Below are 72,089 nucleotides of genomic sequence, written 5' to 3' on the forward strand. Positions count from 1 at the left end.
GCTCGTATTATTAGATGGTTACTTTTATTGCAGCAGTTTGATCTAACCATTGTTGATAAACCAGGTAGAGAAAATGTTGTTGCTGACTTTTTATCTAGATTGGATTTGTCTGCAGATGAGGATGGAACAGTGGACGATCAGATGCCTGACGAACATCTGTTTGCTATTTCAGTACTCTCTCCATGGTTTGCTGATATAGCAAACTATCTTGTTTCAGCACAGTTCCCTCCACACCTATCTTCTAGAGAGAAGAGCAGAATCATCAGAAAAAGTGCCTCATTCACTTGGATCGGGGGCAATCTGTTCAAGCTTGGCCCCGATCAGATCTTAAGGCGTTGTGTAAGGGAGGAGGAAGTCTTTGATATCCTTCTCACTTGTCATGATGGGCCTTGTGGAGGGCATTTTGCAGCAAAGAGAACTGCCTTCAAGATCCTGCAGGCAGGCTACTATTGGCCCACACTTCATCAAGATGTCAGAAGATATGTCAGTCAGTGTGACCAATGCCAAAGAATGGGGAAACCGACCCAAAGGGATGAGATGCCTCTCCAACCTCAAGTGACTCTTGAGCCATTTGAGAAGTGGGGCATGGACTTTGTGGGCCCAATCAACCCCTCTTCGAGGCAAAGGACTTACATCATTGTGTGTACTGACTATTTGACAAAGTGGGCAGAGACCAAAGCAATCAAAGCAGCAACAGAAGAGAAGGTGGCCGAGTTCCTAAGAGAGAACATCTTCTATAAGTTTGGCTATCCAAGAGAGCTGGTCACCGATCAAGGGAGCCAGTTCACCTCCAACCTGGTTGAAGATCTCCTAGCTCATCACAAGATCAAGCACAGGACTTCCACCCCTTATCATCCTCAAGCAAATGGGCAGGTGGAAGTCACCAATAGAGCATTAGAAGGGATCTTGACCAAAGTGGTGAGCAGTAGCAGAAAAGATTGGGCAGATCGCCTGGTAGAAGCCACATGGGCCTACAACACCACTTGGAAGACCACCACCGGTTTCACACCATATGAGCTGGTCTATGGGAAGAAAGCTTTGCTGTCCATTGAGTTTGAATACAACACCTTGAGGATGGCAGCTCAGCTAGACCTAGATCTCAGCCATGCACAACAAGAAAGGCTGCTGCAGCTGAATGGCCTGGACGAGCACCGCATGCAGGGCCTCCTTCACTCAGAAGTGGTTCAACTTCAGAGGAAGGTGTGGCATGACCAACATCTCCATGACAAGCAATTTCAGCCGGGAGATTGGGCTTTGTTGTATGATTCCAGATACAAGGATTTCAAGGGGACGTTGAGAACCAGATGGCTAGGACCATATACAGTGGAGAAATGCCATGACAATGGATCTGTCCTCATTCGAACCATTGATGAGGAAGCCATTCCCATGCTTGTCAATGGGCATCGATTGAAGATCTACAGGAGACCTCTCTCAAGACAAGAGTTTATCAAAACTATGGAGAAATCTGTATTGGTCATAGAGAAGGGTTCTGCCTCTGCCTCTGGCACACCCTGAAAGAAGATCTGAAAAAAAAAAAAAAAAAAAAAAAAAAAAAAAAAAAAAAAAAAAAAATAAAGATCCTTGGGTGAAAACCTCTCTGAGGCGCCCAAGGCAGGTAGTAGGGGTGAAAACCTCATTGAGGCGCTCCTATTGCTTTTTCAAAAAAAAAAAAAAAAAGAGAAAAGGTTGAAAAAGATCCTTGAGTGAAAACCTCTCTGAGGCGCTCAGGGCAGATGGCACGGGTGAAAACCTCCTTGAGGCACCCCTGTTATCTTTCAAAAAAAAAAAAAAAAGAAAGAAGAAAAAAAAAGAGAAAAAAAAAAAAGAAAACACAATAAGCAAAATATGGTAAAAATTGCAGGTTGCAGATGCTCTATGGAGAAGAGGAAGCCCTTCAACTCACAGCCAAGGGTCCTTATCATGCTGTCAAGGAACCTCATCAGTACCTCCACCAAGAGCACCCATGTTTTTCAAGGTATGTGCAATTTTATCATGGTTTGAATCTTCTACAGGAAGCTGCTGTCTTTCTACAGGAAGGCGCAGTCTTTCTACAGGAAGGCGCAGTCTTTCTACAGGAAGGCGCGGATTTTCTACAGGAAAGTGCAGACTTTCTACAGGAAGGCCGAACTTTCTACAGGAAGCTCTGTGTCTACAGGAAACTTCCTGTAGAAGTTTGGGACGGCCAAAAATTTGTTTCAAACGGAGATCTAGCGGCTGAGGAATGGGTTGGATGCATGCATGCCACTGTTGGCACCCCTGAACATTGTTGTTACCTTGCTCCACCATCCCCGTCGCCATGCAACCAAAATCGCTGCACCAGCAAACCAGATCAATGAGTTCTCGTGGTAAAGCCATTTGTCAACGAAAAACAAGCACCGAGAGCTCATACCACATCCATGTCGAGCATCAGAAGCTCCGGGAGCGTGATCAGAAGATTCTATCCATCGTCGTGCAGCATGCACCCAAGGAGGCGAGACTGTTACAAGGCACCCCGCGGGAATCCTGTAACAGTCAAACCTGCATGAGTGGATACCATTCACAGCACCGCCCTCTGCAAGCAACACACGGGCGCAGGCAACCAGATCATCCACTCCATCGCCAGCATCCTGTAACCATGAGCCTTCGGGACTGTGTAAGCCGCATGCAGCAGGTAGATCCGCTCCCCGTCGTCCAAAAAAAAACCAAAAAATCGTGTGCAGCCGCGCGCAGGTAAGTGTCTCAACCCTTCCTTCCACCAAATCGCATGAGTATTACTTTGATTTGTTTGCATGGCGTAGAAATGAATGGTTGAGCGGCCGTATGGCCAGTTGATTGGCCACGTCGGCTAGTTATGGTATAGTCGGATGCTTGGGTGGCAGCCACGACAAAGAAAATACGCAGCACACACGTGAGGATAGTCCCGTCAACCGAGAAACGAGTTTAACCGAAAAGGGCGGCGGCAGATCTGTGGGAATGAATGCGGCAGCGAGTGAATATGCAGGCGAATGATGGGTGACGTCGACCAACGGTCCGGCGGGGACAGCTCACCCCCCGCGCCACGAGCTGCGCCGATTCAAAATCTAATCGGCTAGATTATGCGCATGTATTCATCAACCTCCACTTCAAAACTCGAGTGGCTCTTCTGATTTCCTCTGCACGTTGATACGCCGAGCTTTCGGCTACCAGAACACCGGTGAAGCACATCTCGACCGCTGGCCAACTACAGTCCTCCCCGAAGTTTGCACACTACTCCTACAGGAACAGTTTCTATAGGAAAGCAGTCCTATAGGAAGCAGTCTCTACAGGAACGCAGTTCTACAGGAAGGTGAATTCCTCACGTGAGAAAAGGTGGCAGAAAAAAGGTAACCCTGAAACTCCTTCCGCAATTGGCTTTCAAAGGTGGCAAGATCATTATTCACAGTCTGGTCATAAAAATATCGGATTGCTGTGCCTATACTATCGCTTCTACAGGATAGCAGTATAATTAGACTGTGTTTTGTGAATTGTATGCATGCTCTGCCCAAAATAGACCGAATCTCCTTTGCATTTGTCACCTTTAGTCAAAACCCCCGTGTTCATCCTGCCGGGTGGGTTTATAAGACGAGAGCCCACTGATTCAATTAACTTAAGGAAAAACCCAGCAGTGGTAGAGCTCTTTACCAGAGCACAATGGATGCCTTTTTGTGATAAGCTGCAGGGCTACGATGATGAAGTAGCCGAGGAATTCTTGCAGGCTTTGAAGCCTAAATCCCAAACACTGGCTACAGTAAACTTCAGAGGTCTAAACCTCAAACTCACCCCAGAACATATCAGTCGGATCACAGAACTTCCTATGGGTCTGCCGTGGGATAAAGAAGAGAGAAAGTTGAGTCAGCAGGCAAAGAAGGAATTCTTTCCACCTGAGTAAGAATTCTCGGAGGATAAAAACGGGGTGAGAAGAACGAGTTTATCACCACCTTGGAATGAAGTCAGTTTGCAAATCATGAAATATATTACTTGTGAAGGCTGGTTCAGCATCGTGTATGCATATCACTTTCAGCTACTCACTGAGCTGAGGCACCGAATTGACCTTCCTGTAGAGCAAAAACTGAGCATCCCTTATTATCTCCTGCAATCCCTAATGGAGTGTGCTACAAAGCTAAGAGAGGGCATACCTGATCAGATAGCCCACCATGGCTTAATAAAGCTGCTTGTGGAAGATGCATTGCACTCATATAAGGTCCCCCTCTCATAGGAATCCTTCCGCAATTTGACCAAAGATGGGGATATTAAAATGTTGATCGAAGAAACGGGTTCCTCTAGCAGTGAGGAACACGAAGCAGTGGCCGAAGAACAAAGGAAGAAGCATGAGGAAAAGAAGGACCAAGAAAAAGGTGGCACACCTATCCTGTCAGCAAGGGAAAAGAGGATGAAAGGCAGAATGGACAAAGCAGAGGTGGCCCACGTCAACCCAAGTACCTCAACAGCACCTGCAACCAAAGCAAAAAGCAAAATTCAGGCAGGTAAGCAAACAAAGACAAAGGCTTCTACAGGAAGCCCGAAGATCAGTGAGGAGCAGGCTTCTACAGGAAGCCCAAGAGAAAAGACCAAGGCTTCTACAGGAAGCGCGAAAATCGTTGGAGAACAGGCTTCTACAGGAAGCCCAAAAACAGAGACAAGGGCTTCTACAGGAAGCCCGAAATTGGAAAAAGGGGCTTCTACGAGAGGCCCGAAAGTCATTGAGAAACAGCCTCTTACAGAGAGTCTGAAGGCAGAGAGAGGGCCTTCTTCAGGAAGCCCAACGGCGGGAAAGAAAGAATCTTCTACCGGAGGCCCGGAAGTGGGCAAAGCAGGGTCTTCCACAGGAAGCCCGAAATCTGAAAAGGAGGGGCCCTCTACAAGGAGCTCTGAGAGAGCAAAACGCAAGAAAGAGAAGGCTGGCATTCTCGAAAAGGAGGCAGCAGCGGCACTGGCTGCCCTCAGGACACCTCCAAAACTGAAGGAGAAAAGGGAGAGGGAGACCCCTCTACCATCTGAAGCCAGGAGAAGCAAGAGGATGACCACGGGCAAGCCACAGCCTCCACCCAGTAGCCAAACCACTTCAGGGGACGTCCCTACTTCACCCAGTGCAAGAACCCCCTCTAAAACATCAGCCACCCCCGAAAAGGGGAGCCCAAAAATAACTTCCTGGACACGAAAGATAGGCCAGTCGCCTTCCGAAGCCCGGCTCAAGGAAATAGGAAAGGGGAAGGAAGCATCACCTTCGTCACCACCAGGGGCAGCAAAGGCAGGGCCGCCAAAAACGGGAAAGGAAGAAGCGCCACCCTCGGCAGAAAAGGAAGAACCACCAAAATCAGGGGAGGAAAAGCATGTTCTGGGCTCTAGTTCTCGGCCAAAGATGAGGAGCCAGGGCAAACTTGCTCAAGGATGAGCAAATAGTTTAGCTGGGGCGTGATGATGAGCCCCAATTTTTGGTATAATTTGGGCTCATTTGGCCTACTTGCTTTGCTCAAACCATTCACTTTTTATTGCTTATGCATGCATTTCTTAGTTTATTCGTGTTGTTTGTAGGAAGAAGGGTAGACATTTTATCTACGTGACTAATGCATTATGATTTCAGGTTTTTTGCATTAAAAGGGAGAAAAGACCACGTGAAAAGGAGACAAGGAGACAATGAGGTGGCACTGTTGGTTTTTAGGAGAGGATGTCCACAGTCTTGGGACCCTCCTCGTGATTCCCACCATAGCTCCGAGCTCCAATCCATCTCCCCACCAAGCTTAGAAGCAGCCAGCTGTTCTACAGGAACAGCAGTTATAACTGTTCTACAGGAACAACAATTATGACTGTCCTACAGGATCAGCAGTTTAAACTTCAGTTGGACAGCCGAGCTCCTAAAATCAAGGACACCTGTTGGATGATCGTTTTTGCATAAGTATGGAGGCCGTAGCCTTTGATAGGTTGTTGAAACTTTCGCATTACTATTGTAATTTTTGAGCACAGCTCGGTCTTTGTTCCTTTTGGTAAGCCAATTTGGCATGACATCAGATTATGAATAAAGAAGGCAGATTTTGATCTAGTTCTGAGTTTCTCAAGGAGCTATAGCTCTCAGGTTAGGGCCCAACCTGAGAGCAATAGATCTCCTCAGTGTTGTAATGTGTTTGCATTTTGTTCCAGCACTTTGAGTTTGTTTATTTTCACATGCAATTCGAATTCACAGTTTGGTAATTTAGTCGTTTTCATGAGCATAGATAGGACTAGTTTATGGTGATTTGCTTTCAGTTGCTTAAGTTTGATAGGAGGATAGATATAATCTCTTGGAGCTCCAGCAAAAAGGTTGAGGAAGTCTCCACTGCCATCTCTGTTTGGAGATTGGAGTGCAGCCTATACCAGCCACAAAAATACGCAGTTCTTCACTTTATACATGTTGCAACATAGTCTCGTTTATGATAGATCTTTCCATGCACTTCACTCTTGCACCATACACCTTCATCACCGCTTCATGCACATTCCTCTACACGCTTTATATTGCTGTTCATTGAGTTTAGGTAGCTCAGGTTAATGAATTTTCATCTTGGTGACAGTCATAAGCCATTTGTTTCATTTACACTGCTTTTCATCATTCTATTACCTCCTTCTTCGTCTTGATCACGCATACAACCACATCCTTGACCTCTGCTCCGCTCTGTTATCTCCCAAACTCCTCCACTCCTCACGTAACTTCATTCTTTAGACATTTCGTTGTTATAACCTTCCACCCATCAACCCACTTCATACACTCGTTCTCCATCCTACTTCTCCACTCCTGAGCCATCACCAGCTTTATTCCTACCTTGCACATCTCCCCCTACCATTCCATCACTCCACCATCACTTCAAACACCCACGGTAGGTCATCCTGTAGCAATTTGTAGACTTCCTGTAGAAACCCCTACGGTTCCTGTAGAATCCCCTGCAGACATCCTGTAGGAGGCCACTCACTCGGTTGCTGAGCCTCTGAACGTGAGGAGCCTCTGAACGTGAGGAACCTCTGTGGACTGATGCTAAGGATCTCTGGGGACCTCTCCTAGCCTCCCCAACCTTTCCCAAGCTTTCCTTCCTTCCGCATCACATCTGCACAACCAAACCCTAATAAGCACAAAATCACAATCACTCCATCCACTTAAAGAAAAATACAAAAACATGTCTTTTAAGATGCAAGTAGATTAGATTCATGCATTTTCACTTATTAGAAGTAATGGCACCATTGGTAGAAGTTTCCTTCACATTCTTTGCATCATAGAGGTTAGACTAGTTAAATTAGGGTTTCCTAGGGTTTCCATGTTTTGATTTGCTTTCAGTTCATTTTCGCCAAGTAGATTAGTCTTCTTTGAGCTAGCTTTCGTCCATCATTTACCAAGCTTCTTCTGAGAGCCTATAGAAGTTGGCTTGAGCCTTAGCGGACTTGTGCCAGCTGACCAAGTGACAGCTGCGACAAGAGCTAGTACTTGTGCATACAACACCGTCGCTTCCAAGTTTGTACGAACTACCGGGTTGATAAAATTAGAGATAGGAAGCTCCAGGAGTTGTAGCATTATTGCTACAATACTGGAGCCCACCAACATTGAGATACTAGAAAATGCAAATTCTATTGTTCCTATAGTGTTTGTGATAACTCCTCTTGCACCTTTCACCCTAGGGGTCTCCATTTTCATTAGTAACATATAATTTTAGAAATAGAATAAAGATAGATCTTGGTGTAGAAATTCCCACTGTAGATCAAAAGATTATGCAATATACTAAAACACAATACAAGATCTACTTCTACAACACTTTGCGGAAGCTTAATCGAATTGAGCAAGATCAAGAGAACACATATAACTGAGAATGAGAAATCAATCACACATAATACAGAAGAAATAACCCGGGAAAGCCTCAGCCTAAAACCCCAATCTCTGTATTATCATACAAGTGGAAATCTTATTCAAGTTACAAAAAGAATCAACTCTCAAGCTATCCTACTCTCTATGCAATCAAATAATACAGCTCATAGACTGAATAGACACTATATATGTCCTCCTCAAGCCCTCCAAGCCTCCTATTTCCTTGCGCAGTTTTTCTTGGGGTCCAGTGAAGCCAAATGTGTGAATTGGCCTCATCACACTCACTAAACCTGAAGAAGTAACTGCGCAATCCTCAAGGAAAGAATTCCTTCTGTATGCAAGGAATATTCACAATGGAATATTCTAGCAACTGATAATACACTGCCCCTCCATCTGATCTCAGCTAGGTCTCTATCTGAACTGACATGCATGAGTTATTTATGAGAGAATACTCAGTTATCTGAAGTGCAGTAATTACATGCATGCAAGCATTAACTAACTGAACTTACATTAATTCAACAAACTATTTGAATTAATCTAATTGGACTTGACTTAGTTAAATAAGTCAACTAATTACAACTCAATATTACAACTCATCCTTATCTCTTTAACTGATGGATAAATTCCTCAATTAATGGAGAAACTGTTGCATGTCCCCACATAGACTTCAGGTTTGATTTTCCTTAACTAATTAACTCAAGATGAATTAACTAATTATTTTATAAACAACAACTAAGATCAAATTCGAATTTTACTTCACTATTTTAGTTTAGGGACCGACTAAAATAGGAAGGTATCCCGAAATGCTATTTATAGAATTTTATTTTTAGCACTTCCATTTTTCATTCCTTATAGCTATGTTCAACACTGGTTGAACTGCTATTTATAGCAGTGCTATTTTTAGCAATTCTATTTTTAGCATTTCTTGTTGCTATTTTCAACACTCCCTCTCAACAAGAAAGGGATTATCAATAACCCCAATCCTATCTCTGTGGAACTCGAACTTGCATTTTGACAATACCTTAGTCAAAATATCTGCATCCTTTTCCACGATCGAAACATACAGCAACAACATGATCCTCTTGACCACATAGTCTCGAAGATGGTGATACCGGATATCAATGTGCTTGGACCTGTCATGAAAAATTGGATTCTTAGAGAGTTTGATACAACTCTGGTTATCACAATACATCAATGTAGGATCCATCCTCTGACCAAACAATTCCACTGGAATCTTCCACATCCAAATGGCCTCACATGCAGCCTGACTAGCAGCCATGTATTCAACCTCTACTAAGCTAAGTGTAACTGATCTCTGTTTCCTATTGTACCAGGAAACTGCAGTTGAGCCAAGGTTGAAGATTCCTCCAAAAGTTCTCTTTTGGTCTGATGGACTTCCTGCCCAATCCGCATCTGTGAAACCCTGAAGCTTCACTCCCTCTATTCATCTGTACCACAATCCGAATTGAGATGTGCCTCTGAGGTATCTCAGCGCATGCTTCGCTGCCTTCCAAAACAGCTTGGTAGGCTGAACCATAGCTTGACTCAGCTGGTTCACCGCAAAGCATAAGTCGGGTCATGTGTTCACCAGATACATAAGTGAACCCACCAACTGCTGATAAACAATAGCAGCTACTACCTCACCTGAAGTAGCATCCTCCTTCCTCCAGTTCCCAGCTAGAGGAGTCTGCATGGGCTTGCACTTCTCCATGTGAAAGCACCTGAGTATCTCATTAGCATACTTGCCTTGAGACACAAATACTTCCCCATCTTTCTGCCACACATCCATGCCTAGAAGGTAGTGCATAAGGCCCATGTCCTTCATCTCAAACTCTCTTGCAAGGCCCTCCTTGCAAGACTGTATCAGCTGATCATCACCTGTCAAAATCAGATCATTGACATAAAGAACAATGATCAATGGTTTACCTTCTACCATGATGTGGTAAAGGTTCGCATCTGCTTCACTCTTGGTGAAGCCCAAACCGGTGAAATAGTTGTCGATCCTAGTGTACCAAACACGGGGTGCTTGCTTCAGCCCATACAAAACCCTCTTGAGTCAACAGACATGCGACTCACGATCAAAGGTCTCGAAACCCTTTGGCTGCTCAATGTACACCTTCTCCTCAATCTTCCCATTGAGGAATGCTGTCTTCACATCCAACTGGTGGATCTTCCACCCCATTTGAGCTGATAGTTCCAACATCGATCTAATTGATGAGTACCTTGCTATGGGAGCAAAAGTCTCATCGTAGTCGATCTCGTCGACCTGCGAGAAACCTTAGGCAACAAACCTTGCCTTATGTTTCTCAACACTGCCATCAGTTGCCTGCTTTACCTTGTAAAGCCATCTGGAACTCATCACTGACTTGCCCTGAGGCCTTGGGACAACATCCCACAAACTATTCAAATGATAGAGTTGTACTCCTCTACCATTGCATCAACCCAGACTAGTTGTTGCACTGCCTCCTCGAATGAAGAAGGTTCGGTATCTACACACTCCCCAACTAGGGCCATGTACCCAGTGTACTGCTCGGGTGACCTCCTCTGTCTGCGCTGAGAAGATGGTTGTCCCACATTCTCCCGCACATCCAACATCAACCTGTCAGCTTCCCTTGAGCGTTTCTGCCCATCTCTGGAAGTATCAGCATGAGTGGATGTCTCCACTCCCAAATCCTCTGCATGCGGCTGCTCCGCATCAATCTGAGGCTCCTCCTCCTTAGGAACTGAAAGTTCCTCCTCTGCATGCAACTTGAGCTCCCTCTCAAGTGACACTTGCATGGCTTTCTACTTGTCAAACTTCAGATCCCTGCATACCACAATCCTCTGAGTGGAAGGTAGGTACACCCAATAGTTGTGGGGCGTATCCATGTACCCCACAAGTATTCCCAACTTAGTTGTTGGGTATAGCTTCTTACTGGCATCTTTAGTCACATGACAGTAAACTAATGATCCAAAGATTCAGAAATGACTTACATCAGGTTGCTTCTCGGAATAGGCCTCCATAGGTGTCTTCATTCCCAGTATACGGTGCAGGCTTCTGTTCTGCAAGTATACTGTTGTATTGCATGCCTTAGCCCACAAATTCAGTGGTAGGCTTTGGTCATGCAACATCACTCTAGATGCTCCCACAATCGATCTGTTCTTCCTTTCGGCCACCCCATTCTGTTGTGGGTTATGGGGTGTCGTTAATTCCTCTTAATACCTTCTGTAGCGTAGAAGTCTTTAAACTGTTGGGAGACATACTCTCCATCGTTGTTGCTATGCAAGGCTTTTATTTTCTTTCTAGATTGTTTCTCTGCCAAGGCTTTAAACTCACAAAACCTCAAGAAGGTCTGATCCTTCTTTTGCATAAAGTAGATCCAGCATCTACGAGAAAAATCATCAATAAAAATAACATAGTACCTTTGTTTAGTAGTGGACGCTGTAGAGAAGGGTCCACAAACATCTGAGTGAACTCGCTCCAGGATTGCTCCAGCTCTACTGTCTCCATCCAGAAAGGAAGATTTTGCATACTTACCCAAGGTAAAACCTTTGCATGTAGTCGTCTGCTCAAGTTTTCCCTTAGGTAATCTGGTAGAAATCTGCTGCATGATCTTCATGGCTCCATGGTGCAAGTGGCCCAGTTTTCTATGCCATAGCTCACCAACATCTTAGCTCTGCACCATCTCAGCTTTGGAACTCAAAGCAGCATAGTCGTCTACCTCCAGCTTGTAGAGATTCTTGACTTGAATCCCTATTCGCTTTGTCTGTCTAGTACCAATATGCCTCAGGAATACCATTCCTTTACTAAAGACTATATCATAGCCTTTATCTTCTAGCATAGCGATAGACACAAGATTCTTCTTTAGACCTGGTACATACTTTACATCAGTCAGGGTGAGGGGAGCTCCATGCTCCCTCTGAAACACAACTGTACCTTCACCTGAAACATGGTACTTTCCATCATCGCCCATCTCGATCCACATCTGGAGATCCTTCTCCTCCAAGGTACTGAAAAGATTCTTGTCACCTGACATGTGGAATGAAGCTCCATTGTCCAGGTACCACACACATCGCAGCATGGATGAAACCATGCATGCGATAAGTGAGAAATCCAGCTCAAACTGTGAGGCCAGTGCCTCACCATCATATCCCTTCGAGGAACCCTTCTTGGATTTCTTCTATGGACAATTCGTAGCATAACGGCCCACTTCATGACAATGAAAGCATCGCATTTTCGATTTGTCAATATTCTTCTGACCATGGGAAGAATTGGATTTGGGATGGGACGCCTTTCCTTTCCCTTTCCTCGCCTTACTCGCTAAGGCTAGATTTTCCTCATCATTTTTCTTCGATGAGGATCCATCTCTGGTACTTCTTCTTATTTCCTCCTGCATCAAATCTGACCAAAGTCATTCCCAGTTTGGTAGTTTTTCTCTTCCATTAATTGAGTCTTGGTAGCTATGCCAGCTCTTAGGAAGACTGAGGAGTGCAAGACTTACCATGTCATCGTTAGCGGTCATGATCCCTACACTTCCAAGCTCATCCCTATAGGTGGTGAGCTTGTTCAGATATGTACAGATCGTGTCGCCCTTTTCACACTTGATCTTACGAAGCTTGTCTTTCAGCGCCAGCTTCCTCTGATCGCTATTATTCTGATATAAATCTTTCAATGTTTTCCACATCGAAAACAGTGTCTCCTTCCCATGGAGGCTCAAGACAATGTGATCTCAAACTCCCTCCAAGTCTCCTTGTTCTAGCCACACATTTCTTCCATTCTGCCAGTTGAGTAGCATTAGTTGGCTTGGGGACTTCTTGATCAATGAAGTCCTTTAGACTGTTATCCTCTAATACTGCCTCCATGTGATCCTTCCAGGCTATATAATTCGAGTTTCCATCAAGGGCATACTCGAGTCTTAAACTGATGAACGCCATTGGTGAAATTGAGATGTGACAAGAACTCGATTTCTATATTCAGGAACCACAACCTTTGAACTCCTCCTTCTTGCATATTTTTCTTTGCCTTGATCACCTTTGCTCCGCTACCATGTAGAAATTCCCATTGTAGATCAACAGATTATGCAATATACTAAAACACAATATAAGATCTACTTCTACAACACTTTGCGGAAGCTTAATCGAATTGAGCAAGATCAAGAGAACACATATAACTGAGAATGAGAAATCAATCACATATAACACAGAAGAAATAACCTAGGGAAAGCCTCAGCCTAAAACCTCAATCTTTTTATTATCATACAAGTGGAAATCTTGTTCAAGTTACAAAAAGAATCAGCTCTCAAGCTATCCTGCTCTCTCTACAATCAAACAATATAGCTCATAGATTGAATAGACACTGGATATGTCCTTCTCAAGCCCTACAAGCCTCCTATTTCCTTACGCAGCGTTTCTTGGGGTCTAGTGAAGCCACATGTGTGAATTGGCCTCATCACACTCACTAAATTTGAAGAAGTAACTACGCAATCCTCAAGGAAAGAATTCCTTCTGCATGCAAAGAATATTTACAATGGAATATTCTAGCAATTGATAGTACATTGCCCTTCCATCTGATCTCAACTGGGTCTTTGTCTGAACTGACATGCATGAGTTATTTATGAGAAAATACTCAGTTATCTGAAGTGCAGTAGTTACATGCATGCAAGCATTAACTAACTGAACTTACATTAATTCAACAAACTGTTTGAATTAACCTAACTGGACTTGACTTAGTTAACTAAGTCAACTAATTACAACTCATCCTTATCTCTTTAACTGATGGATAAATTCCTCAATTAATAGAGAAACTGTTGCATGTCCCCACATAGACTTCATGTTTGATTTTCCTTAACTAATTAACTCAAAATGAAATAATTAATTATTTTACAAACAGCTGCTAAGATTAAATTCGAATTTTACTTCACTATTTTAGTTTAGGGACTAACTAAAATAGGAAGGTATCCCGAAATGCTATTTATAGAATGCTATTTTTAGCACTTCCATTTTTCATTCCTTATAGCTATGTTCAACACTAATTGAATTGCTATTTATAACAGTGCTATTTTTAGCAATTTTGTTTTTAGCATTTTTTGTTGCTATTTTCAACAATTGGAGAAGTTTCCCTCAATTAAATTAGAATCTTAAGTGCAATGAACTTTGATGTGTAAGTGTCCCAACTTCTTTTACTTTTTGACTTTATATTTTTGTTATTTATATTTCATTCTTATCATATTTCTATAATTAATTAATTATATTGTGAACTTTCAACTTAAGGACATTGTATACAACTATTTACATATCATGAACTCCTCCCTATGTGTTTTATATTCATATCGTTATTAAGTGTGGGTGTTTCTTAACATGTATTTACTCATCCACACATTGACCTCTTTTTTGTTCCATCCTTATATTCCTTTATACAACTTCTCTCTTGTTTGTATCCTTGGATTCTTATTGTTTCTATTTTTCTCTTTCATACAACCTCATTCTTTTACATATTTGAATTCTAGTTGTGTATCTTTAAACCTTCCTTTCTTCTATCCATTTTCATCGAATACTGTGTGAGTACATTTTAAAAAGTAAGTATAAATTTTCAATGAAATTAGACTATTAAAGATATTTTGATTATGAAACATTCTTTCCAAATAATTACTATAAAAAAATCACATGTAAACAACCTTTCAAATAATGGTTTTGAAAAAAATATTACAACAAATACAATTTTATAATTAAAGTGTCCTGAAACATCCCATCATGTTGGTCACACTTCAAATTCAATATCACTTTATGAGAAACATTTAAATCATTATTATTATTAGAAGTCACATGTCACTGCCATTATTTTTGAAAAAAAATTCACAAGTCCAATAACATGTCGCTTCTATTTCAAGTGATCAATTTGAAAGAAACATGATAACAACTCTAACTTCATGATAAAATATTATAGCATCTCCAACTCATGATTTATACTAGATATTATAGCATATCTAAGTGTTCATTATAATATGGTGGGAGAAACACTCACATAATATGGCGGAAAAGATATTTGAACTTCATAATTTTTCATGGAGGATTATAAACTTTGTGAGTTATAGTATCAAGTTGTAATTATGTGTCCATATTATTTAGTTTGTAGAAGAAATAGTTAAATTTCCTAGCTTTGTTGTATTAAAAAAGTAAAGAATGGAAAGGGGTTACAACCAAGACAATGATGATTATGTTTTAAGTATGAAACCCATCATGGTGATAGTACAATGTTCATTATAATATGGTGGTAGAAACACCCACTCACTGAGGGGAAGTGGGAAGTTTGCATAAGAAATAGTTAAATTGTCTAATTAAAAAGTAAAGAATTGAAATGAGTTACGAGTTACAACAAAAACAATAAGATGAATTGAAATGAATTACAACAAAAACAATAAGATGAGATGGGTGATTGATGATTATTATCACCAAAATGAAAATGATAATTCAACGTTAAAAATTCAAAGTGATTTAAATAGTCAATATAGAAAGTGATTTAGATGTTAAGAGATATTTTTTTATGTGTGAAGTATGAGTGTGCCATATCAACAAAAAGTTTACATAGAATATATGAAAGAAACAATAAGATATAGATTACACTAAACAATGGTGCAAAGTATTATCACAATGTATAGTAATTTAATAGTTTAATGATTTAAATAATCAATATATGAAAGTGATTTAGATGTCAAGAGCTATTTTTTTAAGTGTGAAATATGAGTGTGCCCTGCGAACAAAAAGTGCACATAGAATATATAAAAGAAACAATAAGATATAGATTACACTAAACAATGGTGCAAAGTACTATTACAATATATAGTAATTTAATAGCTTAATTTTTATCATTAGTATGTTCATAATATATATGGATAATATTTATGTGATTTAAAAATAAAACATAAATTATATAATATAAAATAATTTAAAGATTTCTCAAATGCATATATTATTATCGATTCATAAATGAGTTATAAAGTGTTTAAAGATTAATATTTTTTCTAATCATGAGAACTATGTATAGATTTCATACTATAAGGAATATACATGTTTGGGTCTTTGAGGGACTACTCATAGTTAACAAGGCTCAAAATCTGGATGGGAAGGATGACAATAATTACTCCCAATCATCCATGATAAATCCAACTGGAATGAAATGATTATTGTTATGAGACTGTTGTGACTCTAACAACGTGATGAAATGATTACTTAATTCGACCTCCAAAAATTACAATCTAAAAGAAATTAAAAGAGAGCTTAATAATGGTGTGAATTTGCATAACTAGAACATTTCAACTGTAATGCTACTCCATAACTTGCTTCATTCTTAATTATTATGTTACTCCATAACTTGCTTCCTTCTTAATTGGATATTTTTGAATTTCAATATTGGATTCTATTCCACATCAATAGTTTCATTTTCCTTTGTACCTTTTTGTTACATAGTTACAAAATGAGAAGAATCAAATTACTATCTGAGATTCTCCTTAGCAATTGACCTTATGTGTATTGAATGTTGGTCATCATTATCTTAGCTCATTAGGTTTGATTAGGCACATATGATTCCAATGAAACTTGATCACTCAACTTCTTAGGTACATTGAACGTTCAACCTACATGTTATGATGTGAACACTTCAATCTTGTTGAGACAACAAACTTAATCATGTGTTGTACTATGTATATCAAATGTTGAGAATATAATAATGACATGTTGCACATCAAGGAGCGATAATATAGATAGCTCTTAGTGTATAATTTTTTGCATTTTAACTTTTAATGCAAAACATAAATTCAACCTCATATCCAAGGTTTCCTGAATCCAATTTTTTCAAGATTTAGCCTCAAGGCTTATCTAAAATCTAAAGTACAATAAAAAAATAGTGGATAATATTTGCATTCACTTCAACCCCTATCCACAAGGAAATTCGAGGGTAACATTACCAAAAATATTCTAATAAGTTTCAACTCTTAGGGAACACTTTCCAAGCATGAAATTAGATCTAGAATCACTCAAATCACTTAACAATTTTAGGCTTCACTTATATCAACTTAATATGAGAAACTAGTGCTCATAATTACTCACCTAAGAAGATGATGAATATTAAAAGTCAAATATGTAAGACAAATTTGGACATCTGCAAACTTTATATACACACACACACACACACACACCATGGCCTCATCCCAAGGTTAGTACAATCACCTAGCTCTCTAAAACCTAAGGTAGGGAAAACCATGAAAACCCCTAGCTCCACCAAAGATCCTCACAAACTAGTATCGCACAAGCAAGAATTTTTGGCTTGAGTCTCCTCTTCAACAAATACCACCTCATGTTTAATCACAAAACCCTAATCTCCATTAAGTTTACAAGGGATGGGACCCTAATGCTAGTATTCAAGATGCTCCAAGGGCTCCAAGAAACCATATTTTCTACGATACAAGAGAGATGATGTACAAAGAAGAAAATTCAAGGGAGATATAAATAAAATCTTCCCACATCCATCTCTAGGTTTCCTCATGAAACTCTAGTACTCCATCTCTAAACATAATATGAACACCAATGAGTGAGTGAGAGAAATAACTCTCTCATTCCTTTATATATATGAGAGGTAAGGGAGACCAAAAATATACAAGTGGGGTTAAACTCTTACAAGCAACCTACTATAAACATTAATAGGCTCGTGCATATGACACAATATACTCCAAAGGTACACTTTTTAAGCTCTAAGGTGATGTTCTACACAACCAAGGCTCTAAGGTGATGTTGTACACAATCAAGGCTCCAAGGTAATGGCCCTACATAGTTTTTGTCACACTCCCCCACCATAAGGTCACATAAAATCCATCACTCCTACTAAGCCATGTGCTCCTCCAAGTCCATTTCGCTTACATGATCACTATCACAATCTAGAGGCCCACAAGTAAGCTCCAAGCCTCCATGTAAGCATCTAAGCAACCCAATGCCATCTAGGGCTCAATGCCCCCTTTTGAATGTCCAACACTCCTCCTCTAATACAAGGTGTCCTCTAAGAAAGTGTCAAGCTTTGAAATGGTCTCTAATGCTACAAAGAAGTCACATGAGTATCCAATCAAGGTGTAGAAAATCAAGAGCAAACCACCTCCAATTGTGCATGTGTATATCCATCATGAACCAAACAAGAGCTCATCCATACACCATGTACCTCATATCAAATGGTACCAAACTCCAAGGGTTAAGTGTCCTCCTCGAAGTGCTCCACATTGCTCCTCTTGAGTAGGTACCTCTCTTAGTCAAGCAAATAAATCCCCCATCATGGAGTTTCCAATTGGTTAATCAACAAGCCAACTAGGGTATCAACTTCCTAGGTAAATGCACCATATCAACATTATAACCAGGTCAAGCTTCCAACTAAACTAAGTCATCCATGTGTCCACCAAGGATTGTTAAGGGGCTAGGATATATGACATTCTCTTAACAAGGTGAAACAATAAAGAAATTTTGAGGTCTACGATAGACTTTCTAAGGAAATCGTGAATAATAGTTAAAATGGTAAAATAAGAGCTCTGATTTTTCTATAAAAAAAAATTAATTGCATTTTTTACTTATCTCTTTATGGGTTTACTCAAATGTCAAATGTGATACTTATAATATGCAGAATTAAATTATGCATCTAGCAAGTACCAATACTATATACTTTTAATGGACCCGCCATGTGATCAACTAGAAGTACATAGGAAAACAATTCTTTTCATATAATTCCAGTTTATCTCACTTTGAGTCTATTAAAACTATGTGTACTTGTTGGATGTAGAATTCAATTCCATGCCCAATACTTAAAATTTAAGTAAACTCATAAGAAATAAATTGAAAATATGATAAAATAGTTCATTTATCTTTAATTTGATTAGTTCTTTTAAATTTTTTATTAATTACATTATTCTAAATTCCTTTTTTATTTCAAATTTTCTCTCATACCTATTTTGGATTAACCAAAAAACTATCTCTACTACCGCAAAAACATTTTGCTTTGGTATTTATTATTAAGTGTTTTAAAAAATTTATAGAAACAAATTTAACTCATTATAAATCTAAACTTAATTTGATCTCATATATATACACATATATGGCAATAGCTAATTTATAATTTTGTGTGAAAATATTAAATATTTCTTTTTTATATATATATTTCAAAAATTGAATATTTTTCATTTATATATATGGGATTCTAAATCTAAACTTAATTTGATCTCATATATATACACATATATGGCAATAGTTAATTTATAATTTTGTGTGAAAATATTATATATTTGTTATGTATATATATATTTCAAAAATGGGATATTTTTCATTTATATATATGGGATTAATCATTAGCTTCACTAACGTCTAAATAATTGTGTTATAAATATTATTGTGATTTCTTATTATTTAAAATACACTTTTGAATATATAAATACATTTAAACACCTAAATAACTCTAAGACACTTGATTTTTGCAAATTTAATAACTTAAACTTATAATTGTTAAAATTCAAAAATCAAACTATTTCAGAGATTAGTTAAACTACATGTTTCTTTTTATAGCTTCACTGATCTGAAATTGTTTTACTAAGATATTATTATATATTGAAATAGCTCCAGAGAAGTGGTCAAAGCCCATACAGCAAAACAGTTTGGTAAAAGAAAGCAATGCTGTAAAGTAAGAAAATAGGTCAACTAACCAAATCTATCTATATGTGATTAATGGAAGTCTACCACGATTTAAATTACTAATCAATTATTTTACTTCCCCACAGTGATGTTGATGATATTATCTGAATGAAGGCTTTGCACAGTGGAAACCAATCTCAATTTCAGACCAACACGAAACCAATCTCAATTTCTTCCCCACAGTGATGTTGATGATATTATCTGAATGAAGGCTTTGCACAGAGGAAACCAATCTCAATTTCAGACCAACACGAAACCAATCTCAATTTCAAACACACACGAAACTAGTATACAGTAGAGTTTTTCCAAACATGTGACTACCAACTGTGACAACACTCTGACAAAGAAGGGGGTTGTTGCCACCGAAATTACCAGGAGTGTGACAACACTCTGGAGTTCCTTTGGGAAAAAGAAGGGAGTGGATGCCACCGAACTTACCGGCCAGGCCCAGGCCCAGGCCCCATCGGCCATAAATATTCCCCAAAGTTCGCTCAACTTTATATGAAGATTCAAGTTCCTTCATCCTACTTGGGCCCTGGAGGAGCCTATGACAGGCTACATCGGCAATAAATATTCCACAAAGTCTGCTCAACTTTATTTGAAGATTCGAGTTCCTTCACCCTACTTAGGCACTGGAGGAGCCTATGACCTGGCTTTCCCTTTAAAGAACATATGTTGTCATTTCCTTTAATGTGGCAACTCATTTTAAATTCCCATGTTGCCTTTGCTAAGTGGGTAATGGGCGGCCTGGTCTGTCAAAAGGCAGCGTACAAAAGCTGGCAGAGGAGATGGTCCCATGGTACCCCACAGATGTCATCCTGTCCCAATTTTGTTCCAAATTCCAACTTGCTATTCAACCGGGTTGGGATTTCAAATCTGAAACATCTATGAAATTCGACGTTCTTTAGGGCCCATTTTGATCATTTTAATAAAGATGGTTATTTCACATAACTAAATTTTATTAAAGAACTAAAAACCAGTTACATATGTATCTGCCATTGATGCTGAGTTTTCTGGATCAACCAATAAAAAAACCATCATATTTCTGAATACAAAAAACATTTCCAGCCTATATATTTATGGAAGACATCAATTATCAGAATCAAAACAGAGAATATTGTCTAAAATTTCCAAAGTGAAATCTATATAAACATTGCTTATGCCTGAAAGTAGATGTCAAAATAAGCCAGCTGTTTACAAAATGTCTGGGAGATTGATGTGCCCCACCTCCCTGGTAACACCATCAGAAACAAAGGTAAAGTAAATATATCTTTCTATATCATTTAGTCCCTTTTTGGATAGGGAGTCTGTTGTTTCATTCAGTTCTCTGAAGATGTGTTGAATGCCAAAATTAGAAAAAGATGGTATGAGAGCATTTGCCCGCTCCCTCCAATTTCTGAGATCAAGACCAAGATGCTCTGAATAATAGCTATGGAATCTCAGTAAAAATAAATTTTCTGAACCTGTTTCTCTCTTGTAAATCATAAAAGACCCCATAATGTCACCATCTCTGCCCTGGAATTTGTACCCATGCCCCCAAACCAATGCAATTTGTAATGAGAATTACCATGTAACAAATAATTCAACTAACAAATTATCCTGTGACAAACAATTCGCCCATCAAATTCGATCCCCGCTCTCTGGATTTTAATTTCTTATTCATAATGATGTAAGAATCCATTTTGAATTTAAATCCATGATAAATGGGTTGGTGGTGATTCCCATGCTTATAAAAATGCATACATGTACAGATAGATATCTACAGGTACAGTCTGCATATGGATGATGGTGGTGCCAACTTTTATGAAAACCTGGCTCGAAAAACAAAGGAAAAACAAAAGATACAAATCCCTTATTTATTCATCAGATCCCAGAAATGCTGCTGTATATATAATGTGTATACTGCTGAAGTGTATAGGGCATTTTGTTAAAAAAGGTGTGGGGGAGTTGGCGGTGGATTACTGTAATTTTTAGTTAAGTTGCTGTTGCTGTTCCTTCCTACTTTCTCTTTCATTGTTGATGTGATGGTCAATCATCCATGCTAGCTTTTTCAAATTCTGCTTCAGCTTCCTTCCTATTAATTCCCCTGGCAGTTTCACAGATCAAGCTTGCCTCTGCCATTCTACCTTATAGACACATGGAGGTCTGACCCATTGTTTTTCCTCTGGATTTTGCAGAGTTTTGCTGGTGGGTGACCCAATTTATGCATTTTTTATTGTTTCTACACTGCCCATTATCTCTAGATAGCTATTAGGCCTGACTTGAACTAGTGCAGTGTCTGTTTGTCTCCTAGCGTGGTACCCTGTGAGTCCTACTTTGGTGTAGGGTTGTTTCAAAAATCGTATGTTTAGGTGGTAATCCTTAATTCTATTGCAAATTTCGAAATATTTTAGATATTGGATTAACATGTGTAAAATTAATTGTTTGAATTTGATTTTATTATTATTTATTAATTTCCAAAATATCCTGAAGTCTGCAATATTGAAAAGAAAATCTAACCAAATAACAACAAAACAATGGTAGGATGGGATAGAAGTTGTGCTCTTGCTGTAACGGTTGTTTGAGAAGGTAATACAAAGTATCCAAATTGCAGCAAGTTATGAACGCAGGGATGGATTTCATTCCATGGAATGAAACATGGAAACTGTTATAAACTCTACAGGATGTTAACACTCAGGTTGTTCCCTTTGACTCCTAAGGGAATATGGCCGAGGTAACCACAAACCAATCTTTGGACTGCAGGTTCTAGCCTACCAGCAGTCAGAGAGGGCTCTCTTTTTAGGATTTAGCTTTGTTTAAGGGATGATTTTAGGCTAGATATGATGCACATGGGTTTTGTTTGAGTTTGGTGGGATGGTTGATCTATTCAAGCAGAGTTGGCATGCAAAGTGTAAGAAGTTCAAACCATTGGGCATGGAGTCAATGAATGTGAACTAAAGGGTGTGTTTTCCTTGGCAGAAGAGGGGAATATGGAGCAAGATAGCTACGCATGGCACAATGATTAATGCTGGAACAAGGATGAAATGGAGGTTAGGGGATGAGAGGCAATTAAGGATCTCTCATCCAGCCAAAGAGGGAAAGTGGATGAAGACTATATAGGAGCAATGAAGGATTCCTAAACAGCATTCAAAAATGAGAAATAGCTTAAACATGATCAATTAAGTATGCATATTTATTACTAATTCAGAGGAAAACGTAGAAAAGTTACAAGAATTGAGCACAGAGGGCATGAAAGCCAGTTCTGAACTATTCCTTCTTCCTGCAACTTAGATTATGATATACAGATGATACAGATACATATAAACTGATAAACAGAGAGAGGAAAGACTTATTGAACCATGAGCAAGCACGAGAATTCCATATCAAGCTCTTCAGCCATTGAAAGCACAACCAGCCAGTTCAGATGCAAATATTCCAACAATCTTTGATTACAGAAGCTCTCAACATATATAGCGCAAGAGTCTAGAGTGAGAAAACAACCAACCAAACCTTTCTACATTACAGAGGGTGGTATAAATAGAGAAAATATCTAAAAATATGTACAAAAGCAAATCTGAGACAGATCTGAAGAAATGAATGCCTCTAACCTAACACTTATTGAAATAAATGCTAGAAATATCTCTAACAACTGCGCTGGAGGCAACAACTTCAAGAATAAATTAATATGGGTCCTTTGTTGTGATGCGCTGGCCATTTAGCCATAACTGCACCTTGGGAACTTGCAGCGCTGCCCTCAGGTGTCTTTATACACTGTTCTAGCAATAACTGGGCTTTAAATTCATTCATCTGCACACTCAAGCAGTTCTGCTGCCTTAAGTGCCTTAAATGCTTTTAATAATGCTTCGGTGAGCTTTGATGGCCCAACACTGCTTTATTGACTTTGATGGGGGCCTCTTAATGTTCGCCTGCTTTGGAAATATAGATTTCCACCAAAAACACTAACTGATACTCTTTGTCGCTTCCTTTGATATTCTTTGACATTGAATCGGGCCTCTTTCTGCCTCTGAAGCACTTCAAACTGTGAAATCGCCCCTTTGTCCTTTAACTGATACACTTTAATGTCAAAACCACCCTTTTCTAGCCGTTGTTCGGCCAAAAGAACCGTTGCCGCACTGTATGCTGGTTTCTGGAGGCCTATGGAAGAGTTTCGGCGCTTGTCCGACTCAAAACTACCTTTACAACTAATAAACTGCAAACTGGCGGAATAAATGGAGGCCGAGAGCTTGCTGATGTTGAAAATCATGCATTTTGGAGCAAATCCAGGCCGGAGCGATCGAAAATGGCTGAGGAAAGCCATGTCTCCCTTGTAGCTGTAGCGGGCGCGGGTGCCGCATATAAAACAATGAAAATGGCCATTGTTTCTTTAAAACAGGCAAAATGCCCATTTACACGCAAAAATCGCGAAAAACATGGGCGGGTGCGGCACTGTTCACTTGATTAAATGCTGGTCGTTGGATCCGGCGCGGGCCAATCCAACGGCTGGCGCTAATCGCATATCGGCGGATCGGCGGTCCCAAAACACAATGCCTCCAACGAGCGATGAACCCCCGGACCCGAAATGTTATATGCCCCATCTTTTATGGATTTCGGGTCCGGCCCATCGGCGGTCCCAAATCGGCGGGGTTGCAATGAAATGGGTTAGCGGACCCGAACTGCTTATAAACTCTGCTTTATTGTATTTCGGCTTTGCAATATCGGAGCAATCCATCTTTGCTGTACATAGGGCCTTTTCGGACCCGAAATCTTAATATGCCACGCTTTAGTTTATTTCGGCTCCGCTAGTCGGAGCCACATATGGGTTTGCAACAAAATATGGGCTGTTGATCTGGTGCCCTGATGGATGGCTGTGATTAAGTCGGCGTTTCGGCTTCGGGGCGAACATGGGGCACAACTTTATTATTGTGCGATCGCCAAAATGGGACGATCGCCGACAAGATCTGGGCCGTCAGATGGGCGGGATGATCGGACGACAGCGATTTAATCGCTATATCGCAATCGGGGAAACCCGGAGGCGGGGCTTTATATGTATAATGCGATGCGATATGCGATAAAGCGGGGTTTACGTTATAACTAAGTTTTATGAAAAACTTTAGTTTAATACGATAAAGCGGGTTTTTACAAAAATGCGGAGATATATATATATATATATATATATATATATATATATATAAGGGAAATATGATGGGGGCACCTCCTGACAACGATATTGCTTCGGAGGGGGATCCAAAGGGATCGGAAGAATGTATATGTAATCGGACAAGGGACATTGCGATCGGGGGAAAGCCTCTCCGATCGGAGGAGGGTTTTTGCCTTGAAAAAGGTAATAACAAGGTTAATGAAGGGATTTTTACATCGGAGGAAGGGTTTTTATGCAATGGAAAAAGTCCAAATGCATTTAGAAGATGGTTTGGGAGGAAAATGAAGGTTCTTACTAAGTTTCAGATAAACTTAGTAATTCTCGAAGGATACTCATGGTTATATTTCAACCAAAGGGAGGGGATATGTATATAAAGGGATTTATAACATATTTTTAATAAGGGAAGGGGGAAAACATAGGGATTTACATAATAAAGTTAGTAGTTAACATGAAAGTGTGAAGAAAGCACTAAGGTTTGGGAATCTTAGGCTATAAAGGGAAATATAACATGTTAGAGAACATGTAAACAATCCTTAAGTAAAGCAGATCTTTACCAAGGCAAATGACATGAAGAATGATGAATCTAAGAGATATCAAGCAGATCTTGACCTCTTTGGGGAAGTTAGTGAGTGATTTGGAGAAGGAGAAGAAGGGGAAGTTAAACATGCCTCACTTGAGCTGTTCCGAATGAAAAACTGCCTCATACTTGTGATCTGAATAGATTTGACACTTGAAAATATGAAATGGATCATAAATGATCATTCGGCCACCACAAAATTACCTACGCAGCCTACTTACCTAGCATTTTATCTTCTTTTTGGTTTGGGTGCACTTGAACTAGCAAACCCAGCTTTTCATTCTTTTCCTTTTGCTATCCTCATATCTAAGTCGACCCTTATTTCTTCCAGGGGCTCAGATTAAGCTATTGAGAACCCTTGTTTCTCTACCTATCTACAAATCTGCCAAGATTAAGCTGTTTGGACAGATAATCATTCTCTATATTCTACAACAAGAAATTGAAACCTAGGGAGACCAAGATTAAGCTGTTGGCCCTCCCTTAACTGAAAACTCATCAAAACGGATCATCTCATCAAAAATGGAACACAGCAATGGCACTTAGACTAGCACACTCTCATGGACACTTCTTTGGCCTCTATAGCAAATATGGAACATTGCAGCATGCAAAGTATGACATATTTGGCATGTAAAAATGTCGATCATGAAAGATGAATACCTGCTGCAGCAGGAGGCTAATAGTGGCTCCACTTGGGGATGGATTTTCCTTGTGAAAAGCCAAGAACAGCAGGTCAGATGGCCTTGAACTTAATTGTTGCTGTATTCTGCAAAATTCTCTTGGCTGGCTGCCTTATTAATCCTACCTACCTAACCTAACCAGCACTTACTTTGCTGTTAGGTGAAATGAAATAACTAATGCAGCCACTTAAGCAATATAAACATTAGTGAGCTTTGCTGCCTGTGCTTGCTGGTGCTTGAAATGGAGATCTTGCAATCAAATATAGCTTTGTTAATCTTTGAGAAGATCAGGAAACTGTTGACCTTCTTTGCTGAATTTAAAATCTGTGCAAAAGGGTCCTGCAACATATATACACATTTGCTGGGCTGAATTAATGAACTGTACAAAGGCTTGGGACAACTATCATGCTTTGGAATTGGGAGATCATCAACAACTTGATATTAAGCCTTGCTGCCTTCTACTGGAGAAGAGCACTGATTTATTCCATCACCCAACCTGTCAACAGATGGATTATACAGAACTTGGAATGATAATTGAAATTCATTAGAAACAGGCTCAGATGGCACTTGACAAATTTGCACTTGATGCTCCTCCCTTTATTTAAATAATTCAGATGACTGAAAACAAAGGGGCAGGGAATCATCTTGGATCGTTTGATCACATGCTGCTGCTTCTAAGTCTTCCTCAATCTGATATTCGATGGCTCTTTGGGGCTGCAAGACTAGAGGCAATACATTTTGAACAACGATTTGATTATCCTCCAGATGGTGAATATCAACACTTGCTGACACTTGGGTATACACAGCATGATAATTCTCCTTAATAAATTGAAAAGACTCAAAACAGAAAGGTAAAGTTCCTTCGCTGAAATCAAAATTTACAACATTTTCCTCCTCCTCTTCATAGATGAAATGGGCACGCTGATCATTGTATTCAAGCTACTGAGCCTGAACTTCGCTTTATGCAAAAATAGGATCTGATTCCTCTGCGCGGCCGATTTGGATTTGGGGGGCAGATTCATCATCATACTCATCGTATTTCGGCAAACCGTTGAAAGAATAAAAGTTGCCATATTCACATAGTATATTAGGAGACTGCTCCTTCACGTATGGCTGTATGAATATGTCATTTGTTTTGTGGCAGGTTTATTCATGAATATCATTACTTTCCTTTTGCAAAACAGATCTGCTCTGGTGCTCTAAACATTCCACTTTCATTGTGATCAGCTGCATCATTTCCTCTGACTTTTGTAACAAACTATGAAGCCTTTCCTTTTCCTCTGCCTTGCGCTACTCTTCCCTCCTTGTGAGATTTGCCTCCACGTCCACAGCCATGTCTTGCATCTGTTTCATGGTGGACGGGCTCCTTTCTCTTAAACGGAATTCTATTTCTACATCAAAAGCTCTTGGATAATGCAATAGAGCTAGATCAGGGGAGGTCTAATATTCAATGGCATGGAAAGATAAACTTGATTGAACCGGTCAGAAAATTGCTGAACAGATTCATTAGGAAGCCTTTTTAATTGATCATATTCTTCAATGAGCATGAGGAAATTAACTTTGGTCATCCATCTATCAAGGAAGAGTTTGAATAATTGATCAAGATTTGAGATGCTAGCCTCAGGCAAGGTTTTGAACCAAGTCCTAACTTCGCTTTGCAAAGAAAGGGCAAAAAGTCTAATACTAACATCCTCATCTTCTACTTCAAATATGTTAAGATAGTCTTCAAAAGCCTGGATATGCGTTTGAGCAATAACTCCATTCTCTCCATCAAATCTTGGGAGATACTCAGGATGATTTTTGGGCAAAGGATTGAGCATGGGAGGCAAAATGAGAGCCTTGTATATATCTATCTATCAAGAACCTTAGGTGGCACGGGATTATGTATAGGGATTGGAAGATTGAGCTCGGTATGAACAGGGACATGATGATCGGGCTCTATTTTTGGTTCCTCCTTGGCTATATGATGATTTTCAGCAGCGTTTAAAGGCTGTTGTTCTAATGTGCAAGGAGGCTTTTCCATAACATTTTCAAAAGGCAAATCATAAAAATCAAATTCAAAATCGTGTTTAAAATACAATATACATAGCAAAATTTTATGGAAGAGAAAGAACATGACCTCTTGGATAATAATCCAAGTCAAAAGCCTGATCTTCTAATATATTTCTTTTGGGTTCATTTCTCCAGCGAAGTCTTTATTATCAGGATTTATGTGGAGTCGCCAGGTGGATAAATTAACTTTGAAGGGTCTGATCTCTATCCACCAACACAGACCAAAGCTAAACATGAAAATAGTCCTGAAGAAAAAGGGAAATCTCCTTCAGGAATCAAAATATTTTTGAGATTTTTTGATTTTTTGGGATTTTTCAAAACAACTTTGAGACTTATTCGAAAGGCAAACTGATCAAAATGGGGATTTATAGTAATAAACAGATGATTGTCCCCAGTGGAGTCGCCATTATGTTAACACTTAGGTTGTTCCCTTTGACTCCTAAGGGAATACGGCCGAGGTAACCACAAACCAATCTTTGGACTGCAGGTCCTAGCCTACCAGCAGTCAGAGAGGGCTCTCTCTTTAGGATTTAGCTTTGTTTAAGGGATGATTTTAGGCTAGATATGATGCACATGGGTTTTGTTTGAGTTTGGTGGGATGGTTGATCTATTCAAGCAGAGTTGGCATGAAAAGTGTAAGAAGTTCAAACCATTGGGCATGGAGTCAATGAATGTGAACTAAAGGGTGTGTTTTCCTTGGCAGAAGAGGGGAATATGGAGCAGGATAGCTACGCATGGCACAATGATTAATGCTGGAACAAGGATGAAATGGAGGTTAGGGGATGAGAGGCAATTAAGGATCTCTCATCCAGCCAAAGAGGGAAAGTGGATGAAGACTATATAGGAGCAATGAAGGATTCCTAAACAGCATTCAGAAATGAGAAATAGCTTAAACATGATCAATTAAGTATGCATATTTATTACTAATTCAGAGGAAAACATAGAAAAGTTACAAGAATTGAGCATAGAGGGCATGCCAACCAGTTTTGAACTATTCCTTCTTCCTGCAAATTAGATTATGATATACAAATGATACAGATACATATAAACTTATAAACAGAGGGAGGAAAGACTTATTGAACCATGAGCAAGCAAGAGAATTCCATATCAAGCCCTTCAGCCATTGAAAGCACAACCAGCCAGTTCAGATGCAAATATTCCAGCAATCTTTGATTACAGAAGCTCTCAACATATACAGCGCAAGAGTCTAGAGTGAGAAAACAACAAACCAAACCTTTCTACATTACAGAGGGTGGTATAAATAGAGCAAATATCTAAAAATATGTACAAAAGCAGATTTGAGACAGATTTGAAGAAATGAATGCCTCTAACCTAACACTTATTGAAATAAATGCTAGAAATATCTCTAACAGATGCGCTGGAGGCAACAGCTTCAAGAATAAATTAATATGGGTCCTTTGTTGTGATGCGCTGGCCATTTAGCCATAACTGTGCCTTGGGAACTTGCAGTGCTGCCCTCAGGTGTCTTTATACACTGTTCTGGCAATAACTGGGCTTTAAATTCATTCATCTGCACCCTCAAGCGGTTCTGCTGCCTTAAGTGCCTTAAATGCTTTTAACAATGCTTCGGTGAGCTTTGATGGCCCAACACTGCTTTATTGACTTTGATGGGGGCCTCTTAATGTTCGCCTGCTTTGGAAATATAGATTTCCACCAAAAACACTAACTGATACTCTTTGCCGCTTCCTCTAATATTCTTTGACAATGAATCGGGCCTCTTTCTGCCTCTGAAGCACTTCAAACTGTCAAATCGCCCCTTTGTCCTTTAACTGATACACTTTAATGTCAAAACCGCCCTTTTCTAGTCGTTGTTCAGCCAAAAGAACCGTTGCCGCACTGTCTGCTGGTTTCTGGATGCCTATGGAAGAGTTTTGGCGCCTGGCTGACTCAAAACTACCTTTACAACTAATAAACTGCAAACTGGCAGAATAAAGGGAGGCCGAGAGCTTGCTGATGTTGAAAATCATGCATTTTGGAGCAAATCCAGGCTGGAGCGATCGAAAATGGCTGAGGAAAGCCATGTCTCCCTTGTAGCTGTAGCGGGCGCGGGCGCCACATATAAGACAATGAAAATGGCCATTTTTTCTTTAAAACAGGCAAAATGCCCATTTACACGCAAAAATTGCAAAAAACATGGGCAGGCGCGGCATTGTTCACTTGATTAAATGCTAGCCGTTGGATCCGGCACGGGCCGATCCAACGGCTGGCGCTAAATTGCATATCGGCGGATCGGCGGTCCCAAAACACAATGCCTCCGACAAGCGACGAACCCCCCGACTCGAAATGTTATATGCCCCTTCTTTTATGGATTTCGGGTCCGGCCCATCAGCGGTCCCAAATCGGCGGGGTTGCAATGAAACGGGTTAGCGGACCCAAACTGCTTATAGACTCTGCTTTATTATATTTCGGCTCTTCAATATCGGAGCAATCCATCTTTGCTGTACATAGGGCCTTTTCGGACCCGAAATCTTAATATGCCGCACATTAATTTATTTCGGCTCCGCCAGTCGAAGCCACATATGGGTTTGCAACAAAATATGGGCCGTTGACCTGGTGCCTTGATGGATGGCTGTGATTAAGTCGACATTTCGGCATCGGGGTGGACATGGGGCACAACTTTATTATTGTGCGATCACCGAAATGGGGCGATCGCCGACAAGATCTGGGCCGTCGGATGGGCGGGGTGATCGGACGGCAGCGATTTAATCGCTATATCGCAATCGGGGAAACCTGGAGGCGGGGCTTTATATGTATAATGCGATGCGATATGTGATAAAGCGGGGTTTACGTTATAACTAAGTTTTATGAAAAACTTTAGTTTAATACGATAAAGCGGGTTTTTACAAAAATGCGGATATATATATATATATATATATATATATATATATATATATATAATGGAAATATGATGGGGGCACCTCCCGACAGTGATATCGCTTTGGAGGGGGATCCAAAGGGATCGGAAGAATGTATATGTAATCGGACAAGGGACATTGCGATCGGGGGAAAGCCTCTCCAATCGGAGGAGGGTTTTTGCCTTGAAAAAGGTAATAACAAGGTTAATGAAGGGATTTTTACATCGGAGGAAGGGTTTTTATGCAATGGAAGAAGTCCAAATGCATTTAGAAGATGGTTTGGGAGGAAAATGAGGGTTCTTACTAAGTTTCAGATAAACTTAGTAATTCCCGAAGGATACTCATGGTTATATTTCAACCAAAGGGAAGGGATATGTATATAAAGGGATTTATAACATATTTTTAATAAGGGAAGGGGGAAAACATAGGGATTTACATAATAAAGTTAGTAGTTAACATGAAAGTGTGAAGAAAGCGCTAAGTTTTGGGAATCTTAGGCTATAAAGGGAAATAGAACTTGTTAGAGAACATGTAAACAATCCTTAAGTAAAGCAGATCTTTACCAAGGCAAATGATATGAAGAATGATGAATCTAAGAGATATCAAGTAGATCTTGACCTCTTTGGGGAAGTGAGTGAGTGATTTGGGGAAGGAGAAGAAGGGGAAGTTAAACATACCTCGCTTAAGCTGCTCCGAATGAAAAACTGCCTCATACTTGTGATCTGAATAGATTTGACACTTGAAAATATGAAATGGATCATAAATGATCATCCAGCCACCACAAAATTACCTACCTAGCCTACTTACCTAGCATTTTATCTTCTTTTTGGTTTGGGTGCACTTGAACTAGCAAACCCAGCTTTTCATTCTTTTCTTTTTGCTATCCTCCTATCTAAGTCGACCCTTATTTCTTCCAGGGGCTCAGATTAAGCTATTGAGCACCCTTGTTTCTCTACCTATCTACAAATCTGCCAAGATTAAGCTGTTTGGATAGATAATCATTCTCTATATTCTACAACATGAAATTGAAACCTAGGGAGACCAAGATTAAGCTGTTTGGCCCTCCCTTAACTGAAAACTCATCAAAATGGATCATCTCATCAAAAATGGAACACAACGATGGCACTTAGACTAGCACACTCTCATGGACACTTCTTTGGCCTCTGTAGAAAATATGGAACATTGCAGCATGCAAAGTATGACATATTTGGCATGTAAAAATGTCGATCATGAAAGATGAATACCTGCTGCAGCAGGAGGCTAATAGTGGCTCCACTTGGGGATGGATTTTCCTTTTGAAAAGCTAAGAACAGCAGGTCAGATGGCCTTGAACTTAATTGTTGTTGTATTCTGCAAATTTCTCTTGGCTGGCTGCCTTATTAATCCTACCTACCTAACCTAACCAGCACTTACTTTGCTGTTAGGTGAAATGAAATAACCAATGCAGCCACTTAAGCAATATAAACATTAGTGAGCTTTGCTGCCTGTGCTTGCTGGTGCTTGAAATGGAGATCTTGCTATCAAATATAGCTTTGTTAATCTTTGAGAAGATCAGGAAACTGCTGACCTTCTTTGCTGAATTTAAAATCTGTACAAAAGGGTCCTGCAACATATATACACATTTGCTGGGCTGAATTAAAGCACTGTACAAAGGCTTGGGACAGCTATCATGCTTTGGAATTGGGATATCATCAACAACTTGATATTGAGCCTTGCTGCCTTCTAGTGGAGAAGAGCACTGATTTATTCCATCACCCAACCTGTCAACAGATGGATTATACAGAACTTGGAATGATAATTGAAATTCATTAGAAACAGGCTCAGATGGCACTTGACAGATTTTCACTTGATGCTCCTCCCTTTCTTTAAATAATTCAGATGACTGAAAACAAAGGGGAAAGGAATCATCTTGGATCGTTTGATCACATGCTGCTACTTCTAAGTCTTCCTCAATCTGATATTCGATGGCTCTTTGGGGCTGCAAGACTAGAGGCAATACATTTTGAACAACGATTTGATTATCCTCCAGACGGTCAATATCAACACTTGCTGACACTTGGTTATACACAGCATGATAATTCTCCTTAATAAATTGAAAAGAATCAAAATAGAAATGTAAAGTTCCTTCACCGAAATCAAAATTTACAACATTTTCCTCCTCCTCTTCATAGATGAAATGGGCACGCTGATCATTGTATTCAAGCTACTGAGCCTGAACTTCGCTTTCTGCAAAAATAGGATCTGATTCCTCTGCGCGGCCGATTTGGATTTGGGGGGCAGATTCATCATCATACTCATCGTATTTCGGCAAACCGTTGAAAGAAGAAAAGCTGCCATATTCGCATAGTATATTAGGAGACTGCTCCTTCACGTATGGTTGTATGAATATGTCATCTGTTTTGTGGCAGGTTTGTTCATGAATATCATTACTTTCCTTTTGCAAAACAGATCTGCTCTGGTGCTCTAAACATTCCACTTTCATTGTGATCAGCTGCATCATTTCCTTTGACTTTTGTAACAAACTATGAAGCCTTTCCTTTTCCTCTGCCTTGCGCTGCTCTTCCCTCCTCGTGAGATTTGCCTCCACGTCCATAGCCATGTCTTGCATCTGTTTCATGGTGGACGGGCTCCTTTCTCTTAAACGAAATTCTATTTCTGCATCAAAAGCTCTTGGATAATGCAATAGAGCTAGATCAGGGGGAGGTCTAATATTCAATGGCATGGAAAGATAAACTTGATTGACCCGGTCAGAAAATTGCTGAACAGATTCATTAGGAAGCCTTTTTAATTGATCATATTCTTCAATGAGCATGAGGAAATTAACTTTGATCATCCATCTATCAAGGAAGAGTTTGAATAACTGCTCAAGATTTGAGATGCTAGCCTCAGGCAAGGTTTTGAACCAAGTCCTAACTTCGCTTTGCAAAGAAAGGGCGAAAAGTCTAATACTAACATCCTCATCTTCTACTTCAAATATGTTAAGATAGTCTTCAAAAGCCTGGATATGCGTTTGAGCAGTAACTCCATTCTCTCCATCAAATCTTGGGAGATACTCAGGATGATTTTTGGGCAAAGGATTGAGCATGGGAGGCAAAATGAGAGCCTTGTATCTATCAGGAACCTTAGGTGGCACGGGATTATGTACAGGGATTGGAAGATTGGGCTCGGTATGAACAGGGACAGGATGATTGGGCTCTATTTTTGGTTCCTCCTTGGCTATATGATGATCTTCAACAACGTTTAAAGGCTGCTATTCTAATGTGCAAGGAGGCTTTTCCATAACATTTTCAAAAGGCAAATCATAAAAATCAAATTCAAAATCATGTTTAAAATACAATATACACAACAAAATTTTATGGAAGAGAAAGAACATGACCTCTCGGATAATAATCCAGGTCAAAAGCCTGATCTGCTCATATATTTCTTTTGGGTTCATTTCTCCAGCAGAGTCTTTATTATGAGGATTTATGTGGAGTCACCAGGTGGATAAATTAACTTTGAAGGGTCTGATCTCTATCCACCAACACAGACCAGAGCTAAATATGAAAATAGTCCTGAAGAAAAAGGGAAATCTCCTTCAGGAATCAAAATATTTTTGAGATTTTTGAGATTTTTGATTTTTTGGGATTTTTCAAAACAACTTTGAGACTTGTTCAAAAGGCAAACTGATCAAAATGGGGATTTATAGTAATAAACAGATGATTGTCCCCAGTGGAGTTGCCATTATGTTAACACTCAGGTTGTTCCCTTTGACTCCTAAGGGAATACGACCGAGGTAACCACAAACCAATCTTTGGACTGCAAGTCCTAGCCTACCAGCAGTCAGAGAGGGCTCTCTCTTTAGGATTTAGCTTTGTTTAAGGGATGATTTTAGGCTAGATATGATGCACATGGGTTTTGTTTGAGTTTGGTGGGATGGTTGATCTATTCAAGCAGAGTTGGCATGCAAAGTGTAAGAAGTTCAAACCATTGGGCATGGAGTCAATGAATGTGAACTAAAGGGTGTGTTATCCTTGGCAGAAAAGAGGAATATGGAGCAGGATAGCTACGCATGGCACAATGATTAATGCTGGAACAAGGATGAAATGGAGGTTAGGGGATGAGAGGCAATTAAGGATCTCTCATCCAGCCAAAGAGGGAAAGTGGATGAAGACTATATAGGAGCAATGAAGGATTCCTAAACAACATTCAGAAATGAGAAGTAGCTTAAACATGATCAATTAAGTATGCGTATTTATTACTAATTCAGAGGAAAACATCGAAAAGTTACAAGAATTGAGCATAGAGGGCATGACAACCAGTTTTGAACTATTCCTTCTTCCTACAACTTAGATTATGATATACAGATGATACAGATACATATAAACTGATAAACAGAGGGAGGAAAGACTTATTGAACCATGAGAAAGCACGAGAATTCCATATCAAGCTCTTCAGCCATTGAAAGCACAACCAGCCAGTTCAGATGCAAATATTCCAACAATCTTTGATTACGGAAGCTCTCAACATATACAGTGCAAGAGTTTAGAGTGAGAAAACAACCAAACAAACCTTTCTACATTATAGAGGGTGGTATAAATAGAGCAAATATCTAAAAATATGTACAAAAGCATATCTGAGACAGATCTGAAGAAATGGATGCCTCTAACCTAACACTTATTGAAATAAATGCTAGAAATATCTCTAACAGCTGCGCTGGAGGCAACAACTTCAAGAATAAATTAATATGGGTCCTTTGTTGTGATGCGCTAGCCATTTAGCCATAACTGCGCCTTGGGAACTTGCAGCGCTGCCCTCAGATGTCTTTATACACTGTTCTGGCAATAACTAGGCTTTAAATTCATTCATCTGCACCCTCAAGTGGTTCTGTTGCCTTAAGTGCCTTAAATGCTTTTAACAATGCTTCGGTGAGCTTTGATGACCCAAAACTGCTTTATTGACTTTGATGGGGGCCTCTTAATGTTCGCCTGCTTTGGAAATACAGGTTTCCACCAAAAACACTAACTGATACTCTTTGCCGCTTCCTCTAATATTCTTTGACATTGAATCGGGCCTCTTTCTGCTTCTAAAGCACTTCAAACTGTCAAATCGCCCCTTTGTCCTTTAACTGATACACTTTAATGTCAAAATCGCCCTTTTCTAGCCACTGTTCGGCCAAAAGAACCATTGCCGCACTGTCTGCTGGTTTCTGGAGGCCTATGGAAGAGTTTCTGCGCCTGGCCGACTCAAAACTACCTTTACAACTAATAAATTGCAAACTGGCAGAATAAATGGAGGCCGAGAGCTTGTTGATGTTGAAAATCATGCATTTTGGAGCAAATCCAGGCCGGAGCGATCGAAAATGGCTGAGGAAAGCCATGTCTCCCTTGTAGCTGTAGCGGGCGCGGGCGCCGCATATAAGACAATGAAAATGGCCATTTTTTCTTTAGAATAGGCAAAATGCCCATTTACACGCAAAAATTGCAAAAAACATGGGCAGGCGCGGCACTGTTCACTTGATTAAATGCTGGCCGTTGGATCCGGCACGGGCCGATCCAACGACTGGCGCTAAATCGCATATCGGCGGATCGGCGGTCCCAAAACACAATGCCTCTGACAAGTGACGAACCCCCCGACTCGAAATGTTATATGCCCCTTCTTTTATGGATTTCGGGTCCGGCCCATCGGCGGTCCCAAATCGGCGGGGTTGCAATGAAACGGGTTAGCGGACCCGAACTGCTTATAGACTCTGCTTTATTGTATTTCGGCTCTGCAATATCGGAGCAATCCATCTTTGTTGTACACAGGGCCTTTTCGGACCCGAAATCTTAATATGCCGCGCTTTAATTTATTTCGGCTCCGCCAGTCGAAGCCACATATGGGTTTGCAACAAAATATGGGCCGTTGATCTGGTGCCCTGATGGATGGCTGTGATTAAGTCGGCGTTTCGGCATCGGGGCGGACATGGGGCACAACTTTATTATTGTGCGATCGCCGAAATGGGGCGATCGCCGACAAGATCTGGGTCGTCGGATGGGCGGGGTGATCGGACGGCAACGACTTAATCGCTATATCACAATCGGGGAAACCTAGAGGCAGGGCTTTATATGTATAACGCGATGTGATATGCGATAAAGCGGGTTTTTACAAAAATGCGGAGATATATATATATATATATATATATATATATATATATATATATATATATATATATATATATATAAGGGAAATATGATGGGGGCGTCTCCCGACAGCGATATCGCTTCGGAGGGGGATCGAAAGGGATCAGAAGAATGTATATGTAATCGGACAAGGGACATTGCGATCGGGGGAAAGCCTCTCCGATTGGAGGAGGGTTTTTGCCTTGAAAAAGGTAATAACAAGGTTAATGAAGGGATTTTTACATCGGAGGAAGGGTTTTTATGCAATGGAAGAAGTCCAAATGCATTTAGAAATGGTTTGGGAGGAAAATGAGGGTTCTTACTAAGTTTCAGATAAACTTAGTAATTCCCAAAGGATGCTCATGGTTATATTTCAACCAAAGGGAGGGGATATGTATATAAAGGGATTTATAACATAATTTTAATAAGGGAAGGGGGAAAACATAGGGATTTACATAATAAAGTTAGTAGTTAACATGAAAGTGTGAAGAAAGCGCTAAGTTTTGGGAATCTTAGGCTATAAAGGGAAATAGAACTTGTTAGAGAACATGTGAACAATCCTTAAGTAAAGCAGATCTTTACCAAGGCAAATGATATGAAGAATGATGAATCTAAGAGATATCAAGCAGATCTTGACCTCTTTGGGGAAGTTAGTGAGTGATTTAGGGAAGGAGAAGAAGGGGAAGTTAAACATGCCTCGCTTGAGCTGCTCCGAATGAAAAACTGTCTCATACTTGTGATCTGAATAGATTTGACACTTGAAAATATGAAATGGATCACAAATGATCATTCAACCACCACAAAATTACCTACCCAGCCTACTTACCTAGCATTTTATCTTCTTTTTGGTTTGGGTGCACTTGAACTAGCAAACCCAGCTTTTCATTCTTTTCTTTTTGCTATCCTCCTATCTAGGTCGACCCTTATTTCTTCTAGGGGCTCAGATTAAGATGTTGAGCACCCTTGTTTCTCTACCTATCTACAAATCTGCCAAGATTAAGCTGTTTGGACAGATAATCATTCTCTATATTCTACAACAGGAAATTGAAACCTAGGGAGACCAAGATTAAGCTGTTTTGCCCTCCCTTAACTGAAAACTCATCAAAATGGATCAACTCATAAAAAATGGAAAACAGCAATGGCACTTAGACTAGCACACTCTCATGGACACTTCTTTGGCCTCTGTAGCAAATATGGAACATTCCAGCATGCAAATTATGACATATTTGGCATGTAAAAATGTCGATCATGAAAGATGAATACCTGCTGCAGCAGGAGGCTAACACAGGAATGCAAGCAATTCTAAATTAGATTAAAGTCTAATGGGTACTACAGACACGCACCATCAAGACAATTTGTGAAGGTGCACATAGAAAGAGAGAATTCATTGAAACCGTTGCATCGGTGGTGATGACAAACACCATTATAATAGTATTACCCTTGATAGCTTGGTTTGGAATCAGCGGTAACAATGAACAGTGGCTGATTTGGATAAATAAATTCATCATATCACTTTCAAAGACTCTCTCTCCATCCTAGTTTTATTTCCCAAAAATGACATATTAAGCATGTTGTGATGAGGCTAGACAAATAGGTTCGGTAAGTCATATATTCCTGGTATATTCATCTTAATGGCAAATCAGATGTATTGTTGGGGGTATAGTGGCTACAGGAAGGTTTTATTCTGTTCTTTCTAAGTCATATATTCATGATATACATGAAGATCAAATATACTCTTGGTGGTATGGTGACAGCTAGAAAGTTTGATCCTAGGCCTAGCTCAGATCACTCCAACGAGTTACAGATCTACCATGGTTAAAAAAAATAATGTTTTGAATATTTTAAATAACATTTTTGAAAACCAAAAAAATATAAATGAAAATAAAATAGAGTACTAAGATTTAAGTAAAGTAAAAGAGGAAAAAAAACATAAAACCTTAATTTCACATTTACATTATAACTATAAATAAAAGTAGGGGTGGAGGAGGAAGACATTCATCTTTCTCTCCATTTATTATTGTGAAAGGACCAATACAAATCTAATCTTGAAGGCACCATCTAGTGAGTAATCATAATTGAGGGGGCCTTGCCATACAATCTTAGGTGGATCTTTGGAGTGAAATGAATTCTCTCTCCTAACATTAGAAGTTGGGGAGAGGAATATTAACATAAAATTTGGATTTCTTAACCAATCCTAGTGGGAAGTACTTTGTATGGAATAGGTCTTGCTTTGAGGTCTCCTAGAGGTAGGATGTTCATTGCTCAAGTGAGACATTGTTTGCAGTCTCATAGAAATGAAATCTCCTAGAGGTGGGATGTTTGTTGGACAAGTGGGGGGAAGTTTGTTTTCTCAATGAGATGTTGTCTACAAGTTGAAGATGTGAAATGTTTGACTAGCATTCACTACCTCTAGTAGTGCTTATAGGTTGAAAGAAAGAAGGGATGAGTCTAATGGTATTGGGTTTGAGGGGGCTACTTAAGGTTTGCTATCTATGGATTGTTTCCTCACATGGGATAAGGATAAGCATATTTGCTTAGAGAGAAGTTAGTTTGTAGGTTGAGAAAATCTCAATATGGGAGCTTGGAGGATGCATTGTGGTACTTGTAGCATGTGAGTAATTAATTGGGATTCAATTTTTAAATAGAACATAGTCTCAATGCTCTTTCATGATGGGACAATGGTGAAAGCAAGTAGTCAAATTAGGCATGTAGTGGGCTTTAGATTTGCAACAATATTGTTGCCCTTCTGTTGCTGCCAACTTTAGTCATCAACTTGTGGTTTGCAGAAACTTTAGAGGTGTTGTACACTATATATGCAAGCCACACTCTCCTTTCCTTATTGTGCAACTATCTATGTCAATTATCCTAGATAATGAATGAGCACGTGTCACCCTAGGTCTCTCTTTGATGGTTTAGGTAAAGGGAAATTCCATTAACAACTCATGGCTTCTACTTACCAAATTGGAAATCTAACCTATATATAAGGACATTTAACATGCTTAAAACAAAATCTACTTTTCCAATTATAGCTAATCAACTTGAAGAGAATAAAGTTGTTGTAAGTAAAAAGGAAATGTTATTAATCTAATCAATTTGCATTAGGTACAATTCAAATTGCAAGAAAACACATACAATATTAACAAGAATTAAAGGAAGACTATCTAAATCCTAATTCCCCTTTTGTTGATCATCATTTCATGATACCATCAATGGTGTTGTAGATAAGATATGCATTGTTGTTGATAAATATCCCAAAAAAGGAGTTATGTAATGTTCTACATGATCAGTTGCAAATCTATATGAAACTTTGTGTTGCTACAAGAAACTTGCCCAATAGGTTAAAGGAAGCAATAAAAAGAGGTGAAATTTCTTTATGCACATGAAAACAACTGACTAACCTAAGAAAAGTCATAACAATCAAATTTGTGTCAAAAAAGTAGTTGTGACATGAAATTTAACTTTCTACAAGAAAGTAAATGACTACAATTTTGGAAATTCTATAACAATTTATAATCAAATGACAAATAGTAAAGAGCACTCAGGAAATAAAGTACATAGGGTATCTTGGAGTCCTCTGGGTGGGCCCTCCCTAAGGTACTCAAAAAAATAAAGAGAATCACCAACAATCAACTGAACAAAAAGCTTTTTCCACTAAATGAAGAAACACATTACATTATCCAAGAGGTCCAAAAAGTCTCGAGATTGAAATAAAAATGTACACTAGAGAAGGAAAACTAATTAATTAGCTTTGAGGTTCGAGTCCCCTATTTGTACATGAACAATAGGGAATAGTACCCCTTGATAAATGGGCTGAATTCCCTCCAAACTCCTAAGATTAGGGGACCCTTGTCTTTTGGAGTTAATTGTGTTGGACATATCCAATCTTTAGTTAGTGAGGTGTCCTTGGGTAAACTTGAACAACTTCAGTTTGAGTGCTAGCTACATTAGGAGCAGGATCCCTACTTGTGAGGCTACTAGTGAAATAGTCCTTCATAGTACACTATCATATTCAATGCACTACTTGTACCAAAAACAACAAAATCATGAGTTTGACAACATTAATCGAGAAAACTAAATTTAACATGTAAAACATCAAAATGCACATTAAACAAAGTGAAAAATATATATGTTTAGGAAACAATGGCACTATAGATGGGCCTACAAAGTACCCGTTGCAAGGGTCAATTAGCATCTTGGTGGTCATAATCTGGTGAGAAACCAACCTCTAATATATTTGAATTTTTTCTATTGATTGCTAGTTGCAACCATTTAGGCTAGAATAGGAATTGGATTCAAGGGAAGTTTTTTGTTTTCAAATTGGATGTGAACACTCTATTTAATGAGTTGACCAGAAGTTTGAAACATAAGTAAGTCCTTTTATGGTTTTGTCGTGGATTTGGAATTCTATGGTTATGGGAAAATCAACAACTCCGATTGTTGTAGAGTTGGCCTTTGAATTCCTCTCCAAGCTAGTACAATGTGTCATGCAAGGTATCCAAGGAAATTTGACCAAGAGGCTAGTTTCTTTAGTTTTTTTCTCACCCTACTCCTTTATTTTAGGGAATCTTGTGGAATTCTCAAATTTATCTCATATCAAGTTGTTATAATTTGAATTTCCTTGTAGATAGTTCCAGTCACATATCTAGTCAATCAACCTATTCTTATTAGAATATTTATGGGAAATTGCTTGAAATTGGAAAATTGGAACAAATTTAAAGGACAAGCAGTCACAAAAATGAACTCATATTGAGTTTCTTTGTGCTTAGGATTTTAGAAAAAAATTAAGTCTATATGTCATTCTATCTCAAGCTAGGAATTCACTTTAAGTTTTGGTTTCTTTCTGAACAATTTCTCTAAACTCTTTGGTGCAAGAATTTATGTTTTTATATTAAACTCTACCTTAATTATGAGTTTAACTCTTATACTATAGGGAAGAGACAACCTTCCTCATCAGGGGCTTACATCTCCCCTTATCTCAGTTGAAAAATGCAGCTAGAAATTCCTAATTTGATTTTTCCTTAATTAAATTGGGAAAATTTAAAATTCCACATCAACAGACAACTTGGAGGAAGTTAATTGAGATCACATGACACTTGTCACTTAGTTAATTCGAGTTGGAGACACTTGAGTTCAGTTTAGTATGATTGATTGCTAATTTCTAGCAATCCATTTTAGTTAAATTGAGTTATTGTTAGTTAAACTAGTTATAACTACTAGAGGACTAGTGGAGGGTCTAGTAGTGGGGTGTGTAGTCAGTCAGTGATTAACTTGTTAAATGATCAGTCAACCTAAATTAGCTCATGCATGTAGAGAATTCAATTTACCGAGTTGAGATGGAGATTCAAAGGCGGTGTACTATCAATTGTAGACTATTCCGAAGTGTACAGGTGGAGGAAGAGCCTAAAGGAACTGCGCAATCCAATTGAGGGAAATTCATAGTAAATAGGGTCCTAATTCCTCAAGGAATAAAACAAGGAAATAGGAACTTGGTAGGCTAAGAAATTGGTTAAGTGTTGGCCAGAGTTAGTTTGTGAAGTAGATAGACTATACAGGTGTAGAGGTTGCTTAGGCTTGAGCAAGCATTGTATTTCTTCTCTATTATTTGATTAATGCAATATAGATAGGAAGGGTTTTTGAGCAGTTTCTTTCCCCTAGATAAATCTATGTGTATGTGTGTTGAATCATGATGGATGTTTATATTTTCTTTCTCGATCATCAATTGTTTCTGCAAATGAGTAGAATATATTTGAGTCTTATGTTTTAGTAAATTACAAGAGAAGTTTTGAATCTACATAAAATTTCTACATGGTATTAGAGCATGATTCACATTAGAGAAGAGAATTCAAAGTTGTCTTTGTAGGAGGATCGAATTTGCAAGATCAATTCTTTAGATCTAGTAGGATGGCTTTCTATGTACTAAGACTCAAGTATGCCCTTGAGGGAAGCTCAAATCATGTTTCTTGGAAGGACCACATGGAGGCAGTGCTTGAAGATAATGGGTTGAAGGAATTCGTGGATAATGATATCTAGAAATCACTAGCAATTGATGTTCAAGATCTAGCAGAATGGAAGAAGTGTGTAGCCAAGGCGAGGAGGATCATATTGGAGGGAGTAAAGGACCACAATATCTCCAATATCCATAGGAAGGAATCCTCGTATGCAATGTGGCAAGCACTAACAAATTGTTCCAGAAAAAAAGGAAGTTGGCGCTCAAGGATAAGCTTTGAAATATCAAGATGCAAAAGAACGACACCATCTCGTAGTACTTGAGAAGGTTCACACAATGTCACAATGAACTTGGTCAAGTTGGTGTTACCGTAGCAGAGGATGATTTGGTAATCCTAGCATTTCTAGGCCTTCCCAAGGGTTGGCACAACTACCAAGATTCAATGAATGGGAGGGAGAAACTACCACATTGGGAATGCATATGGTTCAATTTGGTACAGGAGGAAATAAGTCAGAATACCAGAGATGGGACCTCATCCAAAGAAGAGGAAGAGGAATTTGCATTAGTCAGTAAAGGAATGAAGGCTGAGGGAAATAAGTCCCAAGGTTAGGCTAATTCCAGCCAAGAAGGAAAAAAGAAAGACTTGACCAAAATCAAGTGCTTTCATTGTCATGAATTCAAGCACTATGTCATGAAGTTTCCACACAGGAAGGAAAGCAAGAAGGAGCCTACAGTATAAGCAGCGTGTGAAGCTCTGGCTTCATAGTTCAAGCTTGAATTCATTTTTATCGCATGCATGGTCAACACTATGATGGGGAGTGTGTGGTACTTGGATTCGGGTGCCTCATTCCACATGATGGGGAATAGACAATTCTTCAGTGACTTGAAGGAGAAACGTCTCCAGATGAAAATTGAGTTTGGAGATGACAGAAGGTACATTGTGACCAGGATTGATACAATCACTTTTCATAGTGAGTCAGGCTCCCCTCTTAGACTCAAAGATTTTATGTTCATGTTGGGTTTGAAGAAGAATCTCATCTCAGTAGCAGTGTTGGAAAACTGTGGTTATGATGTGATCTTCAGCAAAGGGAAAGCATTCATGAGACACATAATTGTGGGACAAGTGAAGTAGATTGGTGCTCAAGTCAAGAACCTCTATGCAGTTGAGGTAGAAGATGCATTCAAAGCCTTGAGGATAAAGGCAAGAGTTAGAGACATGGTGGTTGAGAGGGAGCATGATTTACCTCTCAAAATGGAGCCTCAGAAGTAGCCTCAAGAAGTTGTGGAGCAACCACAAATGGAGAAGCAAACCGAAGGCAGAGTGGAGACATCCACCTAAGAAGAGACCTCCAATAGGGGTAGGGTTTGAGTTAAGTGGGAAGAAGGAGCACATGAAACCATACCTCCAAGTGTGAGGTGGGGCGATGTAAAGTCCAAGTCCCAGGAGTGCAGAAATTTGGGCAGGGTCCATTGAGATCTATAGAGGCCCATAGTATTCAGTAGCAAGAGGATCAACTTGTTGGCATTATGTTTTCTGGTATGGATATATGTTACAGATGTTGTACTTGATGGCAACTCCCATGACAAGGCTCTCAATTTATTGAAAAATTAAGAAGGACGCAGGAAATCAGTTCAGAAGGTGCGTACCCGCAGGTACACCATGCAGGAGCCGCGTCCAGAGACGCAGGCCAGCCATTCAGGAGGTGCGTCCACCCAGTGCACACATTTCAAGGCAGAGAAAAGCTCACGTAGGGGTTTCTTGTGTTTTACTCTTGGTATCTAGCCGACGGTATTGTGTTATTATGGTGTCGGCTCGTGGTATTGTTCCATGTTTTGAGGAGGAGCTTGCCTATATAAAGTAAAGGAGATCATTTGGATTTGGCATGTCTTTGGTTGAATATCTTATGAGGTGAGATCTGGTCTAGATCTAAAAGGCGAATCTACTGAAGGACCGAGATCTCTTTGGCGCAAGATCAGATCTGTAGATCTGACTGTTTGGGTTACACTTAAAGTCTTGAAATCATTCATACCCGAAAGGACGCAGGTACAGTGAAAGGAAAGTGCGCTGGGACGCAGTGCAGTAGGAGGATACCTGCGTGGGGACGCAGGGTAGACAAAGTTCAGGTGCGTCCGGGACGCAGTTCAGTATCTGGAGATCTGCGTGGGGACGCAGGGCGACCAAGGTTCAGGTGCGTCCCTGAAGCAACAGGACGCGGCGCGATAGTGTCTTCGGGTGCGTCCTTGCAGCAACAGGACGCGGCGCGATAGTGTTTTTGGGTGCGTCCCTGCAGCAACAGGACGCAGTGCAGTTGAAGGAACAGTGTGTGGGCACGCAGTGCAGTAGAAGGATCGCTGCGTGTGGACGCAGGGGAGCAGAAGGTTAACTGCGTTTGGTCACAGGCCACAGAAGGAAAAACTGCGTCTCTGTCTTAAGATGTTCTATTGATTGAATTTCTCTGTTGATAAGGTGTTCTGGGTTAGTTCTGTTATTACTGATCTGATAATTGTAGTGGACTGTAACTGTTATGTACTTGATGATCATTTGATGCTTTATGAAAAGAAGTAGGGGGTTGTAGCTCCCTTCCAGGAGAAGACTGGAAAACGAGAGAGAGTTGTAGCTCTCTGCAGGTTGCAGCCTGCGTACTGGTAAAGGACTGCACCAGTACAAAATCATTGTAAAAGGAGTATCTAATTTGAAAGAAGATAGAGACATATTGCAGCAGGTGGTTTTCACCCACATTGGGTTTCCACCTTACATCTTGTGTTCTTTGGTGTGACTATCTGTTTTCTTTGTTCATGCTCATTATTTTATGGTACTGACATGCAAAAATAATTCAAAGATCAAATAAGGAAGATTTATTAATTGCTAGATAATACTGATTCACCCCCCCTCTCAGTATTATTTTCAACAATTGGTATCAGAGCAGGTCCTTCAGAAAAGCTTGATCGCTTGAAGGTAGATCATTCATCATGAGAAACTACGAGAGAGAAGCATCAATCAGGCCACCAGTTTTTGATGGGACAAACTTCAATTATTGGAAGGTAAGAGTTACTGCATATCTTCAATCTCTCGGTACAGAAGTTTGGGACATTGTAGAAACAGGCTATACTTTTCCTTCAGCTACTCCTACAGATCCAGCTGAGAAAAAGAAGTATGAAACAAATGCAAAAGCAGTCAGTACTCTGTTAGGATGTATATCCCAAACAGAATTCATGAAGGTAATGCACTACAAATCCGCAAAAGAAATATGGGACAAAATTGTCACAAGCTATGAAGGAGATGAACAGGTAAAGCGTACTAAACTTCAAACTCTCAGGATTCAGTATGAGACTCTCAAGATGTATAATGATGAAAGTGTGGCTAACTATTTTCTTCGGGTAGATGAGATTGTTAATTGTATGAAAAATTTGGGTGAAGAAATAAGAGAGGCTATAGTGGTTGAAAAGGTTCTAAGATCTTTGTCTCCCAAGTTTGAATCTAAAGTATCTGCTATAGAAGAAAAGGAAAATCTACGAATTCTTACTATGTCTCAGCTACATGGAATTCTAACTGCTTATGAAATGAGAAAGGGAGGTCCTTCAGACAGAAGAGAAGCTGCTTTCAAGGCATCAGGCAAAGGAGATTATTATGAAGCAAGCCACGTCCCAGAAGAAGAGGAAGAAGAATCAAACTTTGTCAGAAATCTTCAAAGGGGTTCTGGAAGGTTCAGAGGTAAGTTACCTTTTAAATGCTTTGCTTGTGGAAGAGTAGGTCATTATGCTACAAAATGCCCTTATAAGGATAAAGGAAAGGAACCTGCTAGATGGAACAAGAAACAGAACGCAAATAAGAAAAGCTACTACACTCATGAAGATAGTGATGGTCTATCAAACAGTGATGAAGATGAACAAGGTAATGAATATAAGTTGTTAATGGAATTTGAAGATGATGATTATATGGATGCTGTAGATGTGGATAACCTTTATGATGAAATTACTAGACTCAAGAGATGTATAGAAGAAAAAAACATGATCATTGATACTCTACAATTTCAAATTGATGAAAAGGAAAAACATCTTGAAAAATTAGAAGGTGAAATTGTTGGTCTTAGAAAAGAGATTGAGAAAACAAAAGCTATTAATCTCAAGTTTGTCAAAGGATCTGAAACTTTGGATGAGATTATCAATGTGCAGCGATCTCCTCTAAACAAGACAGGTCTGGGCTATAATGGAGAAACTTCTCAAGCATCCACCTCAAAAAGTTATCTTGATGTAGCAAGAAGAAATGAGCAAAAGAAAAATGAAGATCATCAGGTAAAGCAGGGACGAATTACAAACAGAAACTATCAGGGGCAATCCATCTTAACGGTGAACAAAAGCTACAACCAGCCACAGGTAAAATCTTCTCAATCTGGTTCAAGAATGGATGACAATAGAAATTACAATCATTTGGCCGGTAGATTCGATAACCGCAGAAGTTTCTTCAATGGATAATGCTTTTCTTGCCATAACTTTGGTCACAAAGCAACTCAATGTGTTGCATATAAAACAATCATGACTAGGGAAGCTCAAAAACAAAGAAGTATGACAGGGATTACAAAAAGGACCTATAACAACTTTTCGATTCTTGAAAATGAAGTTGAATGTTCTATTTGCAATAACTTTGGTCATAAAGACTCTGAATGCAGAAGCAGGTTTCAGCAGAAAAAGGAACAAGCCTCAAGCACCAAAACATGGAGAATAAAGGAACCTCAAACAGAAAGATGTGGGATAGCTTTTTATGCAGAGGGACAGGAAAATCTATGGTACATTGACAGTGGATGTTCAAAGCATATGACAGGTGATAAAGAAAAACTTGAATCTTATTCTGCTCTAGAAAAGGGAAAGAAAGTCTCTTTTGGAAATGATACTCCTGCAACTATAAAAGGAAAAGGCATTGCTCAGTTAAAAGAAAAAGCCAAGGCTAGAAATGTTCTGTATGTTGATGGATTGAAGCATAATCTTCTAAGTGTCAGTCAGATGTGTGATCAAAGAACCGAGGTTATATTCAGATCGAATGGATGTCTTGTTCGTGATCTTGATACAGGTAAAACAGTGCTCAAAGGCAAAAGAACTCCAAATAATCTGTACATATTTGAAGAAGGACAACAACAATGCTATCTAAGCAAGGATGAAGAGCACTGGTTATGGCATCGAAGGTTGGGACATCTAAGATTCTCACAAATAAGGAAAGCATGCAAATATCAGGCAGTTTGCGATCTTCCAGATATCAAAATTCCTGACAACACCATATGCAAATCATGTCAGTTTGGAAAACAAACCAGAACTAACTTTCCAGAGAAAGAAGGATCAGCTAGCATGCCTCTTGAGCTAGTACATACAGATACATGCGGTCCTTTCAGGAAAAGAACACCTCGAGGAGAAGAATACTTGATATTATTTATTGACGATTTCTCCAGGTTTGTCTGGTTAGGACTTATGAAGCACAAAGATGAAGCATTCGAAAAATTCAAATCCTTCAAAGCCTTGGTTGAAAATCAATCAGGTCACAAAATTAAGTGCCTCAGATCTGATAGAGGTGGGGAATTTACTTCAAATGAATTTTTCGATTTCTGTGAAGAACATGGGATAAGAAGAGAATTCTCTACAGCAAGAACTCCTCAGCAAAATGGAGTTGTGGAAAGGATGAACAGAACAATCCAACAAATGGCTCGTGCTACGCTTGATGAGTCAGGAACTCCCGCAACTTTCTGGGGTGAAGCTGCACATGCTGCGGTTGTGATTCTCAACAAGACAAATGTCCGGGTGAACAGCACTCAAACTCCTCATGAGCTTTGGAATGGCAGGACTCCTTCGGTAAAGCACTTCAAAATCTTTGGGAGAAAATGCTATATCAAGAATACTGATGAGCAGCTTGGCAAACTTGAACCTAGGGCAGATGAAGGCATTCTTCTTGGTTACTCTCCATACAGCAAAGCATACAAGTGCTACAATAAAAGACTTGGCATAATTGTTGACAGCATTGATGTAGTAGTTGATGAGAAGGGATACATTCCTAGGCAAGTCCATCATGAAGACATCGAAGAAGATGAAGGCTACCCTCAAAGACAGAATGATGAAGAAGATGAACCTCAAGAAGAGCCAGAGGAGCAAACAAGAATAGAAGAAAAGACTCCATCCAGATATGTTCAGAAGAATCATCCAGAATCTCAGATTGTGGGGCAGAAAGAAGCAGGTGTACAAACAAGAAGAATAGTTGCAGAAGCCTCAAGCTATTTGGCATTACTCTCCTCTACTGAACCACAAAATGTGAAAGAAGCATGCAAAGATGAATGTTGGGTGAAATCAATGGATGAAGAACTTGAGCAAATCGAAAAAAACAACACTTGGGAGCTGGTTCCTAGACCAAAGGATAAGAATGTTATCAGAACAAAATGGGTCTTCAAAAATAAATTAAATGGAAATGGAGAAGTAATTAGAAACAAAGCCAGACTTGTTTGTAAAGGGTATGCGCAGCAAGAAGGAATAGACTTTGAAGAAACCTTTGCTCCTGTTGCAAGACTTGAGGCCATCCGAATGTTCCTTTCTCTCTCAAGTTTTCAAAACTTCAAAGTATTTCAAATGGACGTGAAATCAGCCTTTCTGAATGGAGACTTGGAAGAAGAAGTGTACATTGAACAGCCAGATGGGTTCATTCTTGGAAATGATCCAAATCTTGTATGTAGATTGAAAAAGGCTCTCTATGGTCTCAAACAAGCTCCAAGGGCTTGGTACTACCGTTTGGACAAATATCTTCATCAACAAGGTTTTTCAAAAGGTTCAGCAAATAGCAATCTTTATATAAAAGTTGAAAATGACAAATTGCTAATACTTGTTGTGTATGTAGATGACATTATTTTTGGCAGCAATGAAGAAGCTATGAGTCAAAGCTTTGCCTCGGTCATGCAGAAAGAATTTGAAATGTCCTTGCTAGGAGAACTGACATATTTCCTTGGTTTGCACATCCAACAAAAAGAAGGAGGAATCTTTTTATCTCAAACCAAGTATCTCAAACAGATTTTGAAGAAATATGGCATGGAAGATGCAAAACCAGTATGTACACCCATGGTCACAGGATGTAGTCTCAGTGCAAATGATGAATCTGCAGCAGTACATCAACCAACCTACAGATCTATGATTGGAAGTTTAATATATTTGACAGGTACCCGACCGGACATCATGCATGCAGTTGGAATAGTTGGAAGATTTCAGGCAAATCCGAAGGAGACTCATCTTCAGGCAGTAAAGAGAATTTTCAAATATCTTCAAGGGACTCAAAATTATGGCTTATGGTATCCTAGAGATACAGATCTTACACTTCATGCTTATACAGATGCAGATTGGGCCGGAAGCGTGGATGACAGGAAAAGCACAAGTGGTGGTGCGTTCTTTATGGGTTCCAGACTAGTATCTTGGTTCAGCAAGAAATAGAGTTCGATTGCCTTGTCTACAGCTGAAGCGGAATATGTTGCTGCTGCATCTTGTTGCACCCAACTCCTTTGGATGATGCAAACTTTGCAGGATTTTCAAATCACTTGTACACCACCTATCCCCATCTTATGTGATAACACAAGTGCAATCAGCATCTCAAAGAATCCGGTTATGCATTCAAAAACCAAGCACATACCAATCAAGTATCATTTTCTCCGGGAACAGTGCTTGAACAGAAGGTCAAGTTGGAGTATGTTCCTTCTAAGGAACAAGTTGCTGATATTCTCACCAAACCATTGCCCAGGGACACTTTTGAATACCTTAGGCAAAAGCTGGGGGTTGTTGATGCATCATCTTATTGTTGAACCTTTTCTGATTGATGGTACAGGTTCAGGGGGAGCATATAATGCATTGTTGGCATTATGGAGGATGGTCAGAAGGAGATCTTGGAAATAGCTGCAATATGTCTCTATCTCTTTCATGATGGATTATGGTTCTGTGTTGCAGATCTGGTTCCTTTTTCAGGGAGAGCATGAGCTTAGGGGGAGCATACCCTTTGCCCTTGATGTCAAAGGGGGAGAATGAAGCAAAGTTTGTGAGGTTGCCATCAAGTCCAAAGGGGGAGATTGTTGGCATTATGTTTTCTGGTATGGCTATATGTTACAGATGTTGTACTTGATGGCAACTCCCATGACAAGGCTCTCAATTTATTGAAAAATTAAGAAGGACGCAGGAAATCAGTTCAGAAGGTGCGTACCCGCAGGTACACCATGCAGGAGCCGCGTCCAGAGACGCAGGCCAGCCATTCAGGAGGTGCGTCCACCCAGTGCACACATTTCAAGGCAGAGAAAAGCTCACGTAGGGGTTTCTTGTGTTTTACTCTTGGTATCTAGCCGACTGAAGCAAAGTTTGTGAGGTTGCCATCAAGTCCAAAGGGGGAGATTGTTGGCATTATGTTTTCTGGTATGGCTATATGTTATAGATGTTGTACTTGATGGCAACTCCCATGACAAGGCTCTCAATTTATTGAAAAATTAAGAAGGACGCAGGAAATCAGTTCAGAAGGTGCGTACCCGCAGGTACACCATGCAGGAGCCGCGTCCAGAGACGCAGGCCAGCCATTCAGGAGGTGCGTCCACCCAGTGCACACATTTCAAGGCAGAGAAAAGCTCACGTAGGGGTTTCTTGTGTTTTACTCTTGGTATCTAGCCGACGGTATTGTGTTATTATGGTGTTGGCTCGTGGTATTGTTCCATGTTTTGAGGAGGAGCTTGCCTATATAAAGCAAAGGAGATCATTTGGATTTGGCATGTCTTTGGTTGAATATCTTATGAGGTGAGATCTGGTCTAGATCTAAAAGGCGAATCTACTGAAGGATCGAGATCTCTTTGGCGCAAGATCAGATTAGTAGATCTGACTATTTGGGTTACACTTAAAGTCTTGAAATCATTCATACCCGAAAGGACGCAGGTACAGTGAAAGGAAAGTGCGCCGGGACGCAGTGCAGTAGGAGGATCCCTGCGTGGGGACGCAGGGTAGACGAAGTTCAGGTACGTCCGGGACGCAGTTCAGTATCTGGAGATCTGCGTGGGGACGCAGGGCGACCAAGGTTCAGGTGCGTCCCTGAAGCAACAGGACGCAGCGCGATAGTGTCTTCGGGTGCGTACTTGCAGCAACAGGACACGGCGCGATAGTGTTTTTGGGTGCGTCCCTGCAGCAACATGACGTAGTGCAGTTGAAGGAATAGTGCATGGGCACGCAGTGCAGCAGAAGGATCGCTGCGTGTGGACGCAGGGGAGCAGAAGGTTAACTGCGTCTGGTCGCAGGCCACAGAAGGAAAAACTGCGTCTCTGTCTTAAGATGTTCTATTGATTGAATTTCTCTGTTGATAAGGTGTTCTGGGTTAGTTCTGTTATTACTGATTTGATAATTGTAGTGGACTGTAACTGTTATGTACTTGATGATCATTTGATGCTTTATGAAAAGAAGTAGGGGGTTGTAGCTCCCTTCCAGGAGAAGACTGGAAAACGAGAGAGAGTTGTAGCTCTCTGCAGGTTGCAGCCTGCGTACTGGTAAAGGACTGCACCAGTACAAAATCATTGTAAAAGGAGTATCTAATTTGAAAGAAGATAGAGACATATTGCAGCAGGTGGTTTTCACCCACATTGGGTTTCCACCTTACATCTTGTGTTCTTTGGTGTGACTATCTGTTTTCTTTGTTCATGCTCATTATTTTATGGTACTGACATGCAAAAATAATTCAAAGATCAAATAAGGAAGATTTATTAATTGCTAGATAATACTGATTCACCCCCCCTCTCAGTATTATTTTCAACACAACTTCAGTCAGATATTGAGAAGTGTTGACAAAAAAGCATAAGGCTCAGTAGTAGAGTCAACAACAACACAATTTTCCTGGTAGACAGTTGCAGATTGATTCAATGATTATCTTTTATTTTATTTTTTGGATGCTTCTTAGTTGCAGATGTTGCAGTAGCAGCAACAGCCGAGAGAAGTGTTCCATTCAGTACATTATAAAGGTGATGGATCGGGGTAGATGTGAATCCCTTTCTTTCTAAGAGGAAGTATTGGAAAATGCTGCATGATATGGATTTAAACAAGAACACAACAAATTACAAAGATAACCATAAACACAGAGATGTAGCAGAAATAATACTTCATTTCATTAATTTAAATACTGAAATATGCTTACAAATAGAAATGGAAATAAACCAGCTAGGGCGATGGTAGCTTATCTTTGAGAAGAGATGTGGCGGCTACATGCCTCTGAACTATGTTACAATGAGGCTCGTGTTAGTGTCAGTCTTTGCAGCCTTCTTCCAGTGATCAAACATGCTCTTACAAAGTGATTTTAAGGTGTCAAGGTCAAATTTTGTCATTTCAGTAAGTCTTCAAGCAAAATTTGGTCACTAGGCATTAGGTCTAGGGTTTGCTTTCACTCCTTTCAAAGTTTTCCAGATGTCGGTCCATGTCACCGTTTAGCTGAGTGTACCATCATTCAGAGGGTTGTCATTATCATGTAAAGTTCCACTGGGTCATTTTACACCTTGTTCATGCTTCAGTTGCACCTAGGTAAGGTCATTTCCCTCTCCTAGGGTTTTGAAGGCAATTTCTCTTGGACGGTCAAATCATCGGAAAAACTTGTATCCTAATGTTCATACACCTTCCCCTATCCATAAATTACCTTATAAAACACTTCCCATCACTGAAATCCCCCAAATTCCTCATTTTCGCACAAACCCTAGTTTCTTGCTACAACTTGGCAATTTTCTAGGCTAGGCCTGTGTTTTTCCTTTTTGGACCCCTTCCCCTCACTCAATTTCTGAGATTCCACTTTCCCCTACTTTCTAACATCCCTCCCCACTTCCCAAAATTTTCTCAAGAATTTAGAAGCCCCCTATCCCCTTCATTTCGCTTCATTTCGACAAATCCCTTGTCCCACACATCGGGATAGGTTTCACTCAAATGATGTTTCTGAGCAAGAAAAGATGAATTTTGGAAAACTGAGAGAGTTTTTTGTCCAAAACATGCCAAGGAAGAAAAACCTCCTTCACTTTTTACACAGGTGTCATGGTTTTGGAGAAATGTCAAAAATACAATCGCCTCGGGAGAATTGATGCACCTTTGAAGTGACCTTGGGAAAATCAAGTTTTATCCTAGCTCGGTTGGCCAAATGAATTTCTTGATGAGCCAAATGATAATTAGACAAAAATATATTTCCAATGAGCTATCATAAGCTCAATTTAGAGTTGAGGAAGGCATTCAAAAGTTGACTGTAACAGCACTCTGCCTTTAGGCAGCCTCATTTGGCACATTTTGACCAGTCTTGGGAGATTTGATTTTTGATAGGGCAAATGAACTCCAAATTGAAAAATTATAGTTGGGTTGGAAAGTAGACTCAAATAAATTTTCAAAGAGCTATATTTCGCCCAATTTTGACACCAGAAAGGCCTCCAAAAGGCTCTTGAAAAAATGCGCGACGCACATAGAGAGCGCGACGCACTGGGAGAAATTTTCCAGTGTAAATTTACACTGGCGCGGCGCTAAAAATTAGAAGCTCCAAATGAAGAATGGTTTGCAGTTTTGGATTCAGCATGGAAAATCACGACTACTAGTGCTTGGACAAGAAATTTGGGCAAGATCTGAGTCTCCAGGAGGTCAAAAACACCCAAAAAGTGGCCTCTCTGCCCCTTTTTTGACACACAGGAAGCAGTCTTGGGAGAATGAATATTTGGAGGGGAAAATGAGCACCAAATTTAGAAATTCCAGTTGGGTTAGAAAGTAAACAGGACAGGATTTCCAAAAAGCACACTTGGGCACATTTTGGACACCTGCAAGTGCGCCAAAACAGGCCCCAAACTAGCGCGGCACACAGAGAAAATGGCGCGGCGCACAGAGGAAAAATTGCCAAATTTGCTTCCGTTTCGTGAAATTTCGATTCGCGACTTCTCCAAGTGGGCCCGCTCATCTACACTTCATTTTTTTGGCACCTAAGGTGGCATTTAAAGTAATTTTCCCCCAGATTGGCTTCTATCCAAGTGGCGGAGGAAGGCAAACAGTCACCCAAGCCATTTGTCATGTTTGTAACGCTGCACCTGTAGCTGATGGTTGGCTCTTCATCTCCATTTTGTAATAATTAGAGTAACTCCCCAAGCCTTGGGCGTTCTATCTCTTCATGGTATATTCTATATATTGTATGTAAATCATTTGCAAAGGGTTGGTTGGCTTGTAACTTCTGGGAGACTGTGGGAAAGAAACTCTGCTTCTTCACTGTATATTTTTGACAGAGAATTAATGAAAGACAACAACTCTGTTTCATGAGATTCATGTGGTTGTGAGTGTAGCAAATGTGTCTCTTATGTTTTCATATGTATTTCGTTATGTTTCATAATTCAATTCATGTTCATTTCCAGTGAAATTTTCTGAGTTAGATAAGGTAGAATTCAATTTTATTGCTCTGCCTGTGGGAAAATTTCATGTTTAGTGTTCTTCTTCTGTTGAAAAGGATTCATGTTCCTATGCCATTTTCACTCTCCTAAACAATCCCTCCATTCCGCGTTATTTCAAACTAAATTACTACACTTTTCGCCTGCCTTGCCTCACGAAGTAATCTGTGCCTTTGTATTAAATTCTCTGTTCATTGCTGTCCGTTGGTCCCATAACATCCCAGAAGCTCAGTCATTCAAAAAAAAATTGTTTCTTGTATCCCTATTCACTTACTAGCCTAAGATCAATACTTCACTGTAAGTCATCTCAGATGATTTTTTGCTTATCTATTCACTGAGCGTGACTCGGAGAGAGCCCTCTCCTTTTCTGGTAGGGCTAGCTACCAGACTGAGTGTGGTTTGTGGTTACCCTGAATTTTGCCTTCCTTCAGCCTAGGGCAGATTTAGGTGCTAACATAATGGCGACTCCATTGGGGAAGAAAATGGTTTGCTTGAAGATTGTTTTGCCCCAATACATATCTCAAGTTCAAAGCTGATTGTTGATGGTGAACAATGATCAGACATAAGAAGACGGTTGAAATCATTCACCTGGCAACTCCATTCACTAAAGAATCTAGTAATCAATCCTTCATGGTGACTCCACTGCAGAGAGATCAGTAGCTTTGAGATTTTCAAAATGGAGCGGATTGCAAGAAGGTATGCTCCTATGAGCCGAGATCACATTCCAAGTTTTCCAAATAAAATTCCGAAGGTAGATTGGTCAAGGAATTTGCCTACGTTTAAAGATGATGGTAAGAAGGACGCTGCTTTACATCTAGTTCGATTTCACATGCATATTCGCAAGTTGAAGGTTGATTTTCGTGAAGATTGCTTGTTGAAGATATTCCTTGCCACTCTGGAAGGTGAAGCCCAATTTTGGTATGAAAGTTTGCCGCCTGCTTGTATTTACTGTTTAAAGGATTTTCATGCCCTGTTCATTGAAAGATATCAAGAATCTTATCCATCATTAAATCTAGTTCATGACTGTTGCAAACATGCTTCTACTTTTATTGAAAGCCTTGAAAAATACTATGAGGATGATAATTTTATGGATGACGAGATCATGGAAGCCTTGTACGAGAATCCATTTCAGCAACATGAAGAGAAACTAAATGAGTCCCATCAAGATGCTCAGGAAACATTGCAGCAGAATTAAGATCTTTGTACGGTGGAAAATGAAGGAATTTTTCATCTTGACAGTCAATAAGAATTACATGAAATGGATCAGAAGTATGAGGAATATTTATATACACCTTCACTTGAAATTAATGAAGACAATCACTATTGAGCGAAAGGAAACAAAAGGTCTTATCTCCTTTGTCTGAAGAGGAGATAGGTCAACTCTTGCACGGTTATGTTCTAGCTCAAGCTAAAGTGGATTTGCAGTGCACACATGGTCAAGAAAGTGTTGGTGAAACTTCTTCCTCTTTTGAAAAGGATGACAGTCCGGTGAATAGCTTTATAGATCAGCAGGTTGAAGAATTCCATATGGCTGAAAGTGATGAAAGAAAAAGTGTCGTTTCGGATCTGTCCATAGAAGAAGACAACATGCAGGGAAGTCAAGTTCTACTTTCAGAATGTGATAACGTTAAGTCAACCCTTTCAGATCCAGATTCGGATTATGGTGACCAAGAAAACCTTGTACTAAGTCCCATGAAAGAGAACTCTGCTGCTGAAATCATCTGGGATGAAGAAGATAGAGTTTTGGATCCAAATGTTCTCATGTCATCAGAACACAGTCTTCATGAAGAGGTAATCCAGTCAGCTCATGAACAGCAAGATGAGAATTTTGTTCAAGTAAGTGAAAAAGGTTCCTTGGATGAATCGTTGGTAGATGATAGAAATGTCATGCTTGGGTTTCAAGAATCATTCGAAGTTTCTTTTCTCATGATTAATGAATGCAAAGACGATCTGGCTGTCATATCATATGAAGGTGACCTACAATACATTCAGGCTACCGAAGAGCAGAACATTCAGGATTGTCTTTCAGACTCTTCCTCATATGTTTCATGTTTTGAAGTGTTCTTTGAAGAGGAAATCCGCTCATCTGCTTGTTCAGAATTTTTTGAGGACCAGGAACATACTTTTTCTGAAGTACATTATGAAGGAAGATCAGAATCAAAAGAAAAAGACATCTTGTTTCCCCAGCAGGAGGTAAATCTTCATTTTTTTCATGATCCAATGGCAAATCTGTTACAGTCAGCAATGGAGGTCATTATTGCAGTATTCAATGATGAAGGAGATCATGGTCAATTATGTTTTTGGAGGCCAAGTTACCAATATCAATTGTTGACCAGAAGCTCTGATCGGAAGAACCAATCAAGAAGCCATCTTCTTGATTGGTTACATTGGCAGTTTGATATAGTTTGATGATATATAGTCTTGTAAGAAATGCAGGAGGTCATGTGCTACCACCAAGCTTTAAGTGTTTAGTTCAGTACTTAGTCTTTTGAGTTAGTTTGTTAGAGTCAAGTTTTTTCAGTCATGTCAGTTTGCATTGAGTCAGTTTAAGTCAATTTTTAGTCAATAAATTGAGTCATGTTGGTTTGTCGGAATAATGGACTCCATAGCCCAATGGACGAAGGCACTGTCTGCTCACCCAAAGATCTGCAGTTCTTGGCACCTCCAAGGAGCTACCGCCCCCCATTGGAGCCAATGTTAGTGTCAGTCTTTGTAGCCTTCCTCCAGTGATCAAACATGCTCTTACAAAGTGATTGTAAGGTGTCAAGGTCAATTTTTTTCATTTCAGTAAGTCTTCAAGCAAAATTTGGTCACTGGGCATTAGGTCTAGGGTTTGCTTTCACTCCTTTCAAAGTTGTCCAGATGTCAGTCCATGTCACTGTTCAGCTGAGTGTACGATCATTCAGAGGGTTGTCATTATCATGTCAAGTTCCACTGGGTCATTTTACACCTTGTTCATGCTTCAGTTGCGCCTAGGTAAGGTCATTTCCCTCTCCTAGGGTTTTGAAGGCAATTTCTCTTGGACGGTCAAATCATCGGAAAAACTTGTATCCTGATGTTCATACACCTTCCCTATCCATAAAGTACCTTATCAAACACTTCCCATCACTGAAATCCCCCAATTTCCTCATTTTCGCACAAACCCTAGTTTCTTGCTACAACTTGGAAATTTTCTAGGCTAGGCCTGTGTTTTGCCTTTTTGGACCCCCTCCCCTCACTCAATTTCTGAGATTCCACTTTCCCCTACTTTTTAACATCCCTTCCCACTTCCCAAATTTCTCAAGAATTTAGAAGCCCCCTATCCCCTTCATTTCGCTTCATTTCGGCAAATCCCTTGTCCCACACATCGGGATAGGTTGCACTCAAATCATGTTTCTGAGCAAGAAAAGATGAATTTTGGAAAAATTAGAGACATTTTTTTCCAAAACATGCCAAGGAAGAAAAACCTCCTTCACGTTTTACACAGGTGTCATGGTTTTGGAGAAATGTCAAAAATACAATCGCCTCGGGAGAATTGATGCACCTTTGAAGTGACCTTGGGAAAATCAAGTTTTATCCTAGCTCGGTTAGCCAAATGAATTTCTTGATGAGCCAAATGATAATTAGACACAAATATCTTTCCAATGAGCTATCATAAGCTCAATTTGGAGTTGAGGAAGGTATTCAAAAGTTGACTGTAACAACACTCTGCCTTTAGGCAGCCTCATTTGGCACATTTTGACCAGTCTTGGGAGAGTTGATTTTTGATAGGGAAAATAAACTCCAAATTGAAAAATTCCAGTTGGGTTGGAAAGTAGACTCAAATATCTTTCCAAAGAACTATATTTTTCCGAATTTTGACACCGGAAATGCCTCCAAAAGGCTCTTAAAAAAATGCGCGACGCGTATAGAGAGCGCGACGCACTGGGAGAAATTTTCCAGTGTAAATTTACACTGGCGCGGCGCTAAAAATCGGGAGTTCCAAATAAAGAATGGTTTGAATTTTTGGATTCAGCATGGAAAATCATGACTACTGGTGCTTGGACAAGAAATTTGAGCAATATCTGAGTCTCCAGGAGGTCAAAAACACCCAAACAATGGCCTCTCTGCCCCTTTTTTGACACACAGGAAGCAGTCTTCGGAGAATGAAGATTTGGAGGGGAAAATGAGAACCAAATTCAGAAATTCTAGTTGGGTTAGAAAGTAGATAGAACAGGATTTCCAACAAGCACACTTGGCCACATTTTGGACATTTGAAAGTGCCCCAAAATAGCGCAGTGCACAGAGAAAAGGGCGCGATGCATAGAGGAAAAATTGCCAAATTTGCTTCCGTTTCGCGAAATTTTGAGTCGCGACTTCTCCAAGTGGGCCCGCTCATCTACACTTTGGTTTTTTGGCACCTAAGGCGGAATTTAAAGTAATTATTCCCCAGATTGGCTTCTATCCAAGTGGCAAAGGAAGGCAAATGGTCACCCAAGCCATTTGTCATGTTTGTAACGCTGCACCTGTAGCTAATGGTTGGCTCTTCATCTCCATTTTGTAATGATTCGAGTAACTCACCAACCCTTGGGCGTTCTATCTCTTCATGGCACATTCTATATATTGTATGTAAACCATTTGCAAAGGGTTGGTTGGCTTGTAACTTCCGGGAGACTGTGGGAAAGAAACTCTGCTTCTTCACTGTATATTTTTGACAGAGAATTAATGAAAGGCAGCGGCTCTGTTTCATGAGATTCATGTGGTTGTGAGTGTAGAAAATGTGTCTCTTATTTTTTCATATGTATTTCGTTATGTTTCATAATTCAATTCATGTTCATTTCCAGTGAAATTTTCTGAGTTAGATAAGGTAGAATTCAATTTTATTGCTCTGCTTGTGGGAAAATTTCATGTTCAGTGTTCTTATTCTGTTGAAAAGGATTCATGTTCCTATGCCCTTTTCACTCTCCTAAAAAATCCCTCCATTCTGCATTATTTCAAACTAAATTGCTACACTTTCCGCCTGCCTTGCCTCACGAAGTAATCTGTGCCTTTGTATTAAATTCTCTGTTCATTGCTGTCTGTTTGTCCCATAACATCCCAGAAGCTCAGTCATTCAAAAAAAAATTGTTTCTTGTATCCCTATTCACTTACGAGCCTAAGATCAATACTTCACTGTAAGTCATCTCAGACCATTTTTTGCTTATCTATTCACTGAGTGTGACTTGGAGAGAGCCCTCTCCTGTTCTGGTAGGGCTAGCTACCAGACTGAGCGTGGTTTGTGGTTACCCTGAATTTTGCCTTCCTTCAGCCTAGGGCAGATTTAGGTGCTAACAGTTCGAAGGCCTACTTATTTTTGAGAAACAAGGGAAAACCCTAAACATCCAAAAACCTAACCCTAGAAGATGAAACGCCAAACTGTGGGCCCCATTTGGGTAAATTAGTACATCAACTTCCTGGGGTCGTAACTTTGGCATATGATCTCCGTTTGACATGCACAATATCTCGTTAGAAAGATCTATCTGAGAACTACAACTTTGGGAAGAGACACATCAATTCATTGACCCATGTTGCTCCCATTTTTCGCAAAAAATGTCATTTAGGGCCTCAAAACAGCTCCGGAAGTTCAAGACCTGAAAAACTGCTAAAAATAGTAAGTTGTGCTACAATTAAGGAAACTGAAAAAGCTGAGAGAAACAATGGTGGGGGTCCAGGTGCACTTGGCAAGTGGCCACCAATATCCACCTGGATCATTCCTCCCCCCTTAGGAAGCAATGGTCCCCATTGCGTTGAGTTCCTTCGTGAGATGAGGAAACTTCTGCTGAACTTGGTCCCTGGTGAGCCACTTGCCCTGGTAAAGAAGTTGGCCTACTTTGACAACTCGATACAGTTGGATATTCTATTGGCGAGTGTGCTTGATCTGTGTGTCCATGATCCGATCAATTGCAGCTTGTTCCATGCAATCTGGATTTAATTTTGTAGGTGTGAGTTGTCCTGCAATGTCGGATGTGTCTAGTAATGGTGGAAAGTATGGCCGAAGGCGGTCCACATTGAACACTGGGTGCAGGCCAAGGAATGGGGGAATGCTGAGCTCAAATGCATTGTCTCCCACAGCCTTGATCATGGTGTAAGGACCATATCAGAGTGGTCTCAGTTTCCGATAAGATCCGGTAAGGCGTTCCTTTTGCAAATGCAACCAGACTTTGTCGCCCACCTGAAGCTTGTGTGGCACCTGATGTTGATCATGTCGTTGCTTGTACTTGGAATTTGATTTCTCTAGAATGTCATGGACCTGCTGGCGAATATGTTGGATGTGCTCAAAGAAGTTGGTTGCCTTATCTGTTTTGGACTGGACATGAGCTAAATCTGGGTGAGTAGCTGCAAATGGCATGGCCACGTCAATGGGACATAGTGGCTAGAATCCCAAGCCCACTTGAAAAGGGTTGTGGCCAATCAAGCTGTGAAGAGCTCAGTTGTAGCTGTGCTGAACATAGGGGAGGCTCTCATCCCATGTGCATGGATGCTTTGAGTTGTACATGCACAGAATGTGTACAATCATCTTTTTGACAACCTCTGTCTGGCCATCAGTTTGAGGATGGAAGGTTGTGGACTTAGTGAGTTTGGTGTCTAACATCGACTAGAGACTAGACCAGAATGTACTGAGGAATAGACTATCCCGATTTGAGATGATAGACTGTGGGATCCCAAAGTGCACCCACACTCATTCAAAGAAGAGTTTAGCAGTGGCTTCTGCTGTGATATTCTTCTTGCAGGCCACCATAATGGCCATCTTCGAGAACTTGTCGACGACCACAAAAACAAAGTCATTTCCATGCTTAGTGGAAGGAAGGCCTGACATGTAATCCATGGAGATGGATTCCCAAGGTCGACTAGGGATAAGCAGCGGGGTATAGAGGCCTTGCTTCTTAATGGCCGGTTTGGCAATGGCGCAGGCAGCGCATGATCTGATGTACTTCCCGATATCTTGTCGAAGATTCAGCCAATAGAAATACTTTTGCAGTAATGCCACCTTTTTCTCGACCCCGAAATGCCTAGCAGCCCGACTATAGTGTGCTTCCCAAATCATCTTGGCATGCTCGCTTGAAGGAACACAAAGGTGACCTAGGTGGCATAACAGTGCATCTTGGAGGTGAAAATCTGGAACATGTCGACCCTCCAAGAGTGTCTGGTATGTGTGGCCGAATTCTGGGTCACTTTTGTAGAGAAGTGGCGAATCAAAAGTCTCGTGCCCACAAGAGTTGAGCACGGTGGTTAACGCCATGATCAGTGGTCGACTGAGGCAATCTGCAACATTATTTGTGCTGCCCTTCATATACTTGATATTCAAATGGAACTGTTGCAAGTATGTAGACCACTTCTGATGGCGATCATTCTGCAATTTCCCTTGGGTCTATATGAACTGCAGGGGTCAGTGGTCTGTGTGGATGATGTTGAAAAGTGTGCAACAAGAAATGCAATTTGAGAGTGCAACAAGATGATGGAGCTTAGTGAAAAGAGTTGCCTTCACTAAGTGGGCCCGCAGGCTATTTTTGGCGCAAGTCTATTTTTAGACATATGGATCATGTCTATGGATTGCAGGTTGCTGTTTATGGATGATTGGTCAAGTTGGGAAAAATAGATGGACTTCAATTTTTGATCAAAGTGTGAGTGATCACAGTGTGAGTGATCAAAGTCTATTTTTAGACTGGCTGTCAAAAATAGAAAAGTCAAATATTATTGTCTCATAATAATATTTGGACTATAAATTTGATCTTATTCTCTTGGAGCACTTCAGTTTGAGCTACAGAGGTGGCACATGCAGCTGTCAGAAGGAAATACGCTTTTCTTATGAGTCAGTTGAGTTGTTGCATGCATGACTTCAGTTAGAACTCAAGTGAGTTGAGTTTAGTGGACTGGAGGTACAGTTGATGGAGTTGTGTTCAGTTCAGCTTTGTTAAACTAGTTGTATTTAGTCTAACTGATCAATAGACTAGAGATGAGTTGGGTGAATTAGTTATTAATTAATTCACAAGTTGTTAACTCATAATGCAACTATAGAATACATCAGTTAACTCAGTTGCATGTCAGTGCATGTTCAGTTCAACAGGGACAGGTGGTAGAGAATCAGATTGCTATGAGTTGTGACTATAGTTGTGCACCAGATCTTGCACAATCAAGGGATTGAGTGTGCCAATGAGTTTGCTCACGTATTTGCCCAGTATTGTAGCCTTTTCTCACGTCCAACAAAGTGTGAGTGACTATTTTGAGGTGAAATACGAGTTTGGTGAGCCATTCTCATCAGTTCTTGAGCAGGTATTGAGCAGTGGAGGCAGGCAAGCAGTGAAATAGATTTGGAGATCAGATCTGAGCTGTATTGTGTGTAACAGGTGGAGCTGGTACTGGATTTCTTGTGATAAGAATTTTACTTTGTAATGTTACATGATTCAATCAATATAATATATAGATAGTGTGGGGTTTTTAGCGAGATGCTTTCCCCGGGATACATACTGCGTTTATGAGTTTGATTGATGCTTCTATGTGTGCCTGTGAATGTTTCTGCTTCTGTATATTGATGATAAACGTAGAGGAGGTTATGTATTATGCATGTTCCGCTTATAAGTGTATAATCAGGATAATCTCTGTGAATATGTGTTAAATTATTCAAAATTTCTACATGGTATCAGAGCTAGATGATTTGTAGAAAAAGTTTCTACATGGTATCAGAGCTGCTTGATTTGTAGAAGAGATTTTTACAGGATATCAAGCGAGGATTGATCATCAGATCTACTATTCAGGAAGTGTTTACATTCTATTTCTTCAGGCAGAGTCTGTAATCGGGCCAGGTAGCCTCTGGATTCATCCTTCCTTTGGAAGGTGAGATATCCGGTGAATGCCCATACAGTCGATCTCTGTACAAGAAATACTTTGTTCTCACGAATTCTAGATTGGAAGCAGTTGAGTTTTTGTGCTGGTGGAATTCGAATTTAATTCCAAAGCAAGAGATAAACTCAGAAACATTCAGTTTGAGAATGGAGACAGTATGCCCCAGTATCTCACGAAGTTCACCCAATGCCGGGATGAGCTGGGAAGTGTGGGGGTGACTGTTGGATGAGGATGGTGAGTCTAGCACTCCTTGACCTTCCTAAGAGTTGGCATAGCTACCAGGACTCGGTGAATGGAAGGGAGAAACTGCCAAATTGGGAACGACCATGGTCGGATTTGATGCAGGAGGAGATTAGATGGTGCACCAGAGACAGTTCTTCATCCATGCAGGATGAGGATAAATGTGCCTTAGCGAGTAAGGCGAAGAAGGGGAAGGAGAAGGTTTCTCTTTTCGAATCTTGTTCTTCCAGTGATGGGAAGAATGTTGACAAATCGAAGGTGAGATGCTTTCGTTGTCATGAGGAGGGTTCACGGGTCAAGAACCTGTATGCTCTTGAGGTTCAAGATGCATGCAAAGCCTTGAGAAGTGAGGCAACTGATGGAGACTTGGTGGTTGAGAGGGAGCGTATATTACCTCTCAACTTGTAGAGCCAGAAGAAGTCTCAGACGATTGTGGAGGAGCCACAATTGGTGCAGCAGCTTCAGGAGATTGTGGAGGAGCCACAACAGGGGAAGCTGAGAGGAGATCGAGTAGAGACATCTACTCATCCAGAGACCTCCAGTAGGGGGAAACTTCAAGCCAGGTGGGCTGAGGGATCGCATGCAGCCATACCTCCAGGTAGGAGGTGGGGTGATGTGGATTGATTGTCCCAAGGAGGAGGGGAAGGATCCTTGAGGTACCCAACCTCTTGGATGAGACCTTGCTACGGGAGCCCCGATGTGTAGTAGCAGGAACTGACTGATTGGGTAGAGACAGATGCGGATGGAGCGACAGAGAGAGCGACAGTGCAGGGAATCCCAAGACAGCGCATAACTAGCAGGCTGCAGCAATGCGAGAGGCACAAGTGTTTTGCACAGTGCTAGGTGGCACAGAGAGGTGTGCAATGGTGCGAGATGCATGGAGATGTTGCAGTAGCGCAGATGTCAGAGAGGGAGCACTTGTCAGCAGCAGGTAGAGCTTCAGCATCAGAGGATGTTTCTAGCCCAACAGGGAGGTTAGTTGGGAGGTGTAGTGTGGATGCAATGCTGGGAGATAGAACCAGCAGCAGCATGGATGCAGTCAGAGATCAAAGTGACAGAGGCTAGAGCAGTCAGATACTGAAGAGCACAGAGATGCAGAGTTTCAGTCGACATAGGCAATAGCAGTCAGAGACTTTGATGACATAGCAAGTGGACTGGCCATATGTGTTGCATGGAGAACATTCCAGAGTTACAGGATCGGGTTTGAGAGGAAGCCTTTCTTGTTGAGAGGGAGTGTTGAAAAGTGTGCAACAAGAAATTCAATTTGAGAGTGCAACAAGATGATGGAGCTTAGTGAAAAGAGTCGCCTTCACTAAGTGGGCCCGCAGGCTATTTTTGGCGCAAGTCTATTTTTAGACATATGGATCATGTCTATGGATTGCAGGTTGCTGTTTATGGATGATTGGTAAAGTTGGGAAAAATAGATGGACTTCAATTTTTGATCAAAGTGTGAGTGATCAAAGTCTATTTTTAGACTGGCTGTCAAAAATAGAAAAGTCAAATATTATTGTCTCATAATAATATTTGGACTATAAACTTGATCTTATTCTCTTGGAGCACTTCAGTTTGAGCTACAGAGGTGGCACATGCAGCTGTCAGAAGGAAATACGCTTTTCTTATGAGTCAGTTGAGTTGTTGCATGCATGACTTCAGTTAGAACTCAAGTGAGTTGAGTTTAGTGGACTGGAGGTACAGTTGATGGAGTTGTGTTCAGTTTAGCTTTGTTAAACTAGTTGTATTTAGTCTAACTGATCAATAGACTAGATATGAGTTGGGTGAATTAGTTATTAATTAATTCACAAGTTATTAACTCATAATGCAACTATAGAATACATCAGTTAACTCAGTTGCATGTCAGTGCATGTTCAGTTCAACAGGGACAGGTGGTAGAGAATTAGATTGCTATCAGTTGTGACTATAGTTGTGCACCAGATCTTGCACAATCAAGGGATTGAGTGTGCCAATGAGTTTGCTCACGTATTTTCCCAGTATTCTAGCCTTTGCTCACGTCCAACAAAGTGTGAGTGACTATTTTGAGGTGAAATACGAGTTTGGTGAGCCATTCTCATCAGTTCTTGAGCAGGTATTGAGCAATGGAGGCAGGCAAGCAGTGGAATAGATTTGGAGATCAGATCTGAGCTGTATTATGTGTAACAGGTGGAGCTGGTACTGGATTGCTTGTGATAAGCATTGTACTTTGTAATGTTACATGATTCAATCAATATAATATATAGATAGTGTGGGGTTTTTAGCGAGATGCTTTCCCCGGGATACATACTGCGTTTATGAGTTTGATTGATGCTTCTATGTGTGCCTGTGAATGTTTCTGCTTTTGTATATTGATGATCAACATAGAGGAGGTTATGTATTATGCATGTTCCGCTTATAAGTGTATAATCAGGATAATCTCTGTGAATATGTGTTAAATTATTCAAAATTTCTACAGATGACTGTTTCCTTCCCCAAAATGTAATGCTTCCATTGTCGGTAGGCCTACATAATGGAATACGTCTCTTTGTCATAAGTGGGATACTTCTGCATTGTGTTTGAAAGTGTCTCACTGTGATATGCCGCTAGATGCCCATATTGAGTAAGGACTGCCCCAATAGCATAGTTAGAGGCATCTGTCTCGACCTCAAATGGTTGTTGCAAATCGGGTAACGCGAGCACTGGTGCCATGCAGAGGCGATCTTTCAACTCTGTGAATGCCTTCTATTGAGATTCATACCAAAATAATTTTGCTTTCGCTCCTCCCTTGGTGACTTGACTCAAGGGCCAAGTGATATGAGAAAACCCTAACACGAACCTCCGGTAGAATTTGGCAAGACCTAGAAAGCTGCGAAGCTCTGTCGGAGTGGTTGGAGATGGTCAATCTCAAATGACTTGGATCTTGGCTGGATCCACATGCACCCCCTGTTCATCAATAATATATCCCAAATACTGAACCTGGGTCATGCCAAAAGTGCATTTCTCCAAATTGGCACATAGCTTGTGTTGCCACAATGTTTGGAGAACCTGTTGGATGTGGTGGAGGTGCTCTTCCCAACTCTGGTTGAAGATCAGGATGTCATCCAAGTATACCACTACAAATGAGTTGGTGAATGGTTGTAAGATGTCATACATTATCCTCATGAAGGTTGCAGGAGCATTCGTCAATCAGAAATGCATAACCAACCATTCGAAAAGGCCCTCCTTGGCTTTGAAGGTAGTCTTCCACACATCAGAGGGTTCGATTGGTACCTGGTGATATCTTGACTTTAGATTGATCTTGCTGAAATATTTTGCCCCGTTTAGTTGGTCCAAGAGGTCATCAATCCGCAGTATCGAGTACCTATTACAGACCATGATCTTGTTCAGTGCCCAATAGTCAATATAGAGTCTCCAAGTCCCATCCTTCTTTTGTACCAACAAGATCGGGCTCCCACAGGGCGATGAACTCAGATGGATGTGATCTTTCTATAGCAGCTCATGAATCTGCCTCTTGATTTCATCGTTCTCCACAACGGAGCACCGATAGATTGGTCCATTGGGCAGTGGCACACCTGGGGTCAGATCGATGGAGTGATTGAACTAACAGTGCATAGGAACCCCTGCAGGGGAGGTGAAGATGTCCTCGTACTCCCCCACGACCTTGTCCATCTGTAGTTGTCATGCGGAGGGGCCCTGTTTGGAGGTCGTGGCCACCGTCTTCTTCTTTCCTTAAGGGCGTATCATCAGGAAAACAAATTTCCCAGTTTTGGAAATGAGCTTACTGCATTGTTTTGCAGTAACCAAAGGGATGGCGGCAGGCGGTGCTACATCCGGTATCCTATACAACTAATTTCCTAATGTAACAATAACAACACGGGGCCTTGATTCATACACATTATGTCGCTTCCACAAGTATGGTTTTCCTAATAATACATCACAAACTTCAAGGGGAGCAATGTCACAAAATACCTCATCCGTGAAGGGCTTGATGTTGTATGGAAGGCAACATTGCTGGCTCATGCGAAGATCTCGTCCTTGGTGAAGACACCCGATGGTGTACGGTTGTGGATGTGTTGTGGTCGCTAAGCCCAACTGCTTCACGATCTCTGTCGAAATGAGGTTCTTTTGGCTCTCGCTATCGACAATGAACTGTATCGGGGAGCCCTTTACCCACATTTGGGAGTGGAAGAGACGTTCCTCCTCCTCTGAATCTTCGGGTTCCTCCTTCTGTATCTTCGTTGTGGCAACAGTGGCGTTGGGCTTCGCATCGATAATCTGCTTCCCTTTGTCATTCCCCTTGTCGGACTCTGACTCAGAGTCGAACATGCATCTGATTCTGAAACCTTTAGCTCAACCACCAGTGACTGCTTGGCCTGACACTCACTTGTGTTGTGAGTGGAGCTCTTATGGAACTCAAACCACTTTCCCATGTCATTTTTTGGCTTCACGACACTATTCTTTGCTTGCAGCTTTGGCGGGTTGTCTTGGGTCGTCCAGCCTTGGTTTTGTCTTTTGTTCTGCGGTTTGGGGGCACCTTTCCCTTGCTTCGAATTCACAGATCCAAAGTCTCACTTCTTCTATTTAAACTTTTGTTCAACCTTGATGGCATATTGGTATGCTGTGTCAAGCGAGGGGATGTTCAGGAATTCTATTTCTTCCTGGATGTACTTGTGCAGGCAGTCATGGTATTTGAGTACCAAATGCTGCTCCGAATCTTTGATACCCAAATTTGTGTGAAGGGTATGGAAAATATTGGTAACCTCTGGCACGTCTTGGTCCCTTCCTTGTCGCAGTGTGGTCCACTTTATGTATTGATCCTCATAGCTTTCAACAGGGTAGTACTACTCGTTGATGGCATCCCGGAATGAATCCCAAGTGGGTGCAGCTGAAAATAGTGAGCCTGTACTTTCATCCTTCAGCTCGCAGTAGGTTTCCCACCAGTCCTTGACGTGGGGGGCTGCTTTAAGAAGAGCGAAAATAATCTTTTCCCGACTGGAAAAATCATGAACAGAAAAATAACCCTATAGTAGATTTAACCATTTATCTACAACATCTACGCCTATTTAACCCTCGAAGATGGAGATTTCCAAATTAAATTGTATCTTAAAGGGTGTGGCATTTCCAGAGGAGCTGCTGGAAGCCGATGCGTCACCTTTGGGTAGCCGCTGAAGGATCTGGGCAAAGTTGTCCATCATCGCGTTCCTTTGTCGCTTGAGGGCTTCTTTGAGCAAGATTTTGATAGGATCTCCTGTGCCCTCATCTTTCTTTTCATTCACCATGGGAGGCCGTCGGTATTTGTGAGGCTGGTCTTGCAAAGGTTCGACCAGTTCAAGCCCTAACTCCTTATATCCCGACCTCGTTGGGGACATGCAAAGAAAAACAGAGAATAAAAGCAGATCGCTTTGATACCATTGATCCGGATTTAAACAGGAATGCAAAAAATTACAAATATAACCATAAACACAGAGATGTAGTGGAAATAATACTTCATTTCATTAATGTAAAATACTAAAATATGCTTGCAAATAGAAAAGGAAATAAACCAGCTAGGGCGATGGTAACTTATCTCTGAGAAGAGATGTGGCGGCTACATGACTCTGAACTGTGTTACAATGAGGTTCGAAGGCCTATTTATTGTTGAGAAACGATGGAAAACCCTAAACATCCAAAAACCTAACCGTAGAAGATGAAGCGGCAAACTGTGGGCCTTGTTTGGGTAAATTGGTACATCAACTTCCCGGGGTCGTAACTTTGGCATATGATCTCCGTTTGATGCACACAATATCTCGTTAGAAAGATCTATACAAGAACTACAACTTTGGAAAGAACAACATCGGTCCATGGACCCATGTTGCTCCTAGTTTTCCCAAAAAATGTCGTTTAGGGCCTCAAAACGGCTCCAGAAGTTCAGGACCCGAAAAACTGCTAAAAATAGTAAGTTGTGCTACAATTAAGGAAACCAAAAAAGCTAAGAGAAACAATGGTGGGGATCCAGGTGCACTTGGCAGGTGGCCACCAATATCCTGCTGGATCACAACAAGAATTTCCTAATTTTATTTTTGCTTAATTAAATTGGGAAAAATCGAAATTCCACATCAACAAACAACTTGGAGGAAGTTAACTGAGGTGACATGGAACTTGTCACTCAATTAACTTAGTTAATTTGAGTTGGAGACACTTGATTTCAGTACAGTATGACTGATTGCAAATTTCTAGCAATCTATTTCAGTTAAATTGAGTTATTGTTAGCTAAACTAGTTCTAACTACTAGAGAACTAGTGGAGGGTCTAATAGTGGGGTGTGTAGTCAGTCACACTTCAGTGATCAACCAGTTAACTAATCAATCAACCTAAATTAGCTCATGCATGCAGAGAATTCAAGTTACCCAGTTTAGATGGAGATTCCAAGGCAGTGTACTATCCATTGTATAATATTCCGAAGTGTACATGTGGTTCATGTAGTCAAAGGAAGAGCCTAAAGGAACTGCGCAATCCAATTGAGGGAAATTCCTATTAAATAGGGGTCTAATTACTCAAGGAATAGCACAAGGAAATAGGAACTTGATAGGATGCGAAATATGTTAAGTGTTGGCCAAAGTGAGTTTGTGAAGCAATGAGATAGACTATACAAGTGCAAAGGTTGCTCGGGCTTGAGAAAGCATTGTATTTCTTCTCTATTCTTTGATTAATGCAATACATATAGGAAGGGGTTTTGGGCAGTTGTTTTCCCCTAAATAAATATCTATGTATGTGTGTTGAATCATGATACATGTTTATGATTTACTTTCTCGATTGTGAATTTCTTTCAGCAGATGAGTAGAGTAGATTTGAGTGTTATGTTTTTGTAAATTACATGAGCAGTTTTGAATCTACCTAGAATTTCTACAATCTCAAACACCCTTCAATTTTTTTGGATAGTTGAGGAACATAGCATGGATAATAGAGATATCATAGAATTCCAAAGAATCATGTGAAGGCATGAAGAGTGTATACACTTCAACAAGAAAACCTTGTTGTTAATTATTGCAAAGCTTAATGAGATCAAGCATCATTGTGTTTTCAACATGCAAACATAATTACTATGTTAATTCAACAAAAGAAAAATATCAACATTCTTGAAGCTAAGTGCACCATGGTGGAGAATGTGGCTCTAAATCATCATAATGAATCTCAGACATCTGCCTCCAACAATGAGGCTCTAAAAACTCTATGTAGGAAATTTTAATTGTTGTTAGCTTCACTGCAACCCCCGTTTTAGCATAATATTATTGTTTTGGTTACAAAAAATAAATAGGGTATCATTTCCATGTCTTTTACCACTAATATTTATTATTTTATTGGTGTTAGAAAGTTACAAGAATATATATATTTTAATACATGCACACATAAAAATAATAAAAAGAATTATTGAAGTGATGATAGTCATGGATTTAGCACTAGGTTTTCAGTTTTTCTCCAAGGAAAAGGAATGCAATATTATATTTCTAGTATAGAAATTTGTATCACAATCAACATCTCACTCATCCAAAGAATCAAAAATAGAACCAAAGAGGCTTAATAACTGATAATACCTCTATCCATCCATGATGTTTCCACAAATAATCCATAGTGTTTATGCAACCCCATATTATTTACATACTAAAAAAAAATACTATATGTATTTACTAATGAATTTCCTTAATTTGTTAGCACTAATCGAAAATAGAGGAGAGG

This window comes from Pinus tabuliformis, chromosome 6, assembly GCF_031772625.1.
Source record: "Pinus tabuliformis cultivar Carrire ecotype Pingquan chromosome 6, CPIR1, whole genome shotgun sequence".
Lineage (NCBI taxonomy): Eukaryota > Viridiplantae > Streptophyta > Pinopsida > Pinales > Pinaceae > Pinus > Pinus tabuliformis.